The 72,089-nt window shown below is 36.2% G+C and overlaps 6 protein-coding genes and 1 long non-coding RNA gene across 7 annotated transcripts; 1 reads left to right on the top strand and 6 right to left on the bottom strand.

Annotated features, from left to right (window-relative positions):
- The first annotated feature begins 22,862 nt into the window (after positions 1-22,862).
- On the top strand, positions 22,863-27,380 carry LOC124427781. Its single transcript, XR_006943020.1, has 3 exons — positions 22,863-23,123; positions 23,232-23,561; positions 25,326-27,380. It is a non-coding gene; the product is annotated as an uncharacterized LOC124427781 (long non-coding RNA).
- A 16,470-nt stretch (positions 27,381-43,850) lies between these two features.
- On the bottom strand, positions 43,851-45,379 carry LOC124424729. The gene is made up of 2 exons (XM_046964181.1): positions 44,541-45,379; positions 43,851-44,438 (listed from the first exon to the last, which is right to left on the bottom strand). Exons 1-2 carry the CDS (start codon positions 45,085-45,087, stop codon positions 44,176-44,178), a joined length of 810 nt encoding a protein of 269 aa, XP_046820137.1. The 5' UTR covers positions 45,088-45,379; the 3' UTR covers positions 43,851-44,175.
- A 1,734-nt stretch (positions 45,380-47,113) lies between these two features.
- LOC124424504 lies at positions 47,114-48,148 on the bottom strand. Its single transcript, XM_046963660.1, has 2 exons — positions 47,844-48,148; positions 47,114-47,759 (listed from the first exon to the last, which is right to left on the bottom strand). The coding sequence occupies exons 1-2, from the start codon at positions 48,042-48,044 to the stop codon at positions 47,211-47,213; spliced, it is 750 nt and encodes a 249-aa protein (XP_046819616.1). The 5' UTR covers positions 48,045-48,148; the 3' UTR covers positions 47,114-47,210.
- Positions 48,149-50,014: 1,866 nt separating this feature from the next.
- Positions 50,015-51,120, bottom strand: LOC124424721. Its single transcript, XM_046964168.1, has 3 exons — positions 50,993-51,120; positions 50,473-50,834; positions 50,015-50,394 (listed from the first exon to the last, which is right to left on the bottom strand). Exons 1-3 carry the CDS (start codon positions 51,094-51,096, stop codon positions 50,114-50,116), a joined length of 747 nt encoding a protein of 248 aa, XP_046820124.1. The 5' UTR covers positions 51,097-51,120; the 3' UTR covers positions 50,015-50,113.
- A 1,347-nt stretch (positions 51,121-52,467) lies between these two features.
- On the bottom strand, positions 52,468-63,238 carry LOC124424526. The gene is made up of 11 exons (XM_046963759.1): positions 63,182-63,238; positions 62,137-62,206; positions 60,996-61,433; positions 60,582-60,704; positions 59,953-60,434; positions 57,034-57,176; positions 56,204-56,333; positions 54,294-54,996; positions 53,971-54,206; positions 53,082-53,887; positions 52,468-52,761 (listed from the first exon to the last, which is right to left on the bottom strand). The coding sequence occupies exons 1-11, from the start codon at positions 63,236-63,238 to the stop codon at positions 52,623-52,625; spliced, it is 3,327 nt and encodes a 1,108-aa protein (XP_046819715.1). The 3' UTR covers positions 52,468-52,622.
- A 1,208-nt stretch (positions 63,239-64,446) lies between these two features.
- On the bottom strand, positions 64,447-65,426 carry LOC124423281. Its single transcript, XM_046960842.1, has 2 exons — positions 64,913-65,426; positions 64,447-64,823 (listed from the first exon to the last, which is right to left on the bottom strand). Exons 1-2 carry the CDS (start codon positions 65,424-65,426, stop codon positions 64,447-64,449), a joined length of 891 nt encoding a protein of 296 aa, XP_046816798.1.
- A 4,376-nt stretch (positions 65,427-69,802) lies between these two features.
- LOC124423300 lies at positions 69,803-71,746 on the bottom strand. Its single transcript, XM_046960881.1, has 2 exons — positions 71,362-71,746; positions 69,803-70,131 (listed from the first exon to the last, which is right to left on the bottom strand). Exons 1-2 carry the CDS (start codon positions 71,744-71,746, stop codon positions 69,803-69,805), a joined length of 714 nt encoding a protein of 237 aa, XP_046816837.1.
- Positions 71,747-72,089: the final 343 nt, after the last annotated feature.

The following is a 72,089-nucleotide window of genomic DNA, read 5'->3' as shown; positions in this document are numbered from 1 at the left end:
AAACAAAACTTGTTGATGTAAATGAAAAAATAAAAAGACGCTGATCGTTAATTCTCCAACATAAAGGGTCACGAGCACTTTTCCATCTCTTTCTCTCTCTTTCCTCTCCTCGCCCCTTTTTTCTCACCTTCGTTCTGCTCTTACCTCCTACTTGTCCACTATCCGTGCGATCACGAATGCGTCGGGATCGTGGTGGTGCGCGGGTTACATAATTATTCCGGCCGTGCCTCGCGAACGTTTCTTGGCCAATGGAACTGTGGTTCTATGGGACAGTGGACGGTGTCCCCATAGAAGCCCCGCCTCGTGACCCAGACTCCCACATAACTGTTCTCGAAACATCATCGGCAGTCAACGCGAGTCAGCTACGCTGCCTGAAGAAAGAAAGTAGCGAGTGTGTAACCGAGAAAGAAAGAGAGAGAAAAGAAAAGAGAGAAAGGAGTGAAATAGAAGTAACGCATGAAACAACAACATCTATTCGCCGTCCTTCTCTTTTACTCGTCCATTATCGTTTTCTATCCGATGAAAGAGAGAGAAAGAAAAAGAGAGAAAGAAAGAAAGAGAAAAGAGAGACGAGCCATTGTTGATTTCTTCTTTTTTTTCTCTTTTTCTTTCTATTTCTTTCTTTCTCTCTCTCTCTCTCTCTCCCTCTCTCTCCCTCTCTCTCTTTCTTTCTTTTTCTCATAGTTCGAACGTTCGTAACCGATGAACAACGTCATTCCGGAAGGTCTTACTCCGAACGACAGGCGCGGAGGTGTGTCCGCAGGGCGATTCAAACAAGGCGATACGCCGGAGAGATTCTGTTATCACCTTCTAAGCAACGCACGCTCCCATTGTTCGTCCGACGATATTTCTCTTCCTCTTCGGAGTGGCCAGTACGCATACATATAAGAGATCACGTACATACGTACGAAGAGAACAGATCCGATAATGTTTTTCCGAGAGCAGCTGCGTCTTTTCCGTTGAGCAAGAGCGCCACGGCGGGACGAAAAACGCGCTGGTAAGTACGGTCGAGTGTCGAATTAAGAGATGAAAAATGTCGTCGGCCAGATCGATTCATCCTTCAACGTCCTATTTTTGTGTCTGCTTGGCTCGCACCCACCTTTCGATTCTTTTTCACCTCTTTCTTTCGTCCTTTCAACGTACTTCGCGTGGTCACTCAATGGACCGAGATGTTCAACACTCGTCTCAATCGTAGAAACGCATGTCCAGAAGGATTAGAATAGAATGCAAGGACTATAGGGACATCAAGGTGACCACATTGCTTTAAAGGCCTTTTTAGTTCGCCGGCCCTTTTGAATTTTCCATTGACCGCATGCTCGAGTGATAGTCAGGAAAAGTTCTCGTTTCTCTACACCTCGCGAGGAGAATGGCATACAGCAACAGCTGATGGCCGTTCACGCGCGTGAACATCTACTACTAGTCTAATTGCCAATTAAAAAGACATTTTTTGTGTTGTGAAAACCGATCGAAGGATTTCGAACATCTGCATGGATCCTGGGGATTGCTTTCGTTACCGATACCAACAAGAAAGGATTATATTCTATTATTTTTTTTTATGCCTTCTTACTTCTGAATGAAAAAAAGGACGGAGATAGATAAAAATGAACTCCTACAAATGTTTCTTTTTTAAAATAGAAAAAAATGTGGATTCTCTGATAAAACGGAAATACTTCTAAAAAATGAATAAACGTTCTTGTTGATTTTCAGCTGCCGATTGCGTTCTTCTTCTTCTCTTCTGTTCATCGTTCTCTTCTTCTTCTTTCTCTTCGAGGTGTCGACAACAGGAGGGGCGAGAGGAACGACGACGGGTCTCAACGATACGGTGCTCGCGTGGGACGCAAGTCACGGTCAGACTTCCGGGTCTTTCCTTGCGTCGACAGATCTTTTAGATCAAATTCGAAATTTTTTCTGAAAGAAACTGATCTACGTTGATCGTTGGAGAAAAAGACGAGGAGGAGGTAGCGATCGCGAAATAATTTGAGAAGTTTAAATACTCAACGGTTGATGATACCATATGGTCGACAAAAGAAAATATTAAAGTATCTCAACGGATCGGCCACCTTCTCGCATCTCTCTCCTTCTCAATCACGACCCCCTTCTCTTGCTTCTTTTTTTACCACAAAACCAGTTCAAAGCTAGATGCAATGTTTGATACGGGAAACCCGGAAGAAGAGCCCTCTCTCTCTTTCTCTCTCGCACACGCACGATTTCTTTCACATTTATCGCAGTCAACAGATTGGGAAGAATGAAAACTCAAAAAAGGGTTTTCGAGAAAATGACGCAACGAGTTACATAGAGACAGCAGCTGCGCTTTCTTCGGTCGACGGCAGCAGGAAGACGTGCTTCTTCAAATAAAAAGGGGTGAAAGGATGAAATGAAAGTGATGAAAAAAAAAAGAGAAGAAGAAAAGAAGAGAAAGAAAAAAGAAACAAAGCGAGAAAGAAGAGACGTTTTTCCCTTCCATTCTTTTATTCTCTCGTTTGATCATCTATGCAATCAACACAATCGTTTCGTCGTCTCCTTCGATTCGCTACTACCTACCTGATGCATCTCTCTCAAAGATCGGACTAACACGTCGTGTGCCGCTCCTCATGGCACGTGTCTTTCATATGCCCGGCACGCGTCCCTAAAATCGCTTATGCTTTCTTGAAAGAAAATGCAGCTTTAAGAAAAAGGAATCAGAAAAAAATTGTAATTTTTTATTATTTACATTAATATTTTCCTTTTATAGGTGAATCCTTTCTCTTGTAATCTTATATATCACGTTAGGTAAGATTGTGTGTATCTCGATGTGCATGATATCATTGTTTAATCTCAATAAATGGATCTCACACTCGTATTTTTTTTTTACTGAGGGTTCTCAATTTTTCAAAATAATAAAATTCTAATCTAGATCTTTTCAATTGTATAAAATAACAATTTTCTGATTCAATTACGATGAATTTTACGATGAATCTTGAAGAAAACGAATGATTATTGATCGAAGAAAAATACTTACGGAAAGAAGTGGAAACGAAACGAGGAAGGATAAGAGATAGAGTGCGAGAAGCAGCGGGTAGTGAGTAGCGGGTAGCGGATTGTGGGCAACGGGCAGCCGGCGCTTAGTTCCTTTCGAAGGCAAGAGTGGGTTAAGGCCCAAGGTCCTGGCTTCGCGGCGACAAGGAGATTCCTGGATGAACGCAAAGGATATACGCGCGCCCCCTTCGACCTACAGACGATCGCTCGGCAGACGGTCGGCACCTTATACCTACCTAACTGTACCTACGTCGCGCTTACGTCGCGACGGAAAGCGGTGAAGAAGCAGACGCTCGAAGGTAGAAGGGAGGGAGAGGACATCGACGAATCGAGTCCGCCCGTTTCTCTTCTCATCTTTCTTCTTCTTCTTCTTCCTCTTTCTTCTCCTTCTCCTGCCTATACGTGCCCTTTTCTCCCTTTTGCTATCTCCGTCTCTCTCGGTCTCTATTCGCGCTACCTCTCGCACGTGCGAGCTCTCCACCAGTGCTGCTCGGTGAGCGTGAGAGAGCGCCTTTTACGTAGGTACTTACATGCGTAAATGGCTGAACCGTGCCTTCGAGATATGGCCCGTTACTTCTGGGGTGTCGCGCGGAGGAGCCAGTTACCGTGTTACCGCAATTCAGGCCACAAAGTCAAAATACAGTTAGCCGCGGCCGCGTGCGAGAGCCGCTCCAGCACGAAAAAAGAAATCCGGCTACTCCTCCTCCTTCTTATCCTCCTCTTCACCCTCACCCTCCTACCGCTTGTCTCTTCGCAACCTCGAAGCATCCGGCTGTAAACCTAGTTGGATTCTTAGAGATACATCCTAACATGCAACCCGGAGATGCTTCGCACGCTTGATCGAGATCCTCGTTCATTTAAAGATGAACCTTAAAATGACCCAACGGGAATCTTGAAGAATAGACATCATTACTTTTTCAAAACATAATTAAAACTTAAATATATTGGACAACATGTGAACCGTACGCAAATAATGATATATATATATATATATCTACATTTAAGACAATCGGTACATGACACTGCTGAAAATATGATGTAGTAATCAACTTTTATCATTTGCTATTTTTCAAACACCCTTTCAACATTTAAAGTTACCAAATAGGTTATACGATTAGCCCGCTTTCAACAAATACGATTCACGTAATAATCATATAAATACGTTCACGTGCTACTCTAATGTATTTGGAATGAAAAAACAAGAAAATATTGAATGATCGACGAAGTATCGCAAATCATGAGTCACTGTTTTCATATCCATGTAATTCTGGAAATAAGATTACCGAGATTCTTTATCCCATAGGAAGAAGGAATATACAAAGGAACGGATGCGAAAGAGTTCATGGCGGAGGCTTCAGAAATGAATCTGAAGAGGGTTCGAGGAGAACGGTAAGGCGATGCAAGATTGCAACACTCTTCTGGGAGTGCTCGCTGGGCCATCCACGTGGATCTCTTCGAATTTTTAGAGTACGTGTACACGCACGTCCGCGAGTCGATCGTCGCTCGCCTACTAACCTTCTCCTCCTTCTCACAGGGCTATCGAAAAGTTGATTGGATAGGAAAAAAAAGAGGAGCTTTTGGCGATTGACTTTCAAGTGAAACGCGATGGAACGAACGAAATCTTCGGTCAACGTCCTATTATCGATCTACAATGCAAATATCTAACGACGTTGGCGTTAAACGTAGTATCATGGCAAGACTTCGGACAGATTCTCTCTCTCTCTCTCTCTCTCTCTCTCACTCTCTTTCTCTCATTCCAATAAAAAACTATTTTTCCTTCTTGTTTTACTTCAAGTTCCGTAACAACTTTTTTGTATGTGTGAATCTAACTATTGGAGAAAGTGAATTGAAGAGAAATCTGACAAGACAATTAAGTCAAAAGTATTCGGCGAGAAGAAAAAGTCATTCTTTTCTCAGTAATTCATCATAGCATAGTATATAAGTATTTCCAGTTATTCACTTAGATTCATTTATCAGATATACGTGAATACCAATACTTTCATATTTTCTATGAATGATGTATATATCTAGTGATCGAATGCTTTTATTTCTTCGTATCGAATAACGATGAAGAGATTCTTTGGTAACATATTCTGACGAATGTAGCCGATTGTTCGATTAGCCTACCACTTCTTCGAGCTATTTTTATATTTTTGTTGTTCTTTGCCAAAGTTCTGAAAAAAAGAGAAAGAAAAAGAAGAAAAAGAAGAGGAACCTTCGGTGTCCCTCGAAGGGCTTCATGTGACATTCCAAACGTCCTCGTGCTTCTTGAGAGAAAAGGCGCGGAGGCCAACGCCCAATTTGCAACCTACGGGACGCCGGAACGGAATTGAAATAGTCCCGTGGGAGTGGGCGTCCCTCTTCCACAAGACTAGTCCTAGAACGGACAATTGTTTCGCCACTCCTAAACGAACGAAGCACACATACGCGGGAGGTTAACGACACCCGGCCTGTCGAAACACTCGACTGAATATCATTTCGTTGGCCGCGGGAGCCAACGCAACGTTACGAACCTTTTTTTCTTATATACACCTCAACTTTTTTCTTTGTCCATCTACATCACGTCATTATCGTCATCGACTTTGTCGTCCTTATCGTCATGGGCAAACATCAATTTATCGTCACCTGTAATAGAATTAATACAAGATATCCAAAGTGTTAGGAATACACTAAAAAATGTTCACCATCTACGTGTATGAGTTTGCTATGAATAGTCCTTTCTCAAACGAAAGTAGAGATCGTTTGACTTTTCTAATTTATATATACCTATGAGCAAAGATTAGCTGACGTAGAGGCAATAAATCAGCGAGGAGAAATACAATTAAGGCAATAGTTCATCTAAATAAAAACATGAACTTTATAAATTAACTTGTTTAAAGAAATATTGAAGAGATATATACCTTAAAAAAGACTCATCGAATATTTCCGCTGTGGGTCCGTTCATTTCCTTAGAAAATCGCCGCCTCTCAATCGTCGTTTTGCCTTTCATCCCGGATGTCGAGATCCGAGATTTAAAACCGTAAATATCAAGCACGTTATCTAGAAGAAGGGCTCTCCTCTACTCTCGACAAGTCGGTCGCGAAAGAAAGCTTCGTGAAAGTCGCCAAGGAAGTTGCCGATTTCCATGCTTCGCCGTGGCCGAACGAAATCTTTGCTAGTGGGGGCGTTAAGGTGAACTTTCGTCGAAGGAAGGAGAAGGGGCTATCAAGCAGACTAGGGGCCTACCGCAGCACCTTGACACTGTACCAGTTTCGCTAGACCGGCTGACGGTGTCCTTCCATCTCTTGTTTATTCTCAACTTCTTCAAGAGGACATAGAAATCCTCTTCTTCAAATTTTTTATTTTGAACTTTACTTTCCTTCTGACAACATTGATATATATATATAAAATATATTAATTTAGATATGATCTACATATGATACTACATATTACATATATGATACTATGATACTGCATATGATCTAGATATAATATTTGGTTTACATTAACCAGTATATAGAAGGAATGATAATAATTTGCTAAAAATTACTATTGTTTACATCTCATTACTCTTTTATTAAATCGTTATTACTTTTTAAATAGTGAAAATCTTATATTGACCTAATTAACTGATTCGTTACTCGTGATTGTTCCTTTGATTAATTTTTCCTTTAATTTAACTTTTAATTTCTTTTAATTGGTAGTTCTACCTCTAATTAAAACATTTATTTATACGAGAGAAAAATTGAGAAAAAAACTATAGTTGATGCAAACCAAAAATATCAATCGCTCAATCGATCGACTTTTCTCACTATTGGTAAATGGGTCACAATCGATGCGTAAGAGTTTTTCTAGTTACCTTGCAACATGCATGTACTTTCTCCGAATTCTTTATTTCCATTGGTGTACGCGAAAGGAATTAGCTCACTAACTCTTGCCATTATTAATGGCAGTATTCGGAGATCGTTCTCCTGATTTACGCGACAGGTAAGAGACGTAAGAGCAACGAACAGGGTGAACGCGAGCGCGCACCGACTGATTTCACTTTCCCTGACGTGGAAGGTGGCCTCCCTCTCTTCTCTCTCTTTCTCTCTCTCTCTTTCTCTCTCTCTCTCTCTCTCTCTCCATCTTTTTTGTCTTTCTTTTCTTACGGGGGGAAAGTAAGCGTGAAACATGCGAGAGAACGTTTAAGGTATTAAACACCTCGTTCCTTCCCCCGATATTCTACAGAGTTTTTCCAAACACCTATATCGAGTTAGTTCGCGATAAATCCGAGTTTCTCTTTCCGCAAATGCAAACTTGCTGTTTTCTAGTATTTACTTATCACCTATTCTTGCTTTTCAAAGGACAAGCGATTCCAGAAAGACCAATGCGTTTTATAAAACGACTTTAATCTCCTTTTTCGTGCTCCTTGGAAATTATTCTTAGTCTCGTTATAATTCATTCTCGAGTCATGTTTATGAGGCTAGTCAAGGAGAAAAGTCACTTGATATTTAGTACTAGCAGTTTGATAATTAAATTTCAGTAACCTTCAGAGATCGCAAATAAAATCTATGATGAAGAGAAAAAGAAGAAAAGAATACTAATCTCGCGACTTTCTCGATCAATTTCAAAGATAAACTCGCAAATGCTTTTTTGTTGATAATCGATAGCCATAGAATATCGTAATAAAAAAGAACAAAGTTAGTCACTTTTAAATACCAACGGGTGCTTTGAACATGATTCTGACACGATGACCCTATATCTTGAACGATGTATCAAGCGTACGAACTCAATCAGGATCAATGAATCGTATGAAGCGGAGTTCAATGTTCTTCGCTCGGTTTTCGGGTTTACTTCCAGCGATCTCATGATCGACCGACAGTAGGATCGCGGACTCGAACTTCTCTACTACCTTTTCTTCTCTTTCTATCTTTCTCTCTCTCTCTCTCTCTCTCTCTCACTCTCTCTGGCTCTCTTTACAGTATATCTTCCCTTCTCCTTTTCTGTCTCGCTTCGTTGTTTCTTGTTCATCCGAGCATCTCCTTCTCTCTTTCTTTCTCTTTCTTTCTCTCGACTCTCTGTCCTCTCTATATTTCTCGCTGAACACGCTGGGCGGGTCAACGCACCTAGCCTAACAAGCGAGCGGCCAAGCAACCTATCTATTCTGCCTACCTACCTACCTATCTACCTACTTATCGTCACTTATTTATCGGCACTCGAGTGCTCCGGCTGACAGCATCCTCCGAATTGGTGGATATCCTCGAACTTGCTTTCTTTTTGTCTTCTTCCTTATTTCTTTCTGTCTCCCTTTTTCTTTTCCCTGGTTTCCTTCTCATCTTCCTCAAAATGAAGAAACTAGAGCATCCTTCTCATCACGATAATTTCTACTTACGTATAAGTGGCACGAGACGCCCTAGCGGGATTCAGTCAAATCGATTTGCGCGAGAAGAAGGGGAAGAGAGAGAGAGAGAGAGAAAGAGAGAGAGAGACAGAGAAGAAAAGAGATGGAAAGCGAGAAGCATGATCGACCTCTTCTTTTTACTTCTCCTTTCGAGAGATCGACGAGCGAGAACTCGACGATCGTGACTGAATCGCGTACTTGGTTTGAAGCCTCCTTTTATAATGTGATTTCTTTTGCTTATTTCTTTCATCAGCTTTTTTTCATCACGGAACGATCTTGGCGAAGAAAAAATGAGAGAGAAGAGGCGGTAGAATGATTACTACACGGAAAAAGAGACATACTTATGTCATGTAGATATATTCAACTGCTCGTTAAAATGTTGGACACGCCCAAGAAATGTTAGGAATATTAGCATAGTAATGAAAAAATTTAAGGTAGAAAGATACATTGCGAAATGCAAGTGAGTCGTCGAGGAAGCAGTAGGTGCCGCGAACATGTTAAACTTACGCTGTTCCTCGTACAGTTCACCTTCGAGAGTACCGCCCAGTAAGGATGATTCAGGATTTCAGAGTTTCTTCGCTATGCTCGGTACTTCAAGCTCTTTCTCTTCTTCTATTGCACACACTTCTTCATCCATCTCTCACATTCTCGGTACAGTGCTTTTCAATTATCCGCGACGTTTATGATGTATTCATTCTCTACCTTCTCGCACTTAGTCCCTCGCCCCGGATATCTTTATTATTTGGCATCGTTAGCGACGATTGGAGAAGAAAAAGAGCGAAGAAAAAAGAGGAAGAAAAAAAGAAAGAAGAGATCGAGATCGATCGGTACACGGAGATGAATATCTAAACCAGTTTGACTTCCGACGCGAGAATAGGCTCGCGTTTAATCACAAGAATTATTTATTATTCCGAGCGAGTGCGGGCTAACTTATATACAAGCAAGACGAAATCCTAAATTTGCAATAAAGAAATCGACGATTTATATGACTGGTATTATTTTTTTTTCCTTCAAAGCTCAATCGAGTAGTTAAGAGAATACGAATGTTTAGCGATCGTATTCGAATGTATTTAGGGAGATTGGTTCCATTTCGACTTCTAGGAAATTTTCTTTTCGAGTAAGAATTCCAGTGGGAATAACGAAAATTCGATCGAATTTAAGGACGCGAATCTCTCGGCGGATATCTCGCTGAGACAGGGTGAACGGCCGACCTAGAGGCTGCGCGCATCGCGTCGTGCCGAGAGCGGCCGCGAGACCGCTCGCGGGAGTTTCAACAACCGGCGACGGAAACGAAGCGAAGCGAATCGAATGATAAACTTGAAACTCTTCTATCCTATCGTTTCCCTCCTTCTACTCGATTCCTCGTTGCTTCTACAGACTCCTATTCCATTTTCTCCTCTACCTTGGAGTTCTCCGAAACGAAATATCGATATCTAATCCTCCTCCAAAGTTTGATATCGAAATTGAAACTTCTTTCTTTTAAATAGAGGAGTTGCCAATATAAGCAATTATTTTATTAAAGTTACGTTGTTGATCACCACCAGGTGATCTAGTAACCAAGTCATCGTGGTACAAGTCGTAGAGAAGTGTGGTTAGGTCAGGGAGAGTGAGAGAATGAGAAAGAGAGAGAGGGAGAGAGAGAGAGAGACAAATAGACAAAGAGACAAACAGAGAGACCGATAGACAAACAGACAGACAAACAGATAAACAGACAGAGAAAGAGAGAGAGAGAGAGAGAGAGAGAGAGAGAGAGAGAGAGAAAGAGAGAACGCAAAAGTTTACTACGCACATTGGCTCAATCGCCTCGACAACTCAAGCGAGTATCCTCTCTCTCGTTCGCTCTCTTCATTCTTGTTCTCTCCTGTCCTCCCTCGCCTTCTCACCTTTCCACCATCGTTCACCCTCTTTGGAGGCAATCGCCTCTCCTCTTCCTCATTGCTTCTCCTTTTATCTTTCTCTTCTTTCCCACTCTTTCTCTTTTTCTTTTTCTCTTTCCCTCTCCTTCTTTCACATCCTTCTTACAGCGTCTTTCACTTTTTCCCAAGTCACTAGTGGAGCAGCTCGAGGCAGGATTCACTGTGAGTTCTTCATTCAACAAGAATTTTCGAATCTTTGGAATCCTCCGAGGACTCCTTCCTTTCTAATTACAATAATCTTCAGTATCCTCGTTGAAAGTTTATTTTTCTTTTTTGCTTCCTTAACCATCGAATGTTTCTATTGTGCTATTAAAAATGGATTATTGGATTAAAAAATTTTAATTTCTTTGTTAATAAGTTTCATCAGCCAAGGATGCATTTTTATAGACTTGAGGGAGTAAGAGAGACAGATAGACAGATAGACAGAGAGAGAGAAAGAGAGAGAGAGAGAGAGAGAGAGAGAAAGTATACATATATATCGAAATAAACCTAAAAGTCATTGTCGTAGGAAGTACCGGGTAATTAGACAAGTATCGCCGAGTACCCGGAACGTATTTCACGTTAAATGGTCTCTTCGAGTACTTTTAAAAGCCTTCCGGAGTAGAGTTGAGACCCTCGGGAATCGACAACATTCGAACGATACGAACGATTTCCAAGAGAATTAGTTTTTAAATTTGATCGAAGTACAAAGCTAATCTAAGAAAATGTCGTTTGCTCAGGTAGAATCGAACGGATTTGTCGTAATAGACAACGTACATTCGTTAACACAACGCATCTCGTAAAGAAAGATACACATCGAAAAATTAGTTTCGAAGATGCCCGTTGCGTAAATCTAGATAGGTAGGTAAGCAAAGGTTCTTTGTATCTTACACTATCCAGGTTGTGCATTGCGATATAGAAGCACAGCCAAGAGTAAAAAGATCTGTCTGAATCGAAGCATCGGCATGTAGGTATTAATGTACATCCACCAAAGTGAACGTTTCGATAAATGAAAAAAATTTGTAATATTGTATTCAAACACATCGTATCTTTTTATCACGAGCTGAATATAACAAATTTTATGTATTACAACAATAATTTTAAGTGTGATAATGTATTAGCATATCACCAGGCAACCGAAACATAATTTACAAGTGACGAATATATCACTGTATGATTTTAATTTGAGCCGATGATATAGGATTTCAATGGACTGTTTAGCATAGCCATTCGTTGTCCGATCGTAATCATTACACGTCCTTTGTTCAACGGCATCAAAATCTTTGTAATTCGACCGTTGTTGAATCATTATTTACATTCTCGATGAAGTCCTCGCGCTATATGGGAGAAAGATTTCGACCTTACCGCAAAGCTAATAACGCATACCCCCTTGTACGAAGTATGATTATTAAGGAAATTTAACGTTTACTTCCTTGATAACTTTCTACGATTTCAGTGACGACAACGGAAAAAGTTTCAAATCAGCGATCTTTGGCCTTTTCCTTTAATCGAATCGATAAGAATCGATATCTCGAAAGTACAAAAAAGAAGGAGCGAAGTACTCGTAAGAATCAAATGTGAAAACGATGAAGTAATTTATATATCTCTCTTTCCCTTTCTCTCCCTCTCTCTCTCTCTCTCCCTCTCTCTTTCTCTCTTTTTCTCTCTCTCGATGGTACGCACGTTCACGGATAGAAACAGAGACAGACTCATACTTACTTTGGCTTCACAGAAGGACGCTACCCCTCCAAACGAAGAGCGGGATGCTGGAGATGGTGGGACGAGCCATGGAGTAGCAACGAGTCGTTCACCTTTTATCCCAGTAACACGAAGTCATAGCCGCGAGCGACGACGGGCGACAATCTACAAACTGCACGTTGCTCAGAGTATATCTACTCGACCAATGGAGAAATATATACTCGTTGCTTTATTTATATAGAGATCATACGCTCGATCAGCCGAACTCGCAACCGAGCTAACATCACCTCTCAGTCACATCACCTCTCTTTTACATCTCGAAACTCTTTTACAACAACAAAACTCCTTAGAATGATCGATCTTTTAACTAGTCTTATATTCTCTAATCAAATCTCTCCAAATACGTTGATAATTATACGATAATAATATAAGTAGAATTCAAGAAATTTTAATATGCATGAACATATCTAAAAAAAATAAAGAGAAGTGTAATTCATAGGTAGATAATTCTCACCGATTTCATTAAGAACGATATGAAAAACCCATCTATTAACCTCATACTAAATTTTAAAAATGACACAGCAAAAAAAAAAAAATAAGAGATAAGCAAAGTAGAAAAATTAAAAGTAAATTTAAAGATTATCCTGTCGGCTTTATTTTTATGACATTCTCAGGTAGGATGGTAATGTTCAATTGGTCATTGTCCCTTTTCTTTCTCCGTACCTTTCTTACAAACGGCGTAGGTGCTTCCTCTTAGTTTAATATTATCGTAACTACAACGGGCCACACCTTCAATCCATACTTAAGAACAGTTCGAACGTGCAATAAATATTTTAGTAATTAATATTTTTTCATTCTTGTATTTTGTAGAAAGTTCGTATCTCATATTGTTCGTGATAAAATCAGTACGATCATGTGACAATAGTAGAAAGAAGAATTTAAAAAAATTCCATTATTATTTGATTTCTACTATCGAACCGATTTTGAAATGATTTTATAATATTTTCATAAATATTGTACAAATATCGGACTTTCTGGATGGAATAAATCTATTTTCAAACCCTTTTATACAGTGTATCAAGGGTCTAGATAGTATTCATTTTTACACCTATTGATTATTGAAGTGTAGCTTATAATTTCAGTGAAATATATTTTTAAATATTTTTTATTTTGTTTTTTTTACTTAAGCATCTCGTATGTCCTAAAAGAATTACCCATAATAAATCCAACAAGCACAACATGAGAAATCTTTTCGTAGGAAAAACAAAGATTTCTACTTTGTTAAAAAAAAGACTAAAACGTTTTACTGCATAACGTAGTTATTTTTATCAGTTATTCAGTTCCTCAATCTAGAACTCTCCTTTCATTTGCGAAAGTTATTTTCTAATAAATTCTTTTCCAACGTTCTAGCTTGTGATATGTTCATGCTAAATGTAAAATGATCAATTTTATCTGAGATCAATGAATTCGTCGCATCGATAGAAATAACGGAATCGCATTTAATGTAATGGTACGAATTTATAGAAAAAGAATGATCCATTAATTATGCGAATTCCTTTCCATTCTTTCGTAACTTTCGAACGCGATAACGATCCGAAAGCACGTTCGATGGAATCATCTTTGAAACCTTTCTTACCTTCCTCGAGAATTTTCAGCGAACACCCTCGTTCCCAAAGTTCGTTAGTCACACTAGGATGCGTTAAATTTAATACGATTTTAATTATCATCCTATTAAGTAAGATAATATCCTTGTTACGTAAGGTGCTAAGTTGCTTATGAACATCGTTGCATAGAAAGTGAAAATCGAAGATCGAAAGAACCTCTTCGTAAATCATAATCGCGATCTTCCGCCAACTTATCATCGGTCACAAAGTTATATTTTAAGGAGTATGAGTACAGAACACATGGAGAATCCTCAGGAAAACCGCTCACGTTCGCGCGAGGCAACATACGTGAATATTTCAATCCGTGGAAGCTTCAGATGCCCTACGAAAAGATCACAGACTTCTGAAAGCATAAGAGTTACTCATTCGAATGAACGCGAGGTTTTGCGAATTCAGCGTTCGTAAATCACAAAGTTCTCTCTCTCTCTCTCTCTCTCTCTCTCTCTCTCTCTCTCTCTCTCTCTCTCTTTCTAACGCGAACTCGTGCGCGCGGAAGAGCCTGGAGAGGCTACGTGTCCACGGGAAGCGTGGCACAGTTACACGCGTTCCGGTTGTTAAGAAGACCCTCGTGAGTAATATCGAAGGATGGTGAACGCGCGAGAAGAGCATACGAGAGGGAGAGAGGAATCAAGAAGATTTGAGAGAAGAGGAAAGAAGAAGAAAGAAAAGTCGACTCTGGGTCAACTTGCGGCAATTTTTTCGACATTCCCTATCTCAATTAGTACACAAGCAATTCTTTCTGGATGGTAATGGAATGACCAATCAGAGGGCCAAATATTCTTCTGGATCGTTTCGTTGACGCCTCCTCTCTTTCCTGGTGTCTCCCTCCCTTCTTTCATCAGAACACAGCGAATCCTGCTTTCTTCCCCACGTGAATCCGCCTCGATCAAGAGTCTCCGTGTGGGAGGGGAGTTACTTTGAGTCAACATGAAGATAACGACGATGACAACAATAATGATAACGACGAAGACGAAGAACACGACGAACTGGATTTCGACCATAGATCGAGGGAAATTTTCCGAAAGCTCGGAACGGTGTGCCGATTGCCGGTGTAGCCGACATCGTCGACCAATCGGCTGTGGCCCCGCTCAAGCAGGTGGGGGCCAGTCGAGACTTAAGCGAGGCCACTCGCTGTCGAGCTGTCAGAGCTCTCTGGGGCACGGTCACGCACACATCAGTTGTTCTCCCTTATTTTATATTAGTTTTTTCCGATTAGTAGCGCGAAATTTGAGATCATCGATTATATTGAACTTTATCGAAAGATTCGTCGATCTCATGATATATGATTCTTCCAATTCATCATTTTACCTTACATCAGTGATCGGAAATATTTGCGAGTTCTCGTGCCGCGGGAAAAAAAGAGAAAAAGATCGAGCGTATGAAAACGCGCACCATAAAAGTGCTCGCTGATTTAGCAGAACTTTTCGGATTAATATGGCTCTTCAATTGGATCCGACCGGTCTTTACTGAAGAATAATCAAAGATTGCAATCAAAAACGATCAGAGAGAGGAGAGAGCGTCTTTGATCGATTACGTTTCGTGATCCATTCGTTTGACAACATGGCAGAAGGATTAGATCCCACCGGACTGTATTGAAGCAGTGTTCTCCTTTCGCTCATTCAGAGAATATTCTTCCGTGAATTTGACTTGGGATAGATCACAACGGAAAACAACGAAGCAATCATGGCTGGACTCGATCCCACCGGTCAGTACTGAAGAAAGTCGAGAGGTAGGTCGAGGAGAGAAAGAGAGAGGGAGATAGAGAAATACGGAAGCATTGCGAGGAAGAAGATAATTCAAGGTCGCGTCATGGCAGCCAGCACAGGTCTTGATCCCACCGGACAGTATTAAAAGCTCCGGCAACATTTTTTCTGTCGTATGGATAAAGAAATCATCGACAATATCCTCTATTAATAACGATCATGGATGAAGTTAGAGGAAGAGAAGAGACTTCTTCGTCTAATCTGAGAAGATGGGTATGGAGCATAAACATTCGAAAGGGAAGACATTGCTCCCGCTTCTTCAACCGGAGCCGTCAATGAAGCGGACCGGAAGATCATCGCTGTCCTTACATAAGGTGGAGTTTCATCCTTGTTCTCTTTTTCTTTCTGTTTTCGCATGTTAGATACCGTTTCGCAAACGAACGAATCGTCTTTCAAAGTATATTATTTACTAACTCGTTTGGAAACATTTAACCTTCCCCATGTTTACATAGGCTTTATCGTTCACGATGCGTTCAGATATTCGTTCCTTTATTGAAATTACCTTTTCGGGGCTATGAGCAATGTTTATATTTAACCGAGTAAGAATCATTCATATTCATTTCATTATTAAGAAATTACACTCTTATTATCATCATCTCCGTCATTATATTCTTTATTATGTCATCCTTGGCTTATCTACTTTACAATACGCACTACGATGAAATGAAGATACATCTATCTGCTCGTTGATCTATTTATCGACTCGTTTATCTGGATCGTTGTCGACTATGACGCGCACGTGTACATTGATCGTTAGAATCGTAAAACATAAATCCTTCCTCTCTCTTTCCCTCTCTCTCTCTCTCTCTCTTTCTTTCTTTCTTTCTTTCTCTGTGATTTTATAGTCGTAAGACACAATGAGGCTTTATCAAGAGGCACGGCTCGTCCAATTTGGCGCGCTTGCTCGTTCGCGTGCGTCGGTGGACGAGCGTGCCCTCGTACGCGTAACTCTCGGCCAATCGGTGTACACGAGACTGCTTAAACTTCTCTTTCGGTGTTCGAAACTTTCCATCTCCTCTTTCTCCTCCTCCTCCTCGACACGGACCTCTACCTTCTTCGGCATAGCCGTGGTCGTGTCGATGTTCTCGCACGATGAACGAGAGAGTAAAAGAAAGAAAGAGGTAGTAGGAAAGAGAAAGAGAAAGAGAAAAAGAGAGAGAGAGAGAGAGAGAGAGAGAAAGCGAATCTTCTTGGAAGATTCGCTGACCCGCGTATGACCGACGTCTCCGAAGGAGGAAGGAGGAAGGAGACGCTCCTTCGAAGAATATCGAAGCTGACGAAGAGTAGAAGAGGGTCTCCTCCGATTTCTTGACGTTTACGTCACTCTTGTGACATCTTCGTCTCTTCTATTCCATAATTTCGTAGCTCAGTAAACGAGAAGCGTCTCTCCGTTCACATAGAATCGCATCTTCTTATTCACCGCCTGTTTTTCTCTGCCTCGGTAACGAGCAGGTGACTTTGGAGTCAGTCTAGAACGTTCACCTCCGCGAATACCCTCGTCAGGTAGCCCCGAATATAATGTTCTCTCGTCGCTTTTTTGTCACACTTGTTCGACCCGTTTCTCTCTCTCTCTTTCTCACTTTCTTTTTCTCTCTCTTTCTTTTTCTCTTAAGACAAATTAGTCGTCTGATGTCGCTGATATATTCCTTCTGCGATAATCCAAAGCTTACGTAACTCGTGAGGAAGTTATTAAATTTTGATTACTTGTCCTGGAAAATCATTTCCTTTAAAAGATGGAAGAGAACACGAAAAGACGCTTCTATTTCTATTCGCGTAACCGAGTTTGTTAGCACAGTCACGGTCGTCGAGTGAAGCGAAAGAGAGAAAGAAAAAGAAAGAGAGAGAGAGAGAGAGAGAGAGAGAGGGAAAGAAAGGGAGAGGGAGAGAGACAGACGGGTCTTGACATTTCTCGGAAGAGTTCGAGGACGTTAGGGAAGAGATAAAAGGCGATTAGGGACTCTAAAAGTTCATAGACGATGGAATAGGTGCATATACTATTTGTATGGTAGACAATTGTTATCGGATTTTGCTCAGCGACGCTTTCGTAAAGTCACGAAATTAGTCTCGGTTCCATGGGAAAGAGAAGACCCCGATAGAGCGCTGCGGGTATATACTCGAGGAGGCCTCGTCGGGCCTCCTCACATGGCCGAGTTCATTGACACCACCTGAGTTTTGGACATTCACCGTCGCGCTCGCTCACGCGCTCGCCCGATCGTTCTCTCTTCGCCGGGAATAAGCGATCCTTCCTTCGTTCTCTCGTCCGAGCGTTCGTTCGTCCGTTCGTTCGTTCGTTCCTTCGAGTTTGCTCGGACGGTCAACGTGTCTCTTTCTGCGATTTATCCTTCCTTCTTCCTCGCGACGACATTTCCAAGGGATGACCTAGGTCTAACATTCGCATAACGCATGCAAACCATCTCTCTCTCTTTCTCTCTCTCTCTCTCTCTTTCTCTTTCTCTTTCTTCAGAGAAGGAACTAAAAGACATCACGTTTCATACGAACACACATACGTCCTTTCTAATTTAATAATAATTCAGAAAGTTACAAGATCTTAGGTAAAAATGATATACGCGTACCATTTCGAGTTCTACACGCTCTGATTACACTGGAACATGTTGAAAGAAATACCGGTGTTCTCCGGCTGCATACTGATCGCTACTTCCGCGTAGCGAAAAAAAATGAGACAGATCGATAAATTATAGAAATTACACAGTGCAATGTAATCGTTGTCACCAAGAAATTCTTCATCTGCTCAAAATATCCTCTTAGATGTAGGTATATCGTGCAAGAAGTATTTGATATATCGCCGAAATCACTGATAGTAATTGGAAAATGAGCGTCGATAGAAGATAGAACGAATAGACGAGGCAACGAATAGAGGGAAACTTTATTTGTGGGGATATAGAGGGACAGGAGGGGGGAGAGATTACGCGTGACCTAGGACAACATACAGCGCGACCTGCATGCCAATCGCCTCTCTTACTCTCGCGCGTGCACTCGCGCGTTCTTTCTCTCTTCTTCTTCTCCTCCACCTCCTCTTTCTCTCACTCGATCTTTCTCTTTCTCTCTTTTTCTTTCTTTCTCTTTCTCTTACTCTCTCTCTCTCCCTTTTTCTTTCTCTCTCTTTCTCTTCTCTCCTCTCCTCTCTATCTCCTTATCACCCTATCTTTCTTTGCCTCTCCTTCTCGGCGTCTCTCCCGGCAATAGACGTATCGAATGAAATTCTCGTTCTTCGATCGTGACGCATCGTCGTGATTTTAGAACGAAGAGAGCCGGTGTGCCGTGCGAGTGACGCACGATGGCTATCGAACCCGGGGCCAACAGATTTTGGCAGGCAGGCATCTACCGGGGCACGTACCTTGCATAACAATCAACCTCCACGAATTTGAATTTGGTTACGTAGCACGGGGCGACTACTCGCAAACTCTGTCTTCATCCTTTTCTCATTGTCGCGTCATTCTCATAGCATGCTCGAAAATTCGAAACTTTTCATGAGTTTCTCTTTGACTTTGTAGCTTCATTCTCTCCTTTTTTGAGATAAGTTCGTTGATAGATTAACAAGAAAGAACGGAAAGCGAACATCCTTGAAATACAAAGATCGATCTTGTAAAAACTATGATCGAACGCGTTTTTTCGCGCATCTTTTTTCATCTTCACCTATATGTCATACATATGTCAACGTATGTATGTATGCATATATGCATACATACATACATTGAGCTCAATAAATACATTCACGATATCTTACATATTACGGACCAAGTGTCTTACATTGTAGCACGGCTGCGGAATAATAATAGCTGCGCATATAGACAACGCGCGACTACCGCGATTAACGTCAAAATCGTGAGATCACTCGATCGTGATAAAGCACATGTGATGTTGAACATTACCGATCGATCGACCGATTGATTTGCCACATAATAATTTTTTTTTCATTTGTTAAAACCAGCATCAACGAAATCACGTAGGAGTTATTCAAATGAATTTAAAAAGAATAAGATCTGAGATAAATAAAATAACACAATTTATTTTTTTTACATCTACAAAAAATATTAAGTTAACGTGTCTATTTATTCAAAATTTCCCGTATGATCGATGGATTAACAAAAAAGACTTAAAAAATATAAATATCGGAAACATATTAATATTTCGTTATTTATCGTCATTTTTCTTTCTTAAAATGATTTAATCCTATACCAGTCTATAAACTTCTTCACTTTCTCTCTCTCTCCCCCCCTCTCTCTTTCTCCTCCCCTCTCTCTCTTTATCTATCTATCTATCTATTTATCTTTCTCTCTTTCTGTTTCTCTCTCCCTCTCCCTCTCTCTCTCTATTTATCTATCTATCTATCTATCTTTCTCTCTCTCTATTTCTCTCTCTCTCTCTTTCTTTCTTTTTCTCTTTCTTTCTTGATTTCCAAACGTAGAGTCCGACTCATTTCTTTTTTTTGACGCTTCTCTGTCTTTTTTCTTCTATCCTTTCGGAGAAGAAGATTCGGAAGTTCATTCACCTCGTACGACTCCTTCTCCTATGGGAGCCGGTATATAATAGTATATATACTCTGGTACGCGTATATATAGTTATCTAGAATAACGTGTGCTAGTATAGCCTGTCCTATCCTAGAGCACGCTCAGCAAGGCTTGCACGTCGGCACTGGACCGACCGGAGTTTAATTCGACATTCCTTGGATATTCTCTCCCTCTACCGCCACCCTTTCGAATCCACCCCACCCTTCCAGCATTTTCTTGCACTTCGTTACTTAGCTGTGTCTCGACCCTCGAAAATTTCGTTTAGAAAGGCCCTGTCTCTCTTTCTCTTTCTCTCTCTGTCTCCTCTCTCTTTTTTTCTGTCTTTCATCGATCAAGTTCCGTCTTGGAGACTCTTGATGTCCTTGTACAGTGTGCGCGAAATTCCTTCTCATCGTGGACCACGAAAAATGACGATCCTCCAAAATTCCTAATCGGAGAAGAAGCTTCTTTAGAACCATAAAATCCGATTGTTTCTTTCTAGATACGAAAAATTGCTCGAACCAAACGATTCGATAGTTGCAATAAGAATGATAATAACGACAATAAAGATCGTTTTAACGTCCTTCGAACGAAGTTAACCTTTTGTGTCGTGCTTCGTCGCCGGCACGACGCAAGGTAGATGGAAAATATAAATTTTGAAAGGCCAATATCGACGTCAACGACGTAAGAGCTGCGGCGTCTTTTTGCCTAAGGATAATAAAACGGGCCAGAGCTGACGTAGCGCAACACGAAATTCCCTCGGAGCTTAATCCCTCGGCACCGTTTAATCCTGGACGTAGACGAACGATATCACGATTATATCGAAGCAGTCATCAACGGGCGGCATATCTCAGGATGTGTTCGATGCATTGAAGGTCTAGTCGGGCAAGCGGCATAATGCCAACCAGTGGCATTTACGCCGGTTAGACCTCCTTTGCCTGAGTTCTCCTTCTCTTTTCCTCTCCACTGTTTCTCTCTCCGCGAACGTCTCCAGTACTCTTCCTCTTTCTCTTTTCCTCCAGTTCTTCTTCCTCCGTTCTCTCTCTCTCTCTCTCTCTCTCTCTCTCTCTCTCTCTGTCTCTCTCTGTCTCTCTCTCTCTTTCTCTTTCGAGGCAGCAACGCCAGAAGCAGCAGCAGCAGCTTCTTTAGCGTTCCATTACCGGCGTTCTGTGGAATGCATTGGTATCTCGCAACACCTACGAAGCCTTTGCAAGACTCGCGAAATTGTTCTTAAAATCCTCTAAGGGACCCACTATTGGCTTGCACCCAGAAATAAACGTTGAACAAGATAAGGAATGAAATTTTCACTCGGCCGCTCTCTAATTTAGCTTTTAAATTATCTTTTGCACGGAACTCGCGATCGGCCGTTTCTAATAAAGCCGTCGTTTTCCGTGTATGATAGATTCCCAATAGCTGCTGGGTAAATTGAATTTCGTTTACGAGTTTTCAACGCTCGAACGATGGGAGGTAGTTTCGAAGCAATTAAGTTCCAATGCATGTATGTATGTATGTAGATAGATATGTACGTACAAAGCGCTACGAAAAACGGTGGACTTGAAATTGTTTTTCTTTGAAAGGAATTAGCCCGTTAACTGATGACTACAGAGCTCGTAACTAAGTTATTTAGAATTGTTAAGGATCTCCGAAATTTTGTGAGTGAAGCACCACTCTTTCGTGGATTCTCCAATTATAATAATACAGTCGTTTGTAGTATCGATGATACTCCTGTTTTTCGAACTTCGTACTTTCGTGAGTTTGTACCTCCTGGCCGCCAACAAGACGCCAAGATATTTTTGTAACCATTGGCAGACGAAATTCTGATCAACCTCGAGTTTTCTCGATCGTTACGCGTGGTAGTTAATTGGGATCGTGCGCTCGTCAAACCGGATAGTGGATACCCTCGACGACGCGTGGCACACTTATCACTATGATGCAAAGTAAAGGTAAGAGAGAGATCGTTTGTCGTTCGCACGATCGATATAAGATCCGATAACAGGAGTTATGTTCGCGGGAATAGGAACCTTCTAGTGCGATTAAGATTTGTTTTCTAGCAAGGCCATTACTTCGAAACAAATAAGACATTTGCAGAACGAAAATCTGATACTTTTTAAAGTGTAAGGTATAATCGGTTCATTCGGCGAAAGAAAAGAAAATAATTGACGAGAAATCTCTGATCCTATAAATATTTCCTTTTCTTCTCAATTGGCACGAAACGTGCCGCATATCTTGGTATCCAATGAAAAGAGAGAAAAATATGGGTGAACGAGGAAAAGAAGGCATCGCGTCTAGGTGGTTGTACCAGTGACCGTTAGTGGCCTACGGTGGTAGAAGTGCTGGTGGTACATCGGTGGTGGTGAGCGGATCGCCTTGACGAGAGAATCACGTGGACGCGGGAAATGACTCGTTATATAAACGTGATTATCCTAGTACACGCGCATTACCACGTCCAATCTAACACGTCCTGTGAGTCTGCTAGAGACCCATCGATAAATCCTTGCCTCTCTGTGCTGTATATGGGAAATATTGTAAATTCGATCTGTCGAAAATTTTCCTTTGGATCTACAATGATCGTATTATTATTTATATCCAATAGATTAGATATATTTATTAATTTAAAATATTTTATGACAAGATCTATGTTAAAAAGAATAAACGAATTAAAATCATAAATTGATTGTTAATACTATCAGTTAAATTCTTAAAAATTGTGTTTATTCGTATTAGAATTGTAGAATTATTAGAAATATGTTATATATCCAATGTTTATATTAAATATCTTTTACAAATGCATTAACTAAATACGATGATGAAAGTAACAAATAAATATATTGATGAGATCAAAGGTTCCCATAAAAAGTGTTGCTATAGTTGTTCTATGAGCTAATATAAGCGAAAATATAGATCAATTCTTTGCTTCATGCATCATTTCAACGCCAGCATAACTCGTTTATTCGATTGGAGTCTCCCGGACGGCACGAGAAAGAGATAGCGGATAACGCCCCCGAGACGTCATTCCCACACGATAAATTAATGCTGTTATGGCGTTGTCTGCGTTAGTAGACTCGGCAAGTCTATCAAGACGGAGGCGCATCTTCGTCATATTCTCGAATAGGAAACGCGCGTCGTTAAACTGTAGTGGGAAACGAAGCGGCCCAAGGAAAACGGGAAACGACAATGAAATTTCTATCAAGAATCAGCATCGTCGTTATGAAACGAATGTACGACACGTCTCCGATCAAACTCGTGTTTACTCGCACGGATTCTTATAATTTTTCTATCTCTTTTTCTTTTTTTTTTTTAACCGCTTCAATTACTCGACTTTCTAGAACGGTCGCGGTACCAGTGCGAGTCCGTGACACGGAAGAAAAGTTCCGCTCACGATTTGGGACGGTGAAACGTGCTGACAAAAAGTGTCTTTCGCGAGAGAGGAGAGGGTAGAGAGAGAAAATAAAAGAAACAATGATCGACGTTAGCACGATTCCATCAATAGTCGATTAGAACGTTTATTGTGAGTCTTGTGGAAAAGGTTGGAGAATACATATCGGTAAGGCAAGAAAGTAGGTCAGCTTAGAGCGGGCAACAAGAGACAGAGAGGCAAGTTCACGGGCAAACTGCAGCACGCCGCGTCTCCAACACAGACTCTCTTCGTGCCTTAGGTTAGGTATCTCTTTTTCTTTCTTTCTTTCTTTCTTCCTTTTCCTCTGCCTTTCTCATTCTTTTACTTCCTCGAAAAAGAAAAAGAGAGAAAGAAAGAAAGAAAGAAAGAAAAAAAGAAAAAAGAAAAAGAAAGGGAGAGAAAAGAAAGACGGGAGAGAGAGAGAGAGAGAGAGAGAGAGAGAGAGAGAGAAGATAGCCGATCTAACGGTCTACTCCAAGTTGCCTAGTTTTATTTTTTTACAGAACCCAAGCATCTATACGTTCCTTCTCATCCTTTTTTCTTATCCACCTTCCCCGATCCTCCTTCTCATACGTGCACTCGCGTGACGTCCATAGCAAAGAAGAAAAATAGAAACGGAAAGAGAGAGCGATAGGCTTCCTCTCGTCTTCTCTTCTTCCATCATAATGGAGAGAGGGAAAGAGAAGAGAGAGAGATGGTCCGACGTTAGCCTAGGTACACCTTTCCATCTACTTAAAAGAGAAAGAGAACACAGGGGAGAAGGGAGAGTAGATGGAAAAAGTTTCATGACACCTTTTTGGTTGAACTTGGCCCAGAAAGAAGAATGCCGTGGAAAGTGCAAGTGAACTTTCCTCTCGACGTTCACCGTTCGACTCTAACGCTCCTCTATGTAGCACGCCCGGCAATCCTCGCGAGTTTCTCGAACGTCTTTTCTACAGAAGGATCATCTCGAGACCTTTCGACCTTTGAACTTTATCATTTTTACATAATTCTCGCTATCAATCATCACCGCCGAGATTAAAATTCATCGTCTTAGTATTAGTCTGTCGTAATAAAATATTAATTTGAAGTGAAGCAACGACGGAAGCGCGTTCATGAGATTCGCATCAAAAAGTTAAACAAGATAGTGAGACTCATGCGCACAAAAAGATCAAGCAAGTGATGCGACCTCGGTGAAATCGTCACGAAGGCCGTCGAGCGAGCGAACGTTATAGCAAACCGATGTCAGTGCGAGTGCCAGAAGATATATTATATCGATTAGCGATAAAACGCGCCGGAATAGACACGGGCAGACAGGTAGATCGGTGGGTTGGTCGGTAGGTAGGTGAAGTAGGTAGAAGAACGTGGGTTGTGTGTTGTGTAAAATTGTATATCCGTATGCGTTCTCTTAGATAGATCGATCGATTGATGATTCGAAAAAGAATCTATGAATCGGGTATATATTAACAATTTATTCTGATCCGATTTGTTCAAATTAAGTTCTCTTTTCGAAGGTCATTGACTGGTTGAGTCGGCGAAATTCGAAGTTAGGACGACGAGCTTCCACGGAGAAATGTGTCCCTGACGGGGACATGCGATCTCGCTGTTTGCCAGGTTAGGGCGTGGTTTTCTATGCAGTTTTTGCTCGCCTAGAATGCACCAGGCGGCCTTCGCTAAGATCAGGATATTCCGCCGCTCCTACCACGCGTTCTTCTTACTCCCTCTCCCTCTCTCTCTCTCTCTCTCTCTCTCTCTCTCTCTCTCTCTCTCTCTCTCTCTCTTACCCCGCCTACACCTAGCGGAACGTTTTCACCGTAAGAGACCTTTCGACTCTGGCAAAAATCGTTAGATCTGTTCCTTTTAACTTTCCATTATCTTTCGACAATTTTCTCTTGTCGAGATCATTTTCAAAGAACGTATGGCCGTAGGTCACGATCCGACCGCGAAATATACAAGTCACGTTCCTTGAGAGTCTTCGAATAGATCGCGTTTGTACCTGTCATACTTACAAAATTCTTATCTTTATTTTCTCTGTGTATTTCAGAAGCCAACCAGCGACAACATCACTGCCATTGTGGAACGCAGCCTCGAGCACTGGTACGACTAATCATTTCGTCTACCGAGAAGAGTAGATCGACGTATTCGGGCAATGAACTTTTGACTAAACAAAGAAAATTTAAAAAAAAAGAACAAGAAAATAAAAAGGGGAAAAAATGAATAAAAGAATGAAAATAAAGCTTCGCACTGCCATTCGGATGATATCGGCTACCTAGTCGTTTCTTCTCCATTCTGTTCGACAGGAGGAACACTGCTCATGCACTTACGCGCACGCTCGATCACTCATCAACGAGGAGACCATCCACGTGCTTCTAGCGGACGTGGCATTAAGGATCGACATGTGTTACTATCCTTTTTTCTCTTTATATTATTATTATTATTATTATTATTATTATTATTATTATTATTATCATTATTATCATTATTATCATTATTATCATTATTATTATCATTATTTTTATCATTATTATTATTATTTTTATTATTTTTATTATTTTTATTTTTATTTTTATTATTATTATTATTATTATTTAAATTATAGAGGATACCTCGTAAGTACTATTCGTTGTATACGTTTTACAATTAGTCGTATTATTAGGCGAGGTCGTATCTCTCCTAGTAGATACGGAGGAGGAGAAATGCCGCGAGTTACGTGCGATGCTTTTATTAACCTGCAACCAAGAAGATGCCGGGTGTGAAGCCTCGTCCTTAACCTTTTCCCTGCTACTTTGTTTTACAACTGTTATTGCGGTCTCTGTAGGCACCTAATGCCGTTACTGTTGTGCTTACTTACTATTCTCTCGCTACTGGAATGAGTAGTACGCACACCAGGAAAGACAACGACGCGATCAACAAGCAATTCGAGAAATATATGTATTTACGTACAACATACACAATGCATAGTTCATACATGTCATGAGACATGCACACATGTGCGCAGAGATAGATACACAGCTGCTTGTAACTTTTTCAATCAATACTACTTATTTTTTTTTTGGATAGAATAGAAGAAAAACAGTGAGATTTTCGATAATCAGCAGTTTTTCTTTTTTTTCTCCCACTTTATTTCTTTTTGGTTTTTTTTCTTTTTTGTTTTATACAATAATTTATATTATTACTATTAAAAGGAAATAATCGCTTGAGTGTTCATTGACCCGTTCACTCGTACTCTCCCCATTGCGGAATATACTTAAGAGACATGTGAGATTTACACATCAGCACAAACGTGCGGCTCACACACACACCGACGCTCATCCCTAGGAAAGAGAGAAGGAGAGAAAAAGAGTGCACGCAAGTAGACACACGTGGCCATACACGTACACACACACACACACACACACACACACACACACACATATATATATATATATATATATATATATACTTATACGTATAAGCCGAGCGGCAGCACTTCTCGCGTCGTCAGGAAGCAGTTAACCGTGCACCCGTGCATTGTTACACATAACTTCTTTCCATCGCGTCTCGCGGTGTGTTGTAACGCGCGATCCACGCGTTTTAAAACCACGTCAACCACGTACTTTGCATTCTTCTCGCAATACGAACATCCACGCGAGTAAAAGGCCGCCGCTACTCTTCGTTTACTACGTACATGCTTCTGTGTGTGTGTGCGCGAGCGCGTGTACATAAGGCCCGCGTCTTGTACGTGCGTCTCTATTCGTTGCGGTCGCGTTCCCTGGACGATCATCTTTCTCTTTCTTTTCTCGCAATCCCTTGCGAGAACGATCTTCCATCGGTTTCTTTTCTATCTTTACATTTATATATATATATATATATATATATATATATATATATGTATGTATGTATGTATGTATATATGCATATATATATACTTAAACGACATACAGCACATACACACTCACAAACACACACGAATATACGACAATGTGTACGAGTTACCGTATTTTTTCTTACTTTAAAGGACCGATCGATAAGCTACTCCTCAAGCGAATCGTTCGTTCTATCCTATCGTTATATCTCTTCCTATTCTCTCTCACACTAAATATTTTCTTATCAGTTTACTTATTTTATCACTTTTATTATTATTATTATTATTTCATTATTATTATTATTATTATTATTATTATTATTATTATTATTATTATTATTATTATTATTATTATTATTATTATTATTATTATTATTATTATTATTATTATTATTATTATTATTATTATTATTATTATTATTATTATTATTATTATTATTATTATTATTATTATTATTATTATTATTATTATTATTATTATTATTATTATTATTATTATTATTATTATTATTATTATTATTATTATTATTATTATTATTATTATTATTATTATTATTATTATATTACTATATTATTATATTATATCATTGCTATTTGTATTATTACACATCACCCATGAATTGTTCTGTCTTCTCCTTCTTTTAATCATTATCACGCGCTTAAACAAATGCAACGAAAACTTGTTAGCAAGATATTGGAACATAAGAGTAAAATGCAAATTATAAAAATTTTGGACGAACGTGTGATTCTGTGTACGTGTGTGTATCGACGCATGTGTGACTGTTTAATTAAAAGTTGTTGGTAAGAAAGAGAGGGAGAAAGATGTGTAGATTGAAATACTACTACACACGTTTATATATATAAAAAAAAATCTAATAAAAAGATACGTATGCATTCAAACATAGTCATGCATATTTTTGTACCTTTTACTATTTCGAGAGAGATAGATGGCAAAAGATCGCGAGAAGATCGCTAGCTGGTGATGCGAGGTCAAATCATTGTATCTATATATATGCATATATATATATGCATATATATATATATATATATATATATATATATATTTATATGTATATATGTATCTTTTCTCTTTCTCTCTCTCTCTCTCTCTCTCCCTCTCTTTCTCTCTCTATCTCTTTCTCCCTGTCTCTTTCTTTCTTGTGGAACGAAGCCGTGTTATTCGCGGAGTCTGCGAGTCTTCGAAAGTTAATTCCGCCGTGTCACGATTCTTTCGACTTTACAGCATGACCTTTCTGTCTCGACACAAACTTGCGCGTGCCCACCGTTCGTGTGTAAGAGTTTGTTACTTAAGATTACGTTTGAAACAAGAGCCGTCGTTGTTTCTATTATTAATTCGTCCTTTCGCAGTCATCTTCGTCGCTGCAAGGTGTGTCTGAACATTATCCCGAGATTGTAAAAGGACTCGCTCTTTTCGTGGTTCTTCGTTTTACTGTTCTTCTCTTTATTTTTTCTTTGATTTCTTTCTCCTTTGGAGATCTTTCGCTAAATTATTTTTGTTCCAACGACACGAGAGCTAATAAAGTCATAGTTCGTTCGTTTACCATAAATAAATGATAAATGCAAAGAAGTAATAAAAAAATATAAAAAAATAAAAGAAACGAATGTTTTTCCTTTCTTCCTTCCTTCCTCCTTTCCTTCATCCTTCTCGTCAGACTACTTCCTTTTTCTCTTTCTTCAAGGATAACGCAACGTTCTACTATTTTGTCGTCCATGAACGACTTCTCAACTTTCTACGATAGAACATTTTCAGCGAATCGTGAGGCCGTTCGTCGTTTAACGAAACGCATGGACATATTGCATGTAGTATAGAAATATGAGTAGAAAGGTTAATCTACTCGCCGCAGAAGTAATTTTGCTACTGCGACCGTTAGATCCTTGAAGATTTTACAGTTCGTTTGTTTTCTAACGGCGAACGATCTTGCTAAACAATCTCGATCGCGAACATCTTCTCTCGTTATATTCGGCACATTATCAAATATACTTTTTAAAAGCGTCGTTAGATGTGGTCAGAAGGTGAACAAGGAAACAACACCGATGACTTGGTATGGTTTTCATGGATGTATGTACGATATACATATGAGGACAACCGGCTCCAACATCTTCACAAAAGAAGGTGAGCTTGAGACATGTGAAAGGTACCGAAAATCTCTAAAATATATACAATTTCTCTGTTAGTCGACGTTAAAATTTAACTGATCAAATTTCAAGGAAGATGGAAAGCGATACGCGAGCGAGAGGCGATTCCCAAGGTAGGCGAGAGAACCTCAAGAGGAAAGGCTTGGATGTTAGCGAACGTCGCGCTTCTAATCACGACATATCGGCGCCGATCGGCGAAAGGGCCACGTGCCACGCACTTCTCTTTTGTTTTTGCTGACCGGCAGGCATCTGTCGGCACTAGGTTACTAGGTTCTCTCTTCTCGGGTTGCTCGGCTCTCCTTCCCCTGCTACTGCTGGTACGCTGGTACCCCCACTATCTCATCGCTCGACTCCCTACTCATTCTCTCCTCTCCCGCTCTCTCTCTTTTCCACTCTTCTTCCTTATCTCAGATATTCCGACTTCTTCTTTCCCTCCCGTTCGTCTCTTCTTCATCCTCGTGTTGTCCTTACAAGCCAAAGTGCTCAAAAGATACGATGGTCCAAGGAAAAAATACAATTATTTGTTTCTCTCATCTTTTCAAAATAACTTTTTTTTAATCGTTTTTTCTCTTTGATGTTTTATCTATGCGAAAGAGAAAGAAGACAACTCTGATTGAAATTATTGGAAATTGCAAAATATAAGATGCACGAGCCGATTCGCGTCGCGAACGACATCGGCAGCCAAAGTCGAGGACGCGTCCCTGAATTCCCGCAAGAAATCGCGATTAGTCTAGTAAAGAACTTTTTCTTTTACCTTGCGGAAAAACGAACATTTTTCTCATACATTCACTGCATTGCCGAAGTAAATTGCTGGCGAGTTTTAATGCATTCGAACGCTATAGTCATGTCTATTTTAATATATTCAATCGTTTGCTTTCAATTTATCATAAAATATAAAAAAAAATTAGAATTAATTGTTCGCGATAAGATTATTTCCTGTGATAACTTGTACACAGAAAACCGATGGAGACTACGAAATATTTGGTCAAATGTTAGCGATAATTAATCGATGCAACATCATTATTCTTCACTTTTTTTTCTTTTTGTTTCATTTCGTTTTTCTTTTCGTTCCTCTCGAATGATGTCCTTGTTTCTCGCGTAGTAACCTTCGCGCCTCGTTGGCCAGTATTTTTAGTATAATATTTCAGGTATATCCGAAATTTTTCGTGATACCGTTAAGGGTCTGCCTTGAGAAGAAACAAATCTATGTCCTCGAGCACCTCGACAAGGTGCACCGTAAACGCATAAATATGCTTCGACGACAAAAAAGGTCAGCTAAATTTGCAAACGACGTTAAATTACGGTACGCGACCTTGCATCGTGCATTCCTTCGCGATCGTTTCCATATTGTTCTTCTTCTTCCTCTTTTTATTCTTCTTTTCGTGTCTTTCTCTTATTATTTCTCTTTAATATTTAACAATATCCTTAAAAGTAAATCATTACGAATCCTGATACTCCTTCCTCTCTTTACTTTCACGCGTTATCCGATATAGACCACGAAATCAATGTAATCCGTCACGGTGCGGCAACTAAGTGGAATTTTACGTTCACCGTCGGAAAAAAATTTTAAGTTTATACCGTAGATGTATCTTAGATATTTCCTCTATCTTACATATCGTCTTTTGACGTGAAAGAGTCTACAAAAATAAAAACTCTGAACTTAATGTTTTTTTTTTAGTTACTATTTAAGATATTTAAATGAAAAAAAAAAGAAAAATAGTTACATATTAACCCTACTTCATATATTTTTGTTCAGAATTGTAAATCAATTATTAAAAATAGAAAAAATAATTTATTTTTTGAGAGTGATACTCACCAAAAAATCAACAATAATACTCCATTATCTAACTATTATTTATAAAAGTTTCCAAAAGATCGAGTTGGTGAAACATAATTAAAAAATTAAAAAGAAATAAAACGTTCAATATACATAATATGAAAAATAAATATTTATTTTTATAATTCCATAATAAAAAGTTGGTGTAACGAAACAAATGCTTAAGTTAAATATTAAAAATGGAACAATGTATTACAGATAAATTTATCATATCTCATTACAGAATACACCCAAAACAAAAAAAAAATGAACTAAAAGGGCCAATCACCACAACTTCCTTCAACAGTTCGTATTCCTTTAACTATCGGTCAGTTCCGAACTATCTAAAATCCCTCCTAAACGACAGTTTCCGTTTATAAATCCAATTTGGTTACATAATAGTTACTTTGTTCAGATGGATAGTAATTATAATCTAAAATTAATCTATCTCTTAAATTGTTTACGTAAAAAATTTTGTTTCTATATGATATATATGTTTTATATATTTATTGAATTTCATAGTAGAAATTAGTTTTATACAGCTTTGTAAACTATTAATTTTATATAATATTACGCGTCGTTTATACAAAATCAAAATCTTGCATTAATCGTCTAAGCTATTCTGCCTGCTTCCGCAAGTGCAATGTATTTTACTTCTGTATAATTTGAATTAGTAGAAGCTACATTAAATTTGAATAAATATTCACTGTTAGACTTTCCATCTATCCAATTTTGCATCCATTCTGAGTCTATATATTCTACCAAGATATTTTCTTTCTCATCATCACATTATTTTAATTTATAATGAATTAATGTCTTTAAATACTTTGATATCTTTTCGTTTCGATCCAGTCTACATTTGTTGTATTTTAAATCTTTTTACTTAGGATTGTAATGCTTATGGTGATATTTAGTTGGTTTTGTTACAAATCGCTATATACATTAATGCTCCTATCAATTTCTGAAAATCCTCATTGTTCTCCATGTAAGATCCTTCATCTATTATCTTTTCGTATCCTATATCTAATGATATGTATGATAGTAGTTTTGTAGCCTTACAGTCCGTACATATTATCTTTCTTATATAAGACTAATATAGAAAATTTCATCTTTATTTCTTTCTATTTGTGTACTAAATACAATTTCACATTCCGAAATTAGTTATATCAAAAGTTTTATCTAATATGTTCCGCATCACAGTATGGTATCTTTACTATCTTCTGCAATCAGAATATCGTCAACGTATGTTATAAATGTATGTTATAAATAACTTATTATCTCTAAGATTAATATGTAAACAAGGATCCGTTTCGCATTAATTAAATTTTTTTTTTTTTAAATGTCGTTCAAAGTTTCATTCCATACTTTTACCGCCTGTATGAATCCGTGTGAATCCGCTTTCCCCCTTCCTTTACAAACTTTCAGTTCGTTAGCTTCATATTATGAAGTTATGAAATTTATAAATGCTTGGTTGTTTCATATATATTATTTCGGTTAACTTTCCAATAAGGAATGCATTTTTTATATTATAATACTGGACGATCAACTTAATTCTTCCAATAGTTGAAAATATTGCACAGAAACTGATTAATTTCAGAATTATCCAAACACTTAATTATAATCAACTTCGTATTTTTGATTGTATCCTTGAGTAAGTGCGTTTTATATCTAAAAATATTTCCTTCTATATCGAATTTTAATTTGTAAATCCATTTACATACAATTGCCTTTGCAAAGTAAGTCCGCCGGATCTCATATTTCATTTTGTTTAAATGATACAATTTCTTCATTTTATCACTGTTTATCATTTATGTTTGTCTGGTCTTGATAGGGCTTTCTTAAGTTCAACCAATTTTATCGTATATTCTAATCGCATGGAAAATATACATTTATTTTTTTTCCTAAAGGATCTCCTTATTTGCTTTTTACTTTTATCTTTATCTTTATCTTTCTTATACGATACTTACGTGCTTCCTTTTCTATTGAAGAATTATGTCTTATTAAAAAATCGTCTTCCATATCAATGTTTCCCAAATTTATCCTATGACGGAACACTTCATAAATCTTGAAATTTTAACAGAACACATTGGTTATTTTATAGGATAGATATAAATAAATTAAGCAAGTAAATATAAAAGTTAAGAAAATAAATTAGACATTTATTTTCAAATTTTAATTATGTAAAACGAAACTTATGAAAATAATAAAATAATAGTAATTTTCATAATTTTTAATGGAACATTTATTGCCATTCCGCTGAACATAGTTTCAGAAACATTGTTCTATATCATCTTATGTATTATTCTTTTATATAGAAACTTTGCAACTCTGTTTATCGTAATTTTGTCTGTGTCTTTATCCAAAAATCTATATGATTGTATAACAAATATCAGAGAAATAATAGTTATTTTGTTTTATCATCTAGTTTCTTATAAAAATATGAATAGTTTTTAAATTCGATTTCTTAGAATATCATTTAGCGAAAGTTGTCTTATCAGTGGCTTTAATTGGGAGCCTATTCTGTAAATACTTAGTTGCTGCTACAATTTTTTTCCAATATTTTTTGCTAAGATTTACATCTATTAACATATACTTTGCTATTTCTATTAAATATCTATTCTTTCGTTCCGCAATATCATTTTCTTGCGGTGAATATGCTGTAGTATATTGAGTTTTAATGCATTTATCTTTAAGAAAGTCCTTTAATTCTTTACTCGTGTAATCCTCTTCTCGAATAGATATTTTTTTTTACCATATATACCGCTAATTTATTTACCATATTTTGCATATAATTTATGTTTTCCTATATCACTGTCTTCCAATAATTTATGGCTATATATTTTCTTTAAAAGAAATACCATATTTGTTAGCGATGTTTTTTGATAATAAGCCCTTAAGTTTTCTACTGCATCCTTAGCAGTTTTAGTATTCCGGATATGAACGAGTTGATTATCCTCAACGAGAAGTCCGATCGACCTTGTAACCTTTCTGTTATTTCTTGATCATTTTGTTATACCGGCATAATCTTATTTTCCTAAGACTTTCCATCATTCTTCTTTTATAAATAGCAATTGTACTTTATATTGCCAAAACTGATAATTTTCATTATTTAATTTTGCTATCTTTATGTACCTATTATCAATTTTGCTTCCTTTAACTTCTTTACTTTCCTTAATTTCTTTACTTCCATTATTTTCTTTACTTTAAACCACGTATCTTGTTTAATCTGTTAAATATTAAGAAAAGGAATGATGCGTTACAAACTTACTTTATTATATCTTATAGCAGAATACGTCCAAGACAAAAGAGAATGATATCTTTCCATTTACACATAGCTACAATTATTTATTATTTATCACATGGGCATTATAAAACAAAAATTATTCGACCATTTAAAATATTGATACACTTATTTGATTCAATTGATACAACGCCGATTACCGATAAAAATATCGATGAAAATTAATTTATCAACTTTAGTTTAATTTAAGTTCATAACATTATAATGAAATAAAGAATATTACTTCGATTTTTGTTTACTTACTATTTTTATTTATTATTTTTATTTACTTTGTTAAGGTAATTTTTTGTTGTGAAATTGTAAAAATAAATGTTTAGATATATTGAATGTTTTATTGTTTTTTAATTGTTTAACTTATGTTCCAAAAAGCCTGTCTTTCTGAAACTTTTACATATAAAAAATAAATAATACTATTATTATTTTTTATTTTTTTTAGAAGGGTTATTCACATGGTTGTTTGCTAAAACTATTCTCAGAAAATAAATTTTTTCTTCCCTTTGATAATTGATCTACAATTCTGAAAAAAATATATGAAAAATATATTGTAGAAAAAAGAATGTAACCACATTTCCTTTCTTTTTCATTTAAATATTTTAAATAATAACAGAAAAATCTAAGATTTAGAGATTTTATTCCTATATTGCTTAAGAGCAAAACGAGGATGTAGAGATCTAAAATTTTTCAAAATGGTGCTTTACGCAAAGAACATTGTTAACTAACAAAAATTGACACAGGAGTCACTTTCTCATACTTACCTTGTTAGACTCTTTGTTTGAGAAAGAAAGAGAAATTATAAAAAAAGAGTAGATCGTTTTCTATGATAAACCAAGAATAAAGCCGAATTTATTCTCATTTAAAAATATCATTATATCTCTTTTAGTTATGAATTCTAGCCGAGCAAATTTTTATGATAGGACAATCGGAAATTCGCTTCATCTTTGCTAGATGATATATGATAGCATGATCAATCAACTCGACAAAAAATAAACAAATCATATTTTATAAGATATCGTATGTTTGATTATTATCGTATTGGTCGGTCACACGATTTTGTCATCGTACGACATCTAGCGAAGACGAACATTACTCTGTAATAAGTTAACGCATGTATTTTGTTGGGAGAGAAAGTAGGAAGATAAATGAAAAGGAATAAGAAAATACAAATAGATTATTTACATTAAAAATCAGCCCTGTTCAAAATTAGAACTGTGACAACGATTGAATTAGTCCGCTATATAATGATTTTATGGAGGAGATTTTTAATCCTCCATCTGTTATATACTTCTTAAAATTGCTCATCATAGTTGACTGGCTTAATTGAACAACATTTAAATTTTTTATTAACACTCTAGAGATTACGATCATACATTATTATCAAAAATTATGGATCATATATTAGGAGTTTTTATAGCATAAATATACTTTATTAGTGTCCTCATTACATCCATCAGTGCGAATCCATTATTACCAGATTTTTCTAATAAATAACGAAAAATATAAATTACTTGAAAAGAGTATGTCAATGCTAATGATTCCCGTTCTTTTTTCCATAGATATCTCGTATAGCGGTATCACGTAAAAAAGGTTCGATTTCGATGGTCGGTTTAACATAATTCCGTACCGATGGCCCGACCCACTTCTTCTGAGGACTATGAGAACGAAAAGAACCGAAGATATTTGTTTGGAACGATGGTCCCTGAAACGCGGAAGCAGCGCGTAGATTACATGGACTACAGTTAGATGAAGATGAGGGTCTTCAGGAAGCGCCAGGAAAAGAAAAAGAGGAAGAAGAAAAAGAAAGAAAGAAAGAAAAAAAGGAGTTCCACCACCAGCAGAAGCAACGGACACGATCTTAAGGGCAGCTTGTGAACGAACTTGGTTGATCTAACGGTATTTCTTTAACCGCCCTTGCTTAGAGGAGAGAATTAAAAAAGCGAATGAAAAAAAATTGGAGGGTATTCTCAACCCTTCCGCATACCACATGCATATACACCATTCGGTGAAAAGTACCTTTCTCGACCGATTTTACCTATCCATCGTGAAGAACCTTTTTCTCCAATTATCTTCACCTTTTCCAGCTGCTTGGAAATTCGCCAGCTGTCTTGGACCCGCTTCCGGCTCGCGGAAACGATTTCTTTAATGGTACGATTCTTTTATTATTACATCATATGTATCTTCTATATGTGTACAGTTCGCGCGAAGAGCAATTCGTTATATTTTAAGCTTTTAACAAATAGGAAAATTTGTCGCTTTGTATAATTATAATTATTTCGTGTTAAGATGTAGCAAGTCGCTTAGAATCGCGGCGAAGAAAGGAACGGCGACTTTCAAGGATGGATGTAACTACTCTCTTCGAGATTATTCCAAAGTGTCCTTTCATATAGTGTATACGTACCTTAACCAAAGTGTCATCGACGAGTCAAGGTATAGGACCGAACGTCATGACGATTCGTTTGTCTTTTCCTTGGTGAGAGTATCTTCCATATCACTTTCGGTTTTAAGGAAGTCTCCCGAGACGTCCGCGTAGGAATGCATAAAATTCGTGACGACACCACGAAGGAATCTCCTTTCGAATCCTCGAGGAGCGAGGACGTTGAAGGCTCAAAGGCTTGTTGCTCGCGCTGTAGTTGTTCGTTCTATCCAACGACACGATAAGATCGTCCTCCTTCACTATAGAAATGAACGCGTGAAATATTTAAAAGCTTCGAGAATCCATTCCATCAGCCCAAAAAAGTTTTAAATGTACCTTATTTTATCTAGTTTCTACTTTTTGAATTATTCAAGGAGTTCAAAAACAATCGGATAAATCTCAGCTACGTTTCATACTTTATCCAGGTATCTATTATAAGGGTGTTATATCTCTAATAATCTTTATTATCTTTTAATATTAGCTCCTTTTAATTATATTTTTTTGTACTTATGGTATGGTACTTTCGTTCAAGTACCATAAAATTTGTTTGTTTCTCTCTTTCCTCTATTTTCTAGTTCAACGAAGGAAGAATGCATCGTAAGACACCGATTAGAGCTCTTGCGAGCGAGGAGCTCACTGACCCTTGAAAACATGTGGATAAGGAGAGGATTCCTCCGATGTTCTAAGCACTTCGTGCTCGGCCGATGCCCGAGAGAAACGGCGGAAGTTAACGAAGGAGATAGTAAAAAATCGTATCGATGATGACCTAACTATAATTTCCATGCTTACTGTGTTTTACGATTCAATTTTTTAATGTTTTTCAACGAAGACGTCCGCAAAAAGTTTCGTCTTGATCAGTCAAATTGATTGGCGACTCTTCGTCGCGTTATTGGTGGTCTCGAATCATCACTGAGAAAAGAGGACCGTCCGAAATATACGGATTTCATTAGCAAACACGAGTTCCATTGATCGGCGTCGTAAATATGGCGTCTTACTGTAATCGGCCGTGTCGTCCGTGTGATGTCTCGACGTTTCCGATTAGAGCAGGCCACCAAAGAAACCAGAAGAATTCATTAATGACTCTCGATCCTCGCTTTTCCTTCCTTTTTTTCTTTCTCTTTCTTTCTACTTCTCAATATAGTATCGTCATTTAAGTTTACAGCATTTATATTTATCTCATAATCTATATAAACCAATATTTGATTGATGCAGAATTTATCTATTTTAATAAGTAGTATAGTAAATTTTCTAATAGTGGTTTTCTTAATAACGCGTTACACAAAAAATACTTCTTTCTTTTTTAATTCATATAAATACAAGACAATCTAAAACAGACATGTCTTAAGACAGACACCCAACGAAGATTGTTAACCAATAACCGTAGCGAAATAAATTCATGTCTTTTCACGATTGATGGGAGTCTTTGATACGAATCGCTTTTCTCGGTGAAAGACAATGGTTAGACTCGTTTTCGAATTCGTGCCGGCACTCGTGAGAGCCTCAAACCGATCTGTATGAGATAAAGGCCACCGATGATCGCCCTTTCGTAGAAATACCACGTGCTTTTCTCTCCCCTAGTAGCAAATTTGTAAAAAGCCGAGGGAACGTGACTTCTTTACTACTTTACGAGCAACCCTTCGTGTCGAGGATCGCGGTAAAATCTCGAAACGTCGGTACGAGGAGAATGGAGTCGTTAACGCCTGTCAAACAGAAGTGTTTTTGCACTTGTACTCATACGGACCCTTTACCTGTGACTTTCGAAGGTGGCAGTTTTTTCTCTTTTTTTTCTCTTCTTTCTCATTTCTTTTTTCTTTCCTTTTTTGGAATCTTTTGCTTTCTTTACTTTCTTTACTCGCATTCTCACAGGCACCTTTTCTTTTTCTCCATTCTCTTGGAAAAAGTCCTTATCGACATATCGGATCTTCAACACGAGAATATAATTTAACATAAAGAGATGATACTTGATTTTTTAGATATCTGTTGTTATAAGATTAGAATTTTTGCCATCTTTAGGATTATTTCTCACCATGATGAGAAATAATCTCGTTAGTTTTTGTTAAATTCCTTGAGTCTAGTTGTTAATTTTGTATCTAATATTTAAAGCTTACGAATTAAATAATTGCTATTGTTAAGGCCCGAATACGATACAAGATTTTGATTATCGACATTTCATCGTTCACTGTCAATTCCTTTTTCCGGGATGTTAGTTAGAAATATTAATTGTTAGCCACAAAGGAGTAACGTAAATATTCGTAATCCCCCGATTCCCAGCAAAGAACTGCAGAGACAAACAAAGAGAAAAAAAACGAGATATGCAGCTCAACAAAAAAGTAAGAAAAAGAGAATAAAATGTCATAGCGTATCGTGATCAAAGTGGCTTACAATAAAGTAGCCACACGATTCGGTCAAAGTAGTTCTATGATTATGGTAATTACGACGAAGGATCTTTATACGTGCAATTTAAAGATGAATGTTTATTCACCTTATTAGATATTCGATTGCATCGAGTCGCTAGTGTGGGCGTTGATACACGAACAATGTTTATTTTATAAAATAAACTATCTAGAGGAGACGAAGAGGAAGAACATTGGTATTACGTAAGCACCACAAACCACACAGCGTGTGTTACAGACGGCGCGGTTCTTCTTTCGAGCAATACAGCGCTCTATACAAGTAAGGAAGAACTGCTTTTACGAACAAAAATAAAAGAAACTAAGTCATTTCTGTAAAATTCTTTAACCTGTTAAACAGGTTAAATCGAAGTCTAAGATGAGTTAATTCATTACTTCATTTTAACATCTCATGTGATAAAAGAATAAATAAATCATACGTTTTTCACTCCTATTAAGAAAACTAATTTATTTACAGCCTCCTATCTTCATGCATATATTATATTTATTTGATTTTTAATCTAAATAAATTTTCATGAAATACGTTCACTGATAAACAATTTTCCTTACTTAGTAATTTTACTAGTAATTTTACTAGTAATTTTAAAATCAAGGATAGATAAATGTTCGAAACGAAAATTACATAACACACTTAGTAATATAATTCAAGTACATGTAAATAATCGGATTTTTAAATAGTATCTCTTTCCTATAAATTAATTGATAAAAATAGCCAAAAGATTATATTGAAACAAAATCAAGAATATAATACATAGTAATTGAAATGAAGATATAGTAATTAAAAAATTCGTAAATATAGTAAAAGCATTCGGCATTAAACGTTTTCTTCGTTCGAAAAATGTAGTGGTCTATAATCTATATTAAAAGTAGGGAACTTTTTCTCTGCTGCGGGTCACACGGTTTCCAACATCGATCAATCCATTCCCTTAATACTTAAGTTCATTAGATATTATTCTATGTTTAAAAACAAAAGCTGTGAAGCTGTGCAGATCTCTTTATACCTTACCTAGTATAAGTAGAATATAAATATTATATATTGTTTTGATGAAAATTATATTTGTGATCGTAAGAAAAATCCCGCATGACACGTTTTTACTTTGAAGATATTGTTATTTAAAAGTTTTAAATACCAATTCTTTTTAGATCCAGTGCAAATGAGTAGTAAGTGAACGACCATTGTCATCAGTAAGTTACTGTAAACGAACAGTACAAACATGCGTTGTGTTTATATACTGTTTTTACATTATTTAGAGAAATGAATATGAATCTTCCATTCATATTCATATAGATATTTAGACCATTTTCATAAAAATTATTTGATAATTTTCAACAAATATCCATTCAGGTTGCTTTTTTTATTTTTGTCGCGATATTCTTGGCTCGTAACATTCGAAATTTCGTGATATTTTTTAATTTCTTCAATTAGAAGTTCAATATTAATCTTCATGATGTTTCGCGGTGAAATGTCACATGTGTGCACTTTACAATATGTTTCTTTGTATTACCGTAACGTTGCAAAAATTCTGCATTGCCGAGTGTTCCGACAGGGCAACGCAGGCAATTGCGTCGACGCAGCATCGCATGCCCATATGCATTGCTGCGTGCAAAATATATGTCCACTACAGCATACGTTTCACAAACCGTGTATCACCGTGTCATCACTCGTCTGCATCGGCCATTAGTATATAAATATCAATAATGATACAAAACTGAGTATACATAAGCAAAAATGAACTACAAAGACAAAAGTCGTGCAGCTCACGAGGAACGGCAATGTCAAATAGTGGAATATTTTGTCTCATCTTACCGAAGCATACAAATAAAAGCGTGAACTATGTGAGGCCAGTTCCCCACCTATGATCTATATAAACGAGGAAGAACTGCGTGAGTACGTGATATGTATAAAAAAATGGAGGCGTAGCATACGGAAAGGGGAGCACGAAGACTGGATTCTAGTTCACGAAGAACTTTCTTTTTCCATCCCCGGTAGAGAGAAGTGCTTCCGGTTGTGTAACAGGCACCTTCACTCATCGTGCCATACGTTGCATCTCCAGACAGTTTCCTCCCTCTCCATGCTCCTTTTTCCTTTCCTCTTCCTGTCTTTTTCTTTCTTTCTCATTTTCTCTATCGAAACCAGGCGTACTCTCTATACGAATATACGCCCACAAAGGATCTCCAGTTTTCGAGCAACTTTTTTTAATAGGCCCCGAATGAGAGAAAGAAGAAAAAAGAACGAACGCTGCAGCTTGGATCGACAAATGTGTAAAACTTTTTTCTCCTTTCCACCTTTGAGTATATCCTGAAGAATATATAAAGAGTACAGGAAACGTTGCATCCTGGAGAATCGATCGATCGATAAATCGAACGCATGCTCGTAATTATGCGGTCGTGAAATACGCTAATTATTTTAGGCGGGATATCGTTTGTTTCTCACCGGGAATAATTAATAAAATATAGAAACGAATTTGTGTTTTTGCATTTGTAATTTATTAATAATTGTTATGTATAAATAAAGATGGAAGGCAATTGAGCTATTTCTCAAATCTTGAGATCCCCGTCGAAAAAGGATGAACGATAATGAACTCAAAGAAAATGTAAAAAGGAACGAAGAGAGTATAAATATAACGCAAGACGTTGCTCGTACGAACTACATATGTATGTATCTACTATGTGCGAAGTGAATGCCATCGTTAAAGCGTACATTGCGTCACACGCAAAGGTCTGGTTTTCTTCATTCGAGGTGCGTGACTGGCGCGACTATAAATTTCGGTCTAAAAGTAGAACGTTTACGGTAACTGACAAATAATAAGGTATCGTTAATTATCGTTTATCGAACTATATGCCTTATCAACGTTATCTTATATAATTGGTTTATATAATGTACGTCATAAACATTCTAACATCATTTACTATTAGTTTTTCACTGATTAAATCATTAACAAAGAGCAATGTAGATTTTCTCAAATCGAATATATTTTCTCTCGAACGGATAAAGAAAGTTTCCTTTCTTTGAAAGGTCCGTATGACTTTTTGCTTCCTTTCAAACAACATAATTCGCAAATCTTTTCACGGTTTTTAAGAAACGTCAAGTGTCTGCACAATGACAAAACTACTTCGAGATGGATTGGTAGTTCGTTCTCTATCTCTTTTACTTATTCTTTCTATCTCCCACCTCAGAAAGGTCGATATCCTTAGAGTAGAAGATCCTGTGGTCAAGCGGTTAAAGGGACGAGGGCTCCAAAGCGGATTATGTCGATTTTCTTGTGGGGCATTGGAGCTTGTACCATTCATGCAGCAATTCTTTCGACGAAACCCTTTCGTATCTTTAGAAGCTCTTTCGAATTACCTGGATTACCTTGCAAATCAATTTCATTATATGTAGTGATCATTGTGTGTTTTTTTTTTTTTTTTAATTTGTAATAATAAAAATTGAAATAAAAAGTGTTGTCCCAAGAACGAAACAAAATTTAAGATTCAAGCATTATAACAATGAATCACGGTGAAAGGGCTATTTTTTCGAATACCAAAACATAAACTATTTGTTTTAATTGAATTAGATAACAAATGGAGAAAATTCCGAGTTCATTATACAAATGAACGTTATATATAGAAATATTACATAATATTTCATTAATTTGCATTATTTATGCTAATCGAAACTATTGGAACGTAACGCTAAATATTGTAGAATTAATGATCCAATTAATAAATTCAATTAACGATACATCTTTTCCTAGAAAATGTTTGCTAATATACGATCTACGTAAAATTATTTTATTTTATTGCTAAATGAATAATTTAAGTTTTAGAAAATAGCACGGACATTTTCTTATATCGAACACGACATCTATAACAACTTGATTTTCATCACCGACCGTCAACAATGTAGCTTTCATCGATTATTAAACATATCTAGCAATTATATTATTTAAAAGTATGAAAAAAAAAGCATAAATTAAACTAAAGAATAACAAAAAAAAAGCTATTCTATTTAATCTTTGAAACTTTTTAGTCTTTTATCAATCATTTGTCATTTTCTACGTTGCCGACGAACAATAATGTATAGATTATATCTAAATAATAAGTATAATCTGCAAGTATGTTGTATGATGCTAAAAACAATAAACAAATTTGCATAATTATTTAATGCGATCATAATAGAATATTTTTTATTACAATATTTTACTATAGTAAAGATAATTTATTACAATAAAAAGAATATTTCATTTTTAAGTTATAAATTTGAATGGAAAAAAGTTTTGTTTCAAATTTAAAAAGAAATTATAAATTTTATCATTTTTTGTCATCATTTTTATCATATAAATGTGAATTACATGCATATAAAGTATATACTGTGTTTAATTAATAATGTGGGTTTCTTTACGTTTGAATATTCATGAAATGATGATAACCCGTTTTACTAATTGTAAATATGGTAACATTCATCCAGGCGTTCTATTCCATAGAATATATCATTCATAGAAACAGAATATTAACAACTAGAGAAATTAATAGCACAATATTTACAGGAAATTGCTTTATTAACAAATGTGAAAATAGTAATAAATTATCATGTTTCACGCGAAGAACAATAAATATAAATCGTGGGATCGCACAAAAGGAATTAACCGTCTAATATAAAATGGTAAAATCTCGTACTCGCTTATATTCGCTCGATGATCCATCGAATTTCGATAGAAAATATCAGAAACATCCATCGGCTACTTCGCTGATCGGATCCAATACATCGAAGAATGTCCAATGTGATGATCGATGAAATTCTTCGAGGACGTACGAGAAATATTAGTCAATGAGAGGGAAGAAAGTGGATGTGAGAGCTCATCGAAAGCTGAATTTTGCTTCGACTCGCGTGTCAATTCAGTGTTATTAGCTTCTTTGGTCTAGACGAACGATCGAGACTGGCATTGACGAATGAATCACTTAGCCTTCTTCGTCTAGTAGTTCGATGAGCTGCCTGAAGATGAAGACGACGAAGACGAAGAAGATGAAGAAGAACCAAGCGAACTATACGAGCTCGAGCCACTACTGGGTGAATAATAGCTATATGCTAAATTTTGAGACTCCACTCCATTACTCGGCGTCCAAACGCGGGAATACGGACCGGTTCCGTCCCATGTATTGGCCGGATCATAGCTCGACGTGGTCGAGGGCATAGGTGGAGCTCCGTATGCGGGAGTAGCCGGTTCCATTGACATACCTAGAGTATTAAAATATATAAATTATTTATATTACATCCTTCACAAAATTTATCTTTTAATGATATTAATTTCATAAATTCGTAGAATTTTTCTTCACGTACCCATAGGCATCATCATGCCACCCTTCTTTAAAAATTGTACGGCAAGAAATCCAACGACCAGTAAGATAGCGAGTTTCGAGAGAACTAGAGCTTTCAAAGCCTTCAATCCAATGATAGCCACGAAGATCGGCATAAGTGCTTTTAACTTCAACTTCAACAGAAGCAAAAAGGGAAGTAGCAACTTCTTTTTAAATAATCCACGAGCTTGATTGGTAACAACATCGTTATCTTTAAATTCAATATCAAGATCAGCCAAGCTCCTACTTGGTCTGTATTTCAAACTGGCGTCGATAAAGGGTAAGTCCATGCCATAATCAAAACTCTTGAGATATTTGAAGGTCCTCGCTACGATGGCTTCATCGACGGTATCGAGAGACCTGGCTTCGGTAATGGTACCCAACTTTTCATCAAGGTATCCAAGGACCTCGTGTTTGAGGCAGCTGGACCAGGAATCTTCGGAAATGCAATGGTTCAGAGAATTCGTTAGGAAGTCCTGACTGGCTATCGCGGATCTTGCCAGTAACAAAATCGATAATATCGCTATCATGATCTTCTTTCTTTATCTCTCTGTTTTGTTCACACACTCGCTAAAAATCACTTTCGACGTTAATTGTTTGCACTTAACGATGAGAAGGAAAAAAAGAAATGGAAAATGATGTGTATAAAGATCGATCGTCGACTTGTGCGTACGAACGATCGGCGATCGAACTGCGACTGACGGAGGAGTGGCCCGCCCCTTTTATTTAATTTGCCCCCCGCAAATCTATGTTATTCGGTCGCACATGCCAGGAATCGACAATCGAAGGAAAATTATTCAAATTTCACTGGCATAGACCAGCAGTCCCTATACGTACACAAACTCGCCTACGTTTGTCCAATTGTCTTTGTCGTCTTTGTCGTCGTTGTTTGTTACTTCGTTGTTTCTCGCGCGCAACGTCGCGTACGTCGTACACGATGGCATGCGATACGTACTAGGCGATACATGGGAAACGGAACTTGCCTCTCGTCTCTTTTCTCTCTTTCTCTCTCTCTCTCTCTCTCTCTCTCTCTCTCTCTCTCTCTCTGTCTTTGTCTTTGTCTTTTCTTTCATTGCTGTTCTTACTTGAACTCGTTGTACCAGCTGACCATAAGCTTCTACGATTACGACGCAAGTCCGGTTTCTTTTTCAGCTATTTCTTCTAAATTCTTCAAAAAAAAAGTCTTTTCGCGTACTATCCTACTGGAATGGCTTCCTTAACGATTCGCTCGCGTTTTTTGCTTGGGTTTTAACGTATGAACAGGCACTACGAATTTCACTAGTTCGCTGAATGACTAAGAAAGGTTTATTTGAGAATTCATTACGTCAAGTGGCATGAATGATCATTCATCGGCTTGAATTTTTCATTCAATAGTAGTTCTTTTAAGACAATGATACAAACATACTTTGCCTGTTTTCGTTTGATGGATTATACATTGTCGTTCCGTCTAATACATTTACTGTAGTAATACTTTCTATTCGTTAACGCAGTTTTACCTATTTTTCATTTTATTGTAAATTTTTTTTTATGACAATATCTTGTCCATTGTCATTTTTCGTAGACACAACAGAGAAAGTGAAGTATGTTTGAAAGTGTCTTTATAATGTGTGGACAACTTTCTCGCGTAAATCTAGCTCAAACATATATTTTTATATCATATTTAGTATCATTTTATATTTTGTAAAAAGAATAAAAAAAATATCGGAAATGTTTCTAGAATCTATACAAATCATATTTTTGTAGGTATTAACATTATTAAAACATAGTTCATTACATAGAAATTATTTGATATTATCATTTACATACTTTATAAATTCGTGTCAATAAAATAATCTCAATCTACGAATACGTCCTATATATTTTAAAACAGAAACATTGAGAAATTTAACAATTAGAATATATTAATTGTATTGTTAATTAATATTATTTGTATCCGTATGCATAATTATTAATTTATTACATATTGTAACAAATTAAAGCGGTAATCAAGCATTAAAAAGTCCATATTTTAAGCAATATATTTTATAAAACATTTTTAATGTGTATATCACAAAAAAGGCGATCCGACACATCTGTTAGATTGATTAATATTAGAATAATATACTTATTAAGGTAGTTTAATTCAACACTTGTTGAGTAATTTATAAAATTATTTATAAAATTATATTAATTGTATTGTTAATAAATATTATTTGTATCCGTATGCATAATTATTAATTTATTACATATTGTAACAAATTAAAGCGGTAATCAAGCATTAAAAAGACCATATTTTAAGCAATATATTTTATAAAACATTTTTAATGTGTATATCACAAAAAAGGCAATCCGACACATCTGTTAGATTGATTAATATTAGAATAATATACTTATTAAGGTAGTTTAATTCAACACTTGTTGAGTAATTTATAAAATTATTTCCAATCGAACCAAAGAATAGTAATGATACACGAATAAGTTACTATTTTATATAATACTTTTTATTTCATTTAATAAAGTTTGTATATGGTATTCATAGAAGGTAGAACAAAATATTAGAAATAACATAATGTGAATTGCAATAATAATAATAATTTATTAAATAAAACATACAAATAGGAAAATAACTATTTTACAAAAGTCGAGACGTCAGATTTTTTTCTTGTAATTTCTTTTACGATTGCGCGTATCCCGAATAGGCGAGATTTTGAGCAAATTGCGAGGTATTGTCCTGTTCTTGATCCTGGAAAGATCTGTATTGCGTCTGATATTCCCAAGGACCGTGCGCAGAAATTGGTGCTGCATGACCTTCTGCTGCGATCTTTTTGCAGAGTTGGAAGATCGCCATGCCGACAGAGACGATGAAACTGAAGAACGAGAGCTGAAGAGCATTCCACGCTTTGAGTCCGAGAACTCCGATAGCAAGAGGGATAAGAGTCATAGCCTTCAATAAGACGAACACGAGAATCGGGATGACGACTTTCTTCAGCTTCGATTTGCGAGCTTCTACGGCACGACCCTGACCGAACTGGACGTCGAAAGTAATCCTGTCGTCTTCGATGTTTCGCGAGCTGACTTTAACGGTCGAATCAAGGGGTAGTTTGAAGGTTACGTCATGAGTAGTTAAATAAGATTGGACGTTGTCGAGGAAGGATCCTTCGCCGCGAGCAGATATTTCTTCGACTGGATACGAGTTCCGAGTTATCTCCACGGATTCGGATACCTGCATGGAAGAAATAGAAAAAGAATAAAATTAAAGGTATAAATTAATTGATGGATTATTAAAAAAGATGAAACTTTGCTTTACCTTGAAGTTATCCTTGCGGAAAAGCTGATCTAGAAGGTTGAGAACCTTGAACTTCATACAAGATACTTCGTCGTTTTTGTGTGCACATTCAGCCTTGGTCTGATCAACCATCTGGTCCAGATTGGTACCTTTCCAGAGTTCATTTTTCGCTGGCTGAGCCACGGCCAACGTGATGAACGAACAGAGGACGAAGAACTTCATAATGACGAAAGGGATCGTTGTCTCTTCCTATGTCGTATATATCCTAAGAAAGAAGATAATAAGATGGCTCGCGTTCGTTCTCGTCCTCGAACTGTCCAAGGAAGACGTTGATACCACGACTGATGCCAATGGGTTGGGCATGTCGCTATTTATACGAAGGCCTATCGTTGAATCGTAACATCGACAAGTCCAGGATGCATAGTGCGTACGTACGCTCACGAACCCCCTACCAATCCACTAGCATGACCACGAATTTTCTTTTCGTTCAGTATGGTCTTCGATTATCGAGGCCTCGACTTCAATCGTGACTAGCATCAATAATTACCGAGGATTCTCCTCTTTATGGACTTTGTCGATAATATAACGATATACGAACGATCGAAGAACTTGTCGATAAAAAGTCGTCTGGCCAATAGGTCAGGCCCATTTTTCGTACACGAAACACGCCATGGAATCTCACCTATTAAAATCTGTCAATTTGCTTTCTATCAACGATCATACCTAGTTAATGAAATTTGGCCTGGAATTCGATTTTCTTGTCGACAGTCCACGGCCGACTGCCTAATTATGATTTGTTTCTAAACTCTTCCGATACATGATTTACAAACGAACTCTGGATTTATAACGAAAGTTTTCTCCTTTACGTGATAATATTCGAATTTCGTATTGGCATGGTATTTTAATTAATGTCACGGAGAAACGTGTTTTTATTTCTGTCTTTATCTCCTCTGCTTTTACTTGTTAACATCGGATATTAAGTAGCACAATAATCATAATTGATAATTCCAATAAATTATTCTACTTATTATATTTTCAATTATTATTCTAATTATTATATTTTCAATAAATTATTCTACTTAATGGTTCCCGTATTCGCTATATATATAATTTAATAATATTAGTTATTAAATAACCAAAATGACAGCAGTTCATTTTAAATAGAACAATTGAGAACGGAAGTGTAATTAAACTTACGTATGTAAGGGTAGGAAAGTCTCGTGTGTCTTTCTACAAGAACACCGCTGTAATATCAACATTAAAACGATCATTTATTCCTGCCACGAACCAACTTTCCACGCGTCTGCTCCGTTAACAGCGTTCCTTTCCCTCCGCTGCTTCAACAATCCATCATAGGCGTTAATTTCACCCCTGTGAGACATAATTAAAACATCTCTTCACGTCGGTCACGCGAAGAACTAGAGAAAAAGAGAGATAGAAAGACAAACTATTGGAAATGCAAGTCGCGCATGAGTTTCTCGTAAGAGAATGTAGAGAAAGAGAGACCTTTGTTTCTCTCTTTCTCTCTTTCTTCGTTTTTTATTTCTATTTCTTCCTTTTCCCTCTTTAACGTTATGACAATGAAGTGGTAATTGGAATTTAGGGTCATTGTTTACATATGTATTCAATTGAGATATTGGAACGAATTCCAATCAATGTGTTTTCCCTGAAATTCGTCAAAATGCTATCGTTGTATCCAACACACAGTTTTATGCACTTGGCGTTAGTAGAAAGCGAAAAATACATTCCACAGAAAATAGATTCTATAATATAAAAAATTTTTATTTGAAACTTTATGCCGTCATAGGTGTAAAATAACTTTCTATATTCTCCTTTGACTTAATTATCATTTATTATTAATGTTCCTAATTAGTAAAATTATTCACTTTGCATACGCTGTTCTGTTCATATAAAGATCAACGATATGATATTTTAGAAATGTAAGTTTAAAGGGATAAGAACTTTCCTGACCGAAAGAAAACTTTCGCTAGCAGTCGGAATGAAGTGATTTCGCTTTTTCATTTCACTTATATATATATATACATTTCACTTATATATATATATATATATATATATATATATATATATATATACCTATGAATATAGATACATAAACGTTACAAAAGGGATTACTGGTCTAAATAACGATACGGCAAGGTAGAAATAAAAATTTCGATTAAAAGGATTCGATGAGAAAATGTAAAATTTTTTATTTAACATAAATAAAATGTAGTTGAGTAGCATGAATAAATATTAAATAAACGATTTAACGAGGTAAGGAAAGTGAGTTCCTACTTCCTATAGGCTCTGTATGGTCCATGGGCTGAAGTATCCCAATGAGGTGGATGTTCTACGGGGGGATGTCCATAGTGAACAACTTCATAAGCAACCTTAGGCTTGGTTAGCTTGAATATCATCATTGCACCGCTCAAAACCATTGATAGAAGACCGAGAGTAAGAGCCTTCCAGGTTTTCATTGCGATCAGAGCGAGTGCAAGAGGTACCAATGCAGTGGCCTTGAACTTGAGACCCAAGAGGAAAGGAATCATCACTTTTTTTACGAAACTACGCCCTGAAAATTCATAAAATTTTATTTTAATGATTATTTTTAGTTTCAAGTCGCTGCTTCCACTGAAAAAATATTTGTTACCTTGTCCATTGGAGGAATCACTGAGTGGGACACTAAGATACTTTGGTACACTGTCAACCAAAGATCTCGGTACGATGTTCGATCCAACAATTGCTTCTGGTAGTTTAGCCTCGAGAGTATGACTGGATAAATAGGCATCCACCTTTTCGAGCATCAAAGATCTAAGAAGTTCTCTTCTGGTTGGATCAGCGATGTCGTATTTCGTAGGATAATATTCCTCGGCATTTTCTGCAGGAACTTCTCGTGACTTAACTATCGTCAAATCTTCCGTGATTCCAAGTCTTTCTTGTTTGACAGCATCGCTAAGATAAGACAAGATCTTTGGTTTCACGCAGGACAACATAGAGTCACTATCAGCGCACCTGTAAATAATAAAATATCTTAAAGTATCTTAAAAAATAACAGTTTACATGAAGTTATAAAAGTAATAAGGTTTTAAGTTTATAAGAAAAATAGATAGATATTTTTTCTAACTTTCTCTAATCTTAAGAGCAAGAATAGACTTTTTTCATTGACTTACCTGGAATAAATATTATTTAAAACTTCAGTCGTAGTGGCAACATTTTGTGCTCCTGCGAGAACGGCAAGTAGGGCTATAGTAGCAAGTATGATCACGATCTTCATGGTTGATACTACCGATTCGCGAGACTAAACACCGAATGCCACTTCGAACGAAGACAACCCGGTTTTATAGCCGATGAACGCACTCGCACGAACAATGAATTTTGATTAGGAACGTGTTGCTGGCTGAAAGGAAAGAAGAAAGCCTTATTATCTAGGGTGCCGATGTTTTCACGGCTCAATGTTACTTCCCTCCGGAATATTTTTTTGATATTGACATCTACAACCCGTTTTTATTACATTTCGGTAACGTAGCTTGATGCATTTCGTTGTTTCGTGCATTTTGTTGATTGTGCTAAAGAGATGCAATGAAGCAAGTGTTAATCTCTTTCATCAACAGTAATTATTTATTCACGTTACGATTTTACATTAACCATTTATGTGGTTTCGTTGGACACTCAGATATCTTTCTCATTAATCGTCCAATATAATATAATTATTCGTCCAGTATAATAATTTGTCCAATATAATAATTTATGTTTAAATTTATCAGAAACAGTCACACGAATTTTATGGTCGAACAATTGACATAAAAGAAGCTATGAAACGACATAATTTTACTATCAGTATTGTATGATATGTTACTTTATCGTAAATATAATAAGTACCGAAGCAATCTATGTTTTTTAGAACTATTAAGATTGACAGAATTGCTTTGCTTTTCTATTAAAAACGGATTGTTTTTTCCACGACTTCTTGTATTCGAAGATCGAATATATATTTCAGAGACATGGAAATGAAAATAAAACTTTTCAGATTCTCTAAATATTTTAAATTATTTTGGGATGAAATATAATAAGACAAATATTTTTAAATGATTTATTGTACAAAATAAAATAGTAATGTATATAAGTTTTCGTTTAAGATCTTTATAAGATGGATAAATTAACATTATACAACACATTGAACGAACGAAGCTTCAAACGAAGTCTAATGAAGCTACAGAAACATTGAGTATGGCATTCAAATACGTAGGTACTTATCGATTTAATAATCACTTAAATCGAATAAATAAAACTTTAGAGAGATAATTAAAGAAATAAATACCTAATATTAATATAATTTACTATAAATTATATATATATACTATAAAATCACATATATATCCTGGTAATACTTAATGTATATACGATATCTTGTCAAGGCTAAGTATTTTAATTCATACATTTAAAGATGAAATTAATAACAATCAGCATTGACAAATTTTTAATACCTCGAGGCATTACCATATAATAAATTTATTTAGATTTATCGAATTTATTTATGTAATAGGTTTATCGATTTATAAAGATTCTCTGTCGATAACAACAGATATTAAGAAAATATATTATTTTTACATCAATATTTTCGCATTTAACATTATCATGGCAATAGTGCTAAAAGATTGAATAGTCAGACTGAAGAACACGCATTTCACTAGCACGTCACTTCACGGAAGCAAGGCACGCATGATTTCTTGCACGGATTATTTAATTACTGCTAGATGCATTCATGCATCATAAAAATCTTCTGTAAGAATTAAACGGGATTTATTCGGTATTTATGTGACAGGGGTACGTCCATACACAGTCGCCTCGATCTTGACCTGTTCTTGCTGCATTTAAATATTTATGAAACTTCTGACTGGAAGCGCTCTCCAATGTGCCACGTTTGAGTTCTTGCGGATCTCTGAAAGTAAGCATTGGCAGATGTTTAAAATTATCATATGAATTATGATCGTATTTGAACTACAACATAAAAAAGAAAACGTCATTTCATAATATATTTCCAATCTCTTTTGGCACAAGGTAAAGAAAAAGATAGAAACAAATAAAGTTAAAGAAAGAAAGAAATATAAATATTAAGAAGTGATGTCTCAGCGAATGTAATTCTTTGCCAATTTCTATGACCTGATTATCGCAATTTCGAGAGAGGGCGATTACCGCCTTTCTCCTTATGACAACCTCATAATAACAACTGAATCATTTGAATAAAGTTAGTATATATACCTGGATAATTCGTTCGAGACTAGATTACTGTGAGGTGAATAAATGATTGGATTTTTGTACATGCTACAGACGAGCCTTTCTCGGCAAGATTCGTCAAAAAATCTCAGCTGAACAAAAATCTCTTCGAGACGACTCATTATTGGTCCGTAATATTCATCGTCATAAATTTGTGCAGCTGTCGATGTTCGGACGATAGAATTATTCGGAGTTGCAACTGCTTTAGTTATCCTTGGTATCGTGACTTGTCTAACGTTCTGTTGATTTAGAATCCCATAAGGATTCCTTATGTTCTTGTTCTTTGTTGCTGCCTTTACTGAACCAGCCGATAGAACATTGACAGCCTTAACAGTAGTGGCTATACCATTAGGTTCAACGACACGTCGATTGTACTTATCATCAAGGTATCCCGAGTAGGCCAAATTGTGTGCGTGAGCTGAAATCGAAGCAGAATACTTGTCGTGATAGGAAGGTGGAACAACAGATTTGGCGTTTGGTGCATATTGGGAAAGACCATAAGGACCATTATAAGTCATTCCTGCAGGATATCCTGAAACTGGAGCAACGACTGGTACTGGTAATACATCAGCATCTGGTTGAACACCAGAAATATGTCTATTTACATCCTCGTATAAATCTTCGTATGGCTCGATACCCCACTCTTTCAATTCCTCCGCGTCTTTGCGATATTGGATGTGTGGATGAACGTAATTATAACCATTAAAGTCATTCGCGTGGTGATGATGATGATGATCGTAGTAAGTCGGTACCGGTACCGGAACAGGAACATGATGATGATGATGAGCAATCTGATAGGAAAATAAATAGTTTATTGGTTGCAGATTATTTTTACTTTATAAAAGCAATAAATACTGATATGGGATTGTCTTGCCTGATGATGATGATGATGATGATATTTCGTTCCATAAGATGTATAGAAACTCGAGCACAACTTAAAGATGTGTGCGAACGGTGGAATAAAAAAGAGCAGTAATTTTAAGAATAGTTTCTTTGCAGCACCTACTCCAAATAAGAAGGGTATCACAAATAAGAACTTCACTTTGATTAGCTTGATGAGCAGTATGAGAGCTAGAAAACTCAACAGCAATTTATTTTGTATGAATTTTTCTGAAACAAAATATGCCAATATTATGTTTGCTTTTGATGTAACAATTATCTACGTTATATGTATTGTATGTAACACTATCGTCTTACTTATTTTCTTAAACAATCTTCCATGAGTACTAACACCGCTTTGGATAAAATCTAATCTAACGAGTGCACCGCTATCATCGATTTGACGTGGGCTGATCTTCATCATAGTTCCTTCGAAGAAAAGTTTCGGTAGTTGAATCTCGTAATTTCTGGTAGCCAAGAATTTCATTGCTTTTTGTCGAAGTGCATCTGTTATTTCTTCCAACGGAAATTTATGCGGTTCATCCATTGTTCTATCACTTTTCATATCATTTTCATCTGTCTGCTTTTCATCGTCATCATCCTTGAACTTGCAATCTTCTTTCATTGACCCATCGACAAGATTTTCATCGATGTTCTTCTGATCATTTTCTATCCTACACGAGCCATAATCTAAATTATTTTTCGTAAGCGTCAAACCATTGAATACCGTAATATTGTTCCTATCATTGAAGGTACCATTTAAATAAGTATAAGCATTTTTTTGAATACACGAAAACGTCAGTTTTTTGTTACAGTCCTTTAACAAACCATACCAAAGTTCGTTATCCGTCGCATTTGTCGAAACCAATTCATCGAAATGAAATATCTTAACGAGGGAATAGAAGTTTTCGAAGTTGAACAATTCCGATCTCGACGAATCGATTAATACGAAAAAGGTGACGAACCAGATGACTTTTCTCAACATAATTGATTTTCTAATCTGCATTCTTAAAATTATTACCTATTATCAATGAAAAGATTCTATTGAAGCGCAGAATCTTATACAACATAGAAGAATCAACACTTTTGATCTCGATGAGGAATACACTCTATCACGAAACTCTTTGGTTTTCGTATTGTAATATTCCTCTTTATCTAGTTTCTTGAATATTCAGCAAGAAATACGTCAGTGTTCGAGTAAATTTTCGAATTTATGTTTAACTTTATTTGAAAATTACGAATAGAATTACACAACCGAGGATAGTCTAGCATCACACATTGTTGACGGAGATCTTCACGTTTCATCGCAGACGAGAATTGGCACGCTCGTTGACATACTTATCACTTTCGACACATATTTATTATTGTCTTTTTTATTGACTCGAGTAGACCTCTTTCTTACTCCCTCATCCTCTCTCTTTTTCTCACGTATTTTATTTTATCAAATATCTCGATTCAGAGACGCGTTCCGTTCGATCTCCCGATCAAAACTAACCACGAGCTTCTCCGTTCTTGGTTACAATTCACCTGGAGCGTCAAGTGTGTCAAAGGCCCTCCTACTCCGTCGGCTAGCAACTCCGTGGAAGGTCATTATCGTCTCTTCTCTCCCAGACAGACTCGTGTTTACTTGTATTTTCATGTACGTGTCTTTCAAAGAATCTTCTCGTTTGTCTTTCTTCCTTCTTGTAAACTTCATGAATTTCAATGATGCCATTTTTTCCCAGTATACGGTTCATCGTACTTACCATGATATGTTGATATCACCTCTTACAACGTGAATAGATTTCGAACAATCTTCCGAGCATTCCTTCCATATTTCCTGGACCTGCGTGTTGCGTTAGACCGTTGCACGATACAGTTTTGCACATTTATAAGGGTATAGACCGGTCAGTTACTATCTTTCAATGGAGTGAAGTATGCTCATCATTTTTTATTCTTTTCCTACATCACTCATCAACATAGAAAACCGTATTCGTTCGAGAATCTTAATGCCATTTTTTATGGCAGTATAATATAAAAGATTATTAGGTGAAAGACGAACAAAAGAATTCATTTTACAAGACTCATTTTACTTGATTTCTAATTATTCTTTCTTGTACTTTAAATACATCATGGACATCTTTTTGGAATTATAAAATTTCTTAAAAATTATCGTATAAATAATCAATACAAATGATATTATCCACTAGTGCATTGCATTTACACTTGTATTATAAACAGGTACTCACAATCTCCAAGTACATAACTTCCGGATATCGGAAACTTTCCATTAATAAAATCGCGGTGAAGGTGTTCTCATTAATGTAGATATGATAACTGTAGAATGCTAAATGTTTCAATCTGCTACGTCTCGATCCTCTTGAAATTGCAGATAATCAATTTAGATTAGTAATCAATTTAGATTAGTATATAACTCTTCAAATTTTCTAAGTCAATTTTATAACTATTCTTTATTTATAAACGTTAATTATAATCTTTATCTGTCAATACCACTTTCAATTTTGATTGCAAATGTTATATAATGATAACTTCATTTTCCTGTACCGATACTTATAATTCATAAAATCTCTTTTTATCATTTTTCAAGCATTCGAGATACGTCTCAGTGATTTTATTTTTATTCAATTTCAAGACATCAATGTTTATTCATTTCTTCGTATCAATCAGCATTAAATAATTTGTTAAACTCAGGCTTTCTAATATTGTTTACATTGTACTTTAACGATACTCCTAGAAAATAAACACGTGGTTACTAAGTGAGAGCACCTAATCAGTTTGTAAACGCTAATAAGGATCAATGCCGTCGGCCAATGCCAAGAAATTTTCACCAAGAAATTCGACCACAGTGATGACAGTACGTAACGTACGATTGGGTGGGCCAACCGGTCGAGTATACACTCTGCTCAGATGAATTCCATTAACCTACTATCGGTTAGGTTGCTAGGTATGTAGGTAGCCTCCGAGTATCGGCCTCTGCTTACTTCCTCACTCACCTCTGTTCGCCTGAACATTAGCCGAAAAACAATTGGCTCGACTTTCCATCTTCGTGAAAACTTACTTCGTAGGTTTCTTTACATGTGTTTGCTGTTTGACGAGAGTCAATGGAGAGCCATAGAGGAAACAAAACCTTCTTCTTCTTCTCGTTTCTTTTAGTCTCGATACCCATGGAAGAGTAAGAAGTACATTACGCTCAAACGTAGCCTGAATACCATATTCGCGAGAAGACTTAGTAAAGGTGCTGCTTTTGAACGAATAACAAAGGTTTTTTCTATTTCTCAGAATTGTATAAAGTGTATGGTAATACATTTCTTTTAAACATTGTTAACTATTTCCTCTTTTTTAGTCTTTAGTCTCGCTAACCAACCGAAGAAAATCTTAAATTTCTTTATGCAAATAGATTTATAATCTTGTTGTAATTTCACGGTTCATTTCATCAATACTTCAAGCGAGGATACGAATGGAAAATAAGTAGGAATGATCGTGACATGTCAAAGTGCACATACTTGAATTTGACAATAAATTGGAACACTTTCATAAACGATGTTGGAGAAAGAAAAAGTTGAAAGACTGTGACTCATATTTTTCTAATATAAATATTCCTACTAGGATGTTACATCGGACAACAGGTTGACCGCCCGTTAAGTGAACCAAGTAACTAGGACGCATTATAGGTATTAGATAAAAAAGTTATATTTTAGGCATTTGTTTTTACTAAAAATTTGAAACTGCATCAGTATTTTTTTCACGTTCATTATGAACAATTAAGAAAGAAATTAACTACTTTCAAGATGATAACTTATATCAACATTAAAACGGAATTAGACTTATTGTTATTGGATTTTAAATTAATTATACAAGTTTTTTTTATTTAATATAAAATTAACCCGTAGAATTGATAATTGGAAATCTGTAACTGAAAATATATTTAATTATATTATAATCAAACAATATGCGCATATATATCATATTTGTAATGAATTATACATCGTTGAATGTGAATGTATGAAATTTATATGAATTAAAAATAAAATGGTTAGGATAGAGACAGGAAGGTTTGGATAAATTAATTAATCGTATACCATTTTGTTAATAGAAACGAGTTTGTATGTACGCGTGTGCGTGCGTATGAGTAAATTATTTATTCTTTTATCAGAAAAGAAGCGACATCTTCGTGACAAGTTGTCTCTCCGGTTAATCTTACTATGAATAGTGCATTTTAATTTGTTTTTACAAAGATCCGCCGCTTGTAGGAATCGAATAAAAGGAAGATGTTAAATTCATATACAGGTATATTCTAAATCCAGACTAAAAAATAGGCACGTCAATTTTCTCACGTGATCTAAAGATTTTTTACAAAGACTTGTTATTATTTGGGTCAAAGTCATATTATATCTATGTTATATCTATTACATCAAATAGTCACATAAATTTTTATTCAGCAATTATGTACGATAATTTACTTCCTTTTACTTCCTCTTATGCATTCTACCACAAAGAGGAAAGTGAACCGATTCGCAAACGCGATATCTACCTATTTCTTGAACATCAATCAGAACCTACTTTTTGTTCTAGACACGAAAACTTTCTCTGATTTTCCTGACGATCCGCTTCGTCCGTAAATCGAACGTCATCATATTTCTCGATCCTTTCTTAATCACGATCAAATCATTAGGTTGTCTAACGGTGATCGAACAATATGTCGCGATGAAAAAAGAGAGCATAGACGAAAAATAATATGCGTGGCCATACACGCACACGGTAAGTAGACTCGCTAGACCTAGATCTTTTACATTGTTCGCTTGAAAAATCGGCGTGCCGTTACTCTTTTCAAATCTGATCGCGTTGGACATCGAAAACGTTATATGTTATGAATCTTAAACGAATATTTGTCATCCAACATTGTGAATGATCTATTTGGCAGAGTAAATAATAAAGTGATATATATTTCTCTTTATTCGAATCATCGAAACAAAAAATATTAAATTTAAAAGATTTTAATGAATGTTTGAAGAAAAAAAAGAAATTTTATCTAGGAACATTTTATGTGATATTATTATAAAATAATATTATTAAATTTTCTCTAATAATTTCTCTAATAATTTTCTCTAATAATTGTTGACATTTTCTGCCACCAATTAAATATAATTATACATTAGAATTTATATTAATTTTTTTTAATGACTTGATCGACTCGGTGATAACATATCCAACATTGAAATCTCTCAATCGGTATTCTTTATGAACTCATGACTCAATACCAAGGATCATGGGGAAGGATTTAAATAATTAAAATTGATATAACAGAAATTAAAAATAATTAATTATTCGGCATTTTATTAAAAATCAAATTCCTATAAAATAATTTCAAGAATATTTAAATATATATATTTTGGATACTTCGAAGATTATAACTTAGCCGACGATGAATTAAACAGAAAAGTGCCTAGCAAGTTCAAACTTCGTCCACTAGGAGACGCTCTTATTTAAAGCCTTTACCATTTTCACCTTGCCATAATATTTTGAATATTAAAATATCGAAAATTTCAATTTAGATTTAAATCTAAACATAAAGATACAAACTAATATATATTTTATTATTTATTTTTATTATATTATAAATATCATTCTTGTTCTACATTCACCGTGCGTTTATTAAAATTTAAGTTTCGTGGATGGATCATATTCCGTGTTTAAATTTATCCTTGTTCCTTCGGATTGACCGTTTTTTTTTTTTTTAACCTTTTCATTCGATGTAGTAATTATTTTCGCATTTTTCACAGCCTGCCACTCATTAATATATATTGATCGTGAGATCATAAGATTAATTAGCATGTTAAACTTTACTGTTACTATTCACCGAAGTAGAATTTAATAATAATTTATTATTAGCGTTTATAGATTCATTAATATTCAAATAATTAGGTAACATCGAATAATTGAAAGGATTCGAGTCAAGATGAGATGAAGTAAAGTTAACATTCAAGTCTTGATAATCTTCGTAATCCAAACTCTCAACATGGTCAATGGACTCTCCGATCATAAGAGAAGGATTAGACTGCTTCTTCAATTTTCTATTACGACTCGATTCAAAATGTGGTAATATGATTGCAGAGCTAAAACTGCGACCCCAGCCACCTCCGTAACCAGCATCTCCACCACTAGGTACACCGTAACTTGACAATAGTGGAACTACATAACCATCACCTCCTCCACCATAACCACCACCTCCATAGCCGCCTCCACCACCTCCATTGCCTCCTCCACCACCTCCATTGCCGCCACCACCACCTCCTCCTTTACTCCCTCCACCATAACCATTACAACCTCCTCCACCACAACCACCACCATTTCCTCCACCGCAACCTCCGCCACCACAATTACTACCACCCCCTCCATAGCCTCCATTTCCTCCACCACCTCCACTTGGTAGCTTTGTGAATAAAATCACTTCCTTGTAACCTATAAATCATAATCAAAATTATATATTTCATTTATGATATTTGAAAAATTACTAAGATTGAAAAAGTAATGTATGTCCACCTCCTCCACCATGATTTCCACCTCCACCTCCACCTCCTCCTCCTCCTCCTCCTCCTCCATCACTACCGCCACTTTTCCACGGACCACCACCTCCACCTTTCAAAAACTTCATCATCAACATCACTGTCGATATCATCAGTGACATAGCTCCCATTATCATTCCTTTCATTGCCATCATTCCTATCACACCTGTGACACATCGAAACAATGATTCACATTATCGCCAAATTCAAAAAGCAATATTTTACCTATAATCTTCATTTTGGCAAGCATAAGCATGGCCATCATCATCATCTTGCACTTTCCTCCACCTCCACCACCTCCTTTGAGGCCTCCTCCTCCACCTTTTCCTCCTCCTCCTCCTCCTCCTCCTCCTCCTCCACCGCCTTTTATTCCACGGCCTAAAATGAACCCGAACATATAATATTTTAATTCAAACAAATAATCTTTAAGAAATTAGGTTAATTATCTTGAAATAACCTTCAACCGGAGATCCACCTTCGTCGAACATTAGATCAATCTGATTTTTTTCTCGTTTTCCGTTCCATGTTGGAAAAGTGATGCGTAGCACGAACATGTCAAAGAAATCATCGATACTACGTCGAATATCATCGCTACTTGTATCATTGGCGTCGATCGATCGCCGATCATCTCGAGGTTTCCTCGTCTTCACTAATTTCACATTTTGTCCTACCAGTGTGATTTCATTTAAGTATCCTATACTCCCCAATAATTTAGCGAAACGTTTCTTGATGCAACTCAGTGAAAGATCGAGGACACATCGACCGAAGTCTTTCGTAGGAAATTCCGGAAAATTTTCAACAATTTTTACTTTCTCGGTAAAATTATTTCCTAGAACCGGAACTATTTTTACATCCACTCGGATACCTGCCTTTTGATAATTAAAAATTGATCTCTCTGTTGGATGAATGTTTTCGTAAGATTCAATGTCATAATTTTTGATGAGCTGAATTTTGTCATCGTTCAACGCATTAACGCGAATCACGTTCGCGAAAAGAACGCAAAAAATGAACATTCGTTCGGACTTTTTCCACCCTCTCGATATTAACATCGATCAATAAGCACGATTACGCGATGACAATGACGCTCTTTCTGAACACTTTGTCGTCCCTTCACTGATTTCAGTATCTTCTAGACGTCGATCTTTTATATACAACGATATTTATGTCACCCGTCGATTTTTTAAGCAGTTTGTCACGATTGTCATTACCTTCTCCGCGACGAAAAGCGTAATGATAAGTTTCCTGACCTTAAGATCGACGGATCTCGAAAATATAATTTGCCTCGTTTACCTAATATGCGTTGATACTTCGATAAAACATCTGGCCTGATTTTATGAACGCGATAATCTTTGAGAGAGGAATTACAGCAAGTTTTTTGTATATTTCAAACATTGTGTGTTAATAAAATTATAAATACTTAAACATTAATAACTATTCTTAAATATACACTTGACCTTTTTTTCGAATTCGTTTCAATAGATAAAAAGTTTTATATAGTAGAATGGTGTATTTTAATTTTCTTTGTATTATTTCGTTTATAGAATATGATCGTGATACGAAAAGAAGAAACACCTAAGAGATGATGACCACCTGTTCACGCTTGTATATCAAATTGCTCTTCGCCAGTATCGAGAAAGAATTGTGTTCATATTCGAGAAAATTATGCTGCTAAAATAAAAATAGAGATAAATATAAGTAAAGATAAATATAAATTAAAATAAAAATTATTTAAGAATTAAAAGTATATTTGCTCTCTTTATTTTCTTTTAAATTATATTTTTTTAATTAAATTATATCATTTTAACCATTTTAACTTTTATTCGCAATTGTCTTCCAAACTATTAATTATTCAAGAAAATATTTCAAGCAGAATTTACTTTGTTTTAAAGGGGAGATATTTTCATAGTCACAAATCATATCTAGATGAGTCTTCTAGATTTCAAGGTGACTTTTGCTTTTTATATGAAACTATATCTTTAACTTACTAGTTAACTTACTACTTAGAGTGTAGCCTGTTCCGTAATGAATTCATCTATCTATAATATATTGGTCATTTAAAGTTATTTATTATCATTCAAAACTTATCTTCATTGAATGTCCAGAAATTATTCCTCATCTTGTGTATTCAAAAGGACGATCTTGGACATTAACGTAATAATTTACTCTATCATAAATAATAGAGTTATACTTTCTTGAAAATTCCGCTTTCTTGAAAGTTGTAGAACTAATTTGTTGATAGAAATTTCTAAGTTTCTTAAATATCGTTGTATTCCTAATTATTCATATTATTAAGGATAGTGAATTTTTCCCGATAAACTTTATAATAAAGCCTTACAAGAAAAAGTCTACAGGTGTTAAATCTGAAGCCCTTGGTAGAAATATCTTGTTCTATTTTCTCTTCCTATCCAATAACTGAGAAATATGTTGTTTAGCGTTGTACGAACTCGACGATCATAATAAGCGGGAGCACTATCATGAAACTACAACTGTACTCTGATGGCAAATGGAACGTTTTCCAAAAGGACTTGTAGTTCCTTGATTAAAAAATCATTGCAGCGGATCCATGTAATGTACTATTAAAAAAATAAGGTCCCACTAAATGTCAATCTACTATGCCACACCAAATATTTAATGACCACTGACGTAGATGTTCAATTGAGCGGTCCAAGTACGAATTATGGTCAAACCAATAATAGACATTGTGTTAATTCACTTGTCACAGTGAACTATTCAGAAACTGTTTCTAAAAATGTCTTCATTAGAAAAAAGTAGATAGGAAAAGAACTTACAATAATACTGATTTCTTCAAAGCAACTGTAACAGAAGTAACAGTAAATCACATCATTAATATGATTTCAATTTATGTTTACTACCGAATCAACGAAATATTCCGCTAAATCAAAACTTGAGAATATTCAACGAAGGTTATTTTTAAATGGCAATAAATGACCTTGAATGGCCCATATATTATAGATCAATGAAATCGTTACAAAATGGGTTATACATCTATCTAAGTGAAAACATTTAATTCCATTTAAGAAAAATAAGAACGATCACCTTTAAATCTCGGAGGCACATCTAGACAAAATTTATGACTATCACAAGATATTCCCGTCAAGATAAAGTAAATTCTGCTTAAAATACTGTTGGATAACAAATAATTCGAGAAAGTATAAAACTTCAAATGGGACATCCGCTATATAGTATATCGTACCATACTATAAAGTATTATGTATTTTGTATTTGATACTTTCATTCAATCATAAAAGACTGCTGAAAATGATTAAAACTTATCATTATCGCAGAATATTTAACTATTATTTCGAGGAACAGATAATGCAACATAAATAAAAGCATGAATCAATAACTCGTTAAAAGATATAATGCATAGATGAATAGGACATCCAGTAAAAGAAAGAGAGAAAGAGAAAAAGAGGAAATAAGAGGTAAGACAATCAGAAACGTTTATCTTATTACAAATAGACTTTATTAGAACATTACGCTGAAATAAATATATAACAAGTAGACGTATGTGATTAATGGTAGTTGATATGCTTGCCGCTCCGAAAGCGGAGCATTGTTCACAATAAATATCTAAATAATTTCAGGAAAAACTACGATAATGGTGATGCGACTTATCGTTAAGAAATGAGACAGATCTACAACGAGAGGACGGATTTGAGAAAAAGGCAAAATTCTTAGCATGTATACGTAGATAATTAGAAAGCGAGCAGGAAAAAGAAATAAAAAAGAAATGCATCGACTAAGTATGACAAGAGAAAAAGAAGAAAGGTAAAATTTAATGTGAATAAAGAAGAAAGAAGAAAGACAAAAGAGAAGAAGGAAAACTTCTGAATGATTTCGTGCAATGGCGAATCCAGGTACTTGGTGATTAAAAAGGAACGAAATTAATTTTGTCTTATAGCTCGACGATCGCGTGCATTTCCGTATTTTCGTACAGCCTCTTGAATAGTTTCGTGGACCGAATCGAGAGATCTTCCGTATCCCGAATGTCCGTAACCGTGTCCGTGATGTTCCTCTGAGCTATGAGTATGCGAGCTTGAGTAAATCGGCTTGCTAACAATCTCATAAGTGGTCTTCTTCTCGCCACCGCTAGCTAGAGATTTCAAGCCGACGATAGCAGATAACATGAGTGCCATCAAACCAGTCATCAGAGCTTTACCAGCGAGAAGTGCTAAGGCGCCGAAACCGACAGCTCCGAGAGTACCTTTCATCATCATCAAACCTGCCATCAAACCACTGTTTCCCTTGTCCTTCTTACGTCCTGAAAACAAAAAGAATATCATTTTGCTCTTAAGCAACTTCGATTCCAGATCAAGTTGAATATTTTCGAAGAAATTAAAAGATATTCACCTGTCTCAACATTTTGATTTCCATTCAAGCCCAATTGAGTTAATGCGTCCTCGTTGAAGTTCCTAGCAGCTTCGAACGTTTTTGGATCAAAAAGCTTGATCGAGATGGAGTGACTATTCAAATAACTGCCGACTTTATGAACGAGATAGGCGTCTAGTCTCTTCTCTACATCATTTGGGAAATCTCTAGCCAAATTAGCAACGACTTCCGAAGCAGATACGTCAATGGAAGCGTTTTCCTTTACAACGGACACACCAGGAAGTATACCGAGGTCCTCCTGTTCTGACAATCTATCCAGAAAGGATACTACGTCTAGTTTGAGACAGGTGGTACTATAAGACTTTCCACAGTCCTTGCTCAAGGTGGACGATAAGGTCTCGGGAGATTCCTCAACCATTTGTCTGGAGGTACGTCTTTCAATTTCCGCGTTAACGCATCCCGATAGTAAAAGAGTCACCAAGATCCAATAGTAACACGCTGAACTTTCGGAAGCTACCTTTGTAAATCCCTTCATTCTGAATTTCTTAATATATTAATATCACTCTTTTTCGGAAAGTCGAAGAATTGGTTCCTTTTATTTTTCTAATTTTATTTCGTTCGATGAATCTTAATCTTTGAAGTCAGACGATGAAGGACCTCTCGAAGCTAACGAACGAGGCGCGTATTCTGCACTGGTTATAGCTTTAGATAGTTGCAGTATATATAGAGCGACTTACCACTGAATCCTTTTTCCTTTTTGCCTTTCGGCCGTTCCATACATTCTCCTAAGTCAAGAGTAGCATCGTTGAACGGACTCTCTTCTTCGTCGAAGAGGCAGGGGCATTCTTTTTCTCTTTTCTTCTATCTCCTCCTGGCTACTGTCGGCTATCGCCGGTGAGAGGAAGCGTCAAATAGAGCGAAGAATTCGAATCTCAGTCAAATTTGCAGAAAAAATGGATCACGAAGTATGGCTAACCAGTGAGTGTTTCAATGAGAGCGAAGATCGATCACTCCGCTTCATTTCATTTTAGGTCTGAATTATTGAACGATGACAAGATATCGAATTCCCTGCATTAGACCGGCCGATTCTTCGATCATTTGCCTTCATGTGATCACATCATAGAACCGATACTACAAGTTTCGTTAACTTCGTTTCTATTTTCCAAATTTGTCTAATTTAATAAACTAAACTATCAGATAATGGATGAAATACGAAAGCATGTTCCTATCGTAAATTATAACGATTTGATAAGAAAAAAAATCATTTCAGTTATCGGCTTTCAATTGAAGAACACACTCTATGATCAAACAGATCCTGTTTTATTTCCTTCGCCTCGACGGTTTTCTACTGCATGATATTTATAAAATGTTAAGAACTTTCTCGTTCATGCATTACTATTATCACGGATAGGACGTTTTCTCAAACAAGACGCATCAGTCTCGACGTTTGAATCTTCACACACAATATAGTTTTTTCATAACCATGTTATTTCTTTATCAACTTTCCACTGGATTTTAAGATTAATTGCACGTTTTTAGTTTGCCACCGATATTATGTTTGGTGACGGTACTACAGAAACTACTTTCCATCTCGACGAAACGAGATCAAAAGGACAAATGGTTGCAAATTAATAGAAAAAAGAGAGTTAGAAGAGACGATCGATTTGAAAAATATTCGATTTCTCGGAAGTTGACGATCATTTTTAGGAAAGCGATGTAAGATCGAGTGTAAAGAGGCCTACTTTAAATGGGCTGTGCCCGATCTCTAGATTTTCGTGCTCTACACTCGAGTAAGTACATACGTTTCAAACGGATCTGCCGCGGCGAGAAAGTACGCAGTCAATTTTCACGAGGATCTTGGGTGGCTCCTTTATCGTTTTATCGACTATGTACATACTTTGAGGATGCTCAACCGTACGCATGATGGATCCCATACCGGATAACAAATGTGCCTAGATTCTAGGAAATCACTCAATCTTATAATCGATGCATATTACTATACGTTTCGTTTGGAAGTCCTTTCCTTTTGTCTCAGTAGCCCACCTTCACGCTAATGACTGTCGGATCTCGAGCGGATGGAGAGCGTTCTTCTTTCAAGTCGTTGCTTCGGTGACTCTGAACTATTCGCCTTTATCATTTAGGTTATTACTAGATTCAATATAAAATCTAATTTATTCGATCGATAATTAAAAACTATTTTTAATTAATATGTTTTTGATGATTAAAAATAGTTTTCAGTTATTATTAAAAAAACATTTTTAATTCAATATTATTCATATTTTTTATAAAATTTTAAATTAACACTATTTCCTTAGCTATCAAAGAATGGTCATAATATTTGCTATAAATGTATAGCATAAATTTTGCTATAAATGTATAGCATAAATTTTGCTATATATACATAAAATCATCTCAATCGAAAATAAAGAGTTTTCGATCATCGATTTATGCTTATTGCTATATACATTTTCACACGGAAATAACTATAAAATCGAGAGAGTAGCAAACTTACATGTAACTTGTCTTTTTCCTAGTAATCACAACAACTTCACAATATTACCTGCATTGTAAATAATTGGCCTTATTTACAATCCGCGATAAAATATTTTTCACAAAATTCTTTTGTGAAAAATCCAACAAGATGACAGCAAATATTATATATAATAAATATATTCATGATGCTTTGAATAATGATAATTATTGACAGTATAGTAAGCGTTCTCGAGTAAACGTTTAACTGATTGATTTTGTATTGATCGATTGTAGTGTAGTTATCCTATTTTTCATTTAAATTGACACGGCTAACATTAATGAAAGTTTGTCGCTTTTGCCCATGATGGCTTTTCGTTTTTTGAGCTTCATCGATCAAGAAAATGTCATCGTGCCCTTTACTATATCAAAGGTAACTATTCGAAAAGAAAATTTATAAAATTTACATAATTATTTGTTTATATTTCTCATTCGTTCTTCAGCATGACAGTTATTGTATTTAAAACTAACGAGTAATAGTTTTTATCGGCTGAAACCGCTACTCGGGTAAATCTTCAATCTAAATATGCACTTAATCTATTATTATATTCTAATCGAACATAGGTACACATCTATACATAGTTATAAATAAGTCCTCGTGATTTAATATGCAATAAACGCTTGCATTCTAATTATTGCAATTTTAATATATTTCTCCATAATTTAAAATAGGAAATATAAGACATTAACATGTTTCATACTAGTTTTCTTTCTCATTTTCAGAAGGCAAAAAGTCATTCATTAAACGCGGAAACACTACATTCTATGAAACTAATTTTCGCCCGGCTTTGATACAGTGATTTGGTTTATAGGCGTATCCGGTATCGCCGGATTCGTCGTAATAATAAATCGTGTTAAGGTATGTAAATTAATCCGTCTGTAGATACGATATGTCTGTGAAGAACGCATCATCGCAGCGTGAACGAGCAACGTAAGAAAAAAGACATAACAACTTCTGATGGCATCGCAAGAAATGAGTGCGCATTTAAACATCTTTAATTCGAGAACAACAATCCGTTACATACTCACTTTATATCTTCGTATTTTTACATTTCTTCGTTTACGAAGCAAAGTGAATAGTCAAAAACCGCGAATTAATTCTATAGCTATCCAATCCAACTGGCAGTTCAGATGCTGTTTAGACGGTGAAATTACAACCGTGTCTCTCTGAATCACTAAAAGTCTTATTTAATTATGTTATAATGATTAAAAAATACACAAATGTGTGAAAGATAAACCTCAAAAACTTACAAATTCCGTACATTCGAAATTGACGTATAATAAATTCAATTTATATTGATTAAAATCCCAGTAAAATTGAATTTCTAAATCGAGACTCATTTCTGTCGTATATAAACAAAATATACATATATAAGACTGAAAATAAATTGTCAGTTTTTTATCTAAAAAAAGAATGTAAAAATTTAAGAAATAAAGTATCAAACTTCATTAACAAGTTATCATAGTAACGAAGTACGAATTATTTTCTTTAATTAAGAATGAATAGTCAGTTTTCCTAAATGCAAGAAACGAAGTGTCAAGTCAATCTTTTTCTCCAACGACCCGTACTCGCGTTAATCATCGTGTCTCTCGCATCTGGCGAGCGATGTCTTTTCGATGAGCACGTATATACCCGGCCGAGTCCGTCCGCCCCTCCAGTTTGCTTGAGCAAGCCGACTTATTGTTAATCACAACTGGTACCGTTAAGCGCGTTCATCGTCCCCCACTTAAGGTGGAGAATGATCGTTGTGGAACGCGGAAGAGTGGGGAGAAGTCCACGCGTGGTAGCAGGCAATGACATACTAACCTTGATACTTGCGATCTACAGGGTGGGGAAAGGTGTCTCACCAATCAAAGCCACGACCAGTTTTCCCACTTGACTCGACACAATGACCTCAATATTCCTTCTCCACGTTTCCTACTATCCCCACTACTGAATGTACTACTCTCATGTCTTTCTCTTCTCTCTGTAACCCTACCACGCCGTCCATGACCTTCCATCTAGGTTATTAGCCTTCTCGTCTGACTGACTGGATAACCTTCTTATAAGCTTTTACGTCTCCTTCTACTTCTCTCTTTTTTCTATACTACATTTTTCTCTATTTCTTTTTTCTTTCTCATTTTTTTACGAGTACTTATATTCCTCCTTGACAACCTTTTTCGGAGGAGAATTTTCGGCTTCTCCTTTAACGAATATTTCGATATCTTAGCAAGTAATATGTATAAATGGAAAGTAAAAAAAATAATGAAAGAAAACAAAGTTGTAGGAAAATGAAGCTGTTTTTTTTTTTTTATAGAAAATAACAGGAGAAGCGAGTATTTTTAGCGACATAATAAATAAATGAAGTGATGAGACGAAGCTATAGCAAAAATGCAAATCTGTTAAGGAATGTCTTGATAGGGGTACTGTTCGCCATTGTATTCCGATGTCCATCCTCTATAAGGCTGATTCACTTCTTCCTGCGATCTATGCCAATTTTCATGAATGTCGTAGGGCTTTACTACTCCATAGCTAACTCTGGGAGGTGATGGTGGTGTGAGAAGGGCCTTTAGAGCTATGGCTCCGGAAAGAAGAAGGGACATTAGACCGGCACCGAGACCCTTGATGCCAATTAATCCAATCAAAGTAATAACAATCGGCAAAACAATTAATGTCTTCAACTTTATAGCTAGAATTATAGGCAGGAGCATTCTCTTCAATTTGGTACGTGCTGGAAAAGAAAAAATTTAATTTGTTTTTTTAAATTTTGTACAGAGATACCGAAAATTCATCTAAATTTGTCACGGTTCGTTAAATTAGCATCGCCATTTAATTATTATTTTTACAAGTATATATAAAATAAACGTATATCCGTCAACGTGGAGGGGAAGACTGTCTAATTGATTTTCATCATCGAATCTACTTTCTCTCGTTCAAAGCTCTCTCTCTCTCCGTCATCGCCTTCCTGCGGCGGTTGTCCCAGAAACCTGGAATCTCGTTGCATTCACGTCCCTACTAAGTAAAGTCCTACTTTATTCGGGTGTCCTTCTCCTCTCTATGTTCTCGCGGATACCGACTTAATAAAAAGAGGACACACATTACACACGATTTAACGATCGTACGCGTTCCTTACTTTCTTTTCTCTCTTTCTCTTTCCTTTGACAATTTCTGTCGATATACAAAATTCTTTTCTTTTTCAAAAAATCCCACTCACGATTTCAAAAGTTCGAAGAATGTAAAGAAAAAGTTTCTCATCCTGACGCTTTCGATTTTCGAAACAAATGAAAAGAAGATCAACGGTTTGCCTTTCTTGAACCAATAAGAAAAGAAGTCACCGGAAGTTCTACTTTTGCAGCCAATCCGTACGAGTCTTCGCGTCTCACTTTTCGTTCATTGGACGTTTTTCGTTCATAATCTTAGAAAGGTGCAATACTATAAGATTCAGCTCGGTCGAAGATTGTCTCAAATTCAAATGGAATACCGAGCTTCGAACATGAAATTTTATATTAGGAGATAGTAATTTCCTCTTTCATTTAAAACGATACTTTTAGTAAATGTTACTTCATTTTACTCATTTTTTAGAAAAATTGTCATTTTAATTTAATTAAAGTTCAAGTAGAAATTTTGATAAGACTAATAAAAAACTAATAGATTGCAGTTTTCGTACATAATTAAATGATATTCAGTTAAAAGAAGATTAGTTTAAGTTTTATCTTATTAACGAGACAAATTTAACATATTTCACGAAAGCTCTTTTCTTATTTAAGTTTATACATTAAATTTCCAATTTTTACGAATTAAACATTATTCATCATTAAACTTTTCATTTGCCATTCGTCTTTGTATCCATTAATAAACCTTATATTCATATATTCATAATATATCCCTATATTCATAATAAAATTCCATAATCTTAAATTAATGATAAAATAGTTATATTCTTAATTATTTTGATATTCACCTTCAGAAGCTCCATAAGCTAGACTTTCAAGCTTGATATCAACATTCTTTTGTCCCAAAGCTCGTCCAAAAAGATCTACGGAAGATCCATCGTTCGGAAAATTGATGTGAATCTTTCTGGTTTTCAAGAACTTCTCGATTCTATCCACCAATGAATCAGCGTTTTTCTTAGCCTCTATCGAATCCTCTTTGACTGCTACCTTTTGTAGCGTTATTATATTATCATAAATGTTGATGTTATCCTTCTCGTTCAATGCGTCCATAGCTTTCACTAGTCTCATTTCTATGTGTTCTACGCTATCGTCATCCTGCAAGACCCTTTGAGGATTACCGACAACGATCGCCAACAGCTGCAGAAATACGATAATTTTTGCCTTCATTGTCATCGAACGTTATTACAGCTATGAAGCAACGAATTTAACTGTTTGTCCCAAGGTCTATTTTTTCTTTTATATCTATCGTCGATCAATGGTGGGGCCACAGTGAACCATTTGGCAAGCTAACGTGCAAGAAACGTGGTGCGAAGAATTTTAATTTCATGTTCTCTCCAAATAACAAGCGCAAAGCAAGTGCAGAGCACGGTCGTCGTGTGACGTAGGGTGCGTCCACATAGCGAAGTCTAATTTTCCTTTTATTCGCAAACACTTTCTAGACATTCAATTTACTGTCAATAATCTTTCAATTTTGTTTAAACTAGATTTGACTAGAATAAAACTATTCTCAAATTAA

This window comes from Vespa crabro, chromosome 1 (assembly GCF_910589235.1).
Source record: "Vespa crabro chromosome 1, iyVesCrab1.2, whole genome shotgun sequence".
NCBI classification, from domain to species: Eukaryota; Metazoa; Arthropoda; class Insecta; order Hymenoptera; family Vespidae; genus Vespa; species Vespa crabro.
This window is presented reverse-complemented; position numbering and strand designations above follow the sequence as displayed.

Excerpts from the sequence above, each read along its gene's own strand:
- LOC124424729 (XM_046964181.1), bottom strand. The coding sequence starts at position 45,087 with ATGATAGCGATATTATCGATTTTGTTACTGGCAAGATCCGCGATAGCC. Across the intron at positions 44,439-44,540 it reads TGGCATGATGATGCCTATGG|GTATGTCAATGGAACCGGCT; the intron begins GTACGTGAAGAA and ends TTAATACTCTAG.
- LOC124424504 (XM_046963660.1), bottom strand. The coding sequence starts at position 48,044 with ATGAAGTTCTTCGTCCTCTGTTCGTTCATCACGTTGGCCGTGGCTCAG. Across the intron at positions 47,760-47,843 it reads TCCGCAAGGATAACTTCAAG|GTATCCGAATCCGTGGAGAT; the intron begins GTAAAGCAAAGT and ends TCTTCCATGCAG.
- LOC124424721 (XM_046964168.1), bottom strand. The coding sequence starts at position 51,096 with ATGAAGATCGTGATCATACTTGCTACTATAGCCCTACTTGCCGTTCTC. Across the intron at positions 50,835-50,992 it reads TTAAATAATATTTATTCCAG|GTGCGCTGATAGTGACTCTA; the intron begins GTAAGTCAATGA and ends TATTATTTACAG. Across the intron at positions 50,395-50,472 it reads TGATTCCTCCAATGGACAAG|GGCGTAGTTTCGTAAAAAAA; the intron begins GTAACAAATATT and ends ATGAATTTTCAG.
- LOC124424526 (XM_046963759.1), bottom strand. The coding sequence starts at position 63,238 with ATGTCTATTATTGGTTTGACCATAATTCGTACTTGGACCGCTCAATTG. Across the intron at positions 62,207-63,181 it reads CCGCTCAATTGAACATCTAC|CAGCATAATTTTCTCGAATA; the intron begins GTCAGTGGTCAT and ends TTTTTATTTTAG. Across the intron at positions 53,888-53,970 it reads ATCATCATCATCATCATCAG|ATTGCTCATCATCATCATCA; the intron begins GCAAGACAATCC and ends TTTTCCTATCAG.
- LOC124423281 (XM_046960842.1), bottom strand. The coding sequence starts at position 65,426 with ATGAAGGGATTTACAAAGGTAGCTTCCGAAAGTTCAGCGTGTTACTAT. Across the intron at positions 64,824-64,912 it reads AAATCAAAATGTTGAGACAG|GACGTAAGAAGGACAAGGGA; the intron begins GTGAATATCTTT and ends TTTTGTTTTCAG.
- LOC124423300 (XM_046960881.1), bottom strand. The coding sequence starts at position 71,746 with ATGACAATGAAGGCAAAAATTATCGTATTTCTGCAGCTGTTGGCGATC. Across the intron at positions 70,132-71,361 it reads AGCTTATGGAGCTTCTGAAG|CACGTACCAAATTGAAGAGA; the intron begins GTGAATATCAAA and ends TTTCTTTTCCAG.